The sequence below is a fragment of the Amia ocellicauda genome, chromosome 20 (assembly GCF_036373705.1).
Source record: "Amia ocellicauda isolate fAmiCal2 chromosome 20, fAmiCal2.hap1, whole genome shotgun sequence".
In the NCBI taxonomy this organism is placed as follows: domain Eukaryota; kingdom Metazoa; phylum Chordata; class Actinopteri; order Amiiformes; family Amiidae; genus Amia; species Amia ocellicauda.
In genome coordinates this window covers 5,830,775-5,902,863 of record NC_089869.1, presented here as the reverse complement: position 1 = coordinate 5,902,863, position 72,089 = coordinate 5,830,775, and positions in this window count along the sequence as shown.

The following is a 72,089-nucleotide window of genomic DNA, read 5'->3' as shown; positions in this document are numbered from 1 at the left end:
AACAGGTGGTTTGCATTCATCTTTTAAATCTCACTTCTGATGAATGCTAGCCATTTAGCTCAGAGCTCACTTCATTTCTGTTTATTGATTTGTTGTTCTAACCTCCCCCAAAGCCAAGATGGGGGCCATTCCAGATTTGTATCTGCTACAAAAGTGCATTAAAAGAACGTAATAAAATAACAGTGGCATTAATAGGAATATGTTTTTGCATCAGAGAAACAGCATGCATTGAGCTGGGTATAATGAGGCAGAGCATATATATGTGTGTGCTGCTAACCATCTCTCACTGCTGTCTGTTGGGCTCTTTCTGTTTTCATTTTGTATTTCTACAGTTTTAGGTTATATCTTCTTTGTGTGTTTTAGCATAGAATCAAATCATGTGATATGCAAAAGATTGGCTTTCATTCAGTGGAGTGTATCCTCCATGTTGTGGATTCACCAGGGATAGACGTCTGCCACAGAGTTGAATTTGTGCCCCTTCCGCCGTTATTTGGCAGCAGCTATCAGCGGTATGTCAAATTGTATCCAAGATATGATTCAGCTTCGTAACTCTTGTCTCAATAAAGTGTCCTAAACTACATGTCAGATTAACATCACGTTCAACACAACTCTACTAACCCTATTTATCAATTTAATTCGTATTAATGTGGGTGTACATATATTGTGCATATGTGCTGTGTTTTTTAGCAGGAGGCTTTGATTCACACCATCAAGTGTAGACAGATGAGCAATATTGGTTAGGCAGGTTGTCAATGAAAAATACAAACATGCATTTCCAAAAACATATTTTTTTCAAAGACAACTCAAGTTTAACTGCTCCAAAACAGAGGTGCACAATTTCACAAACAAGTATGCCTATGTGATAAGCTTTTTTAGTAGCAGGCCCTTCATATTAAGACAAATAAGACATTCATGAACAAAACACCTTTTCAACATGTCGTTGTAATTTATTTCTATAACATACCCAGCCATGTTTTATAAATGATGATTTATTTTCATTCCAAGAGACAGTTAAAACCTTAGTTCAGCTGTAAACTTCTTAGCTATGGAAATCATCGAACACTAAATAATGGATGGAGATGAGTTAGAATCGGACCATTTTTATTGATCTAGTTTTTAATTCCCTAGATATTGGTAATTTTGAATTACTGGATGTAATACTGGAATATCAATTATTTCATTTATTATCTACAATATCATTAACTTGAACTCCAATAAAAAAATGATTGAGGAGACCTGCAGATGATACACACACTTCTTAAAATAACTGGCCTTGGTAGGGTAATTTAATACCTAATTAAAATTAATTCATTGCACGTCCTTACCTTTGTTCTTATTCCATTTCACTGACTTATCTTACGATCTGTTTGACTCTATGTAGATAGAATTAATAAAGACAATGTTGGATAAAATCCATTAATATATTTAGAAGTCCCTCTCTGCCTGTCCGTTGAATAACCAAATATTATTGATTCTTATTCCAGCATTCATTTAGGTACATTAATGCATTAGTAACACATTAATTTGAGCTTTGAATACATTAATTAAAGCCAAATTGTTTCAAGTAACCCAGTAATAGATTTTTTTTTTCCCTTCTAATTTAGAAAATCCCATATAGCCTTTATCATTCTTGGAAATGAGGTAATGTACTGATACTGATATAGCACTGAATGGTATCTGCTTTCTAATGGTATAGATTGAATCCCTTTTACAGAGATTTCCAGGGACTCCAGAGTATTTAACGGAAAACCAATCTCATTACCTTATAACAACGATACTACATAACAGCAGATAATGATATGCCATGGTGGTGCAATTTATTTATCTTGCTTTACCCTCCTGTCTATCTAGAAAACATTTATTTTCAAAACAGTTTTTATATTTTTTGATACATCAAACATATGTATTAATGACTGAAAATAAAAACATGAAAAGGAATCGAAACAGCAGGGTGTCCTCTTACTTTGATGGTTTTATTTTGTTTAGCTTTTTTCCTGATAAAAATAGAAAGGCTCAGTAAATATATATATATGTATTAACACTTTAGATTTCAATTATTTTGAACCTGTCTGGTCCTATTGATTTTGGGGAGCCCCCCCTCCACTCCTACCAACAAAAAAGCATTGATGTTTAATTTGAATATAAAGGTCATCTCTTTAGTTTTAAAACATGTTATAAATCACTATAAATCAAAAGGAGACCCTCAGGCAACAACAACTAAGCCAAAGTTATGTTTGTCTTTGTTTCTTTTCTGTTAATAGCAGATAAAAAGTAATAAATGTAAAAAATATCAGTGGATGTTAAGAGGTTGATTATTTAAACACTAATGTCTTCCACCGGAGCCATGGGTTGAACTCTACCAAGTATCATTAGTACAAAGATTTTGCTGCACTTGGATTTCTTTTCTTTTTTATTTAAAGTGCTTAAAGCCATCGGGCTTTGTGGAGCCTTCTTATTGATCTTTAATAAATGCTTGCCTGTTTGTTGCTAGCCCTTTAGACTATTTTTAATTCACCTTTTTTAACCCATTTTCCCTAGAAAAATATGCAATTCTAGATGGGCCTTGAAAGGGATGTTCTCTATATAATTACAGTTGTCAGATGATTTGTATTTCAGTACACTAAGTCATGGGAGAGTTCTTCATGCTTCTGTTAGAGGCTGACCCCTATTTAGCGATCATAGCCTGAACATGACCTAAGCACAAAGGGAACATGCTGTGACCTTGTGTTATGATGCAATAAACCTGTTTTTCCTCTCCATTGCTTGACTGGATCCTGGAGTGAAATACTTCATCATGTACTATGGAGTCTGTAAATTCAAACACAATCTGAAGGTCAATTTCTGCAAGAAAATATACTACTGCAATTCATAATTTATGAGAGTGTTCATTTTAAATGTAATAGCCTACATTTGTCAAGTCATTTAACAATCCGGAATTGTGTGGCTACATACCACTCCTAAAACATGGCCATGACGACTTGTTCTTTTGTTGTTTGTTTTTGTCGTGCTTTATATGAAACAGGTGCACGTCTGTTAATATACAGAAAGAGACTTATTAATAAAAAATACATGGGTCATAAAATGAAATTAATTCCAAGTGAAAATTAAAATGGTAATATCAGTCCCAGAGTGATGTTTGAGAGCAAATATAGCGCATGACAACGAGTACAACAAGACCTGTATTCTAGTGAAAACAATGTCACATCTGCTAGCTTATTGCTGTTTTCCAAAGTGCACTGCAGAATGTGACTTATATATCTGATAGAAGAGCTGTATAGAATGTAGCTGAGCAGCCGTTATTGACTGATAGGAGGAAGATTTTCTCTTAATAGGATAGCTCCAGAAGGATTTAACATATTCTGAAGATAACCATTGAACCTTAAGTGCACTAATATTCATGCTATAGTCTTTTAAGGGTTGCATTTTATATGTTTTTGCTCCTTAAAAGGTAAATAATTGTTGATTTGTTCACAAACTGGTGCTTATCACTTCTATTGTTATATTCAGTATAATTTGTTTGATTTCTCTGTATGGTGTTAATGTATGTAATATACCAAGACAATTAGACAGCTACTTTCTCTGAAAATACAACTGGCTTGGCTGGCTTGTTTATTCAAGTAGGAGTCTGTTTAGGGAACTGCAGGAATGATATTTGAATAAACTAATACATTTCGGTTGGGTTAACATATATATATATTTTTTCATTATATGGAAGTTTTGTTTTTGATGATGTTGAGGGAAAGTGGTAAGACCATTCCAGTGTAGATTAATTATCATCCTTTGAAGATGTTGATTCAGCAATCATTGTCTTTGTTTACAGGGCTCAAATGTTATATTCATCACTCTGTACAGGTCTGCACGGGTTGCAGAAGAATCACTTGAGTGGAAGACTCCCTTAAATATAATGCTCTGTTCCTGATCAGAAGAATAATTACTTCAGTTGCGCAGCAAAGGCAAAGTGGGAATTTGCAACTGGATTTAATCCTTTCAGAGGAGAAAATTACCCTTATGCTGCTTTAACAAACATTTGTAATTATGTCAGATCTGAGATTGAGTTCCTTTGGTAGTTTGACTAATCTAAATCAGACTAAGAATTATCAATATTTTACCCCCTTTGTAGTATTGTAACACCTGCAACTCTGATTTTCTGTCACAATTCATTGTCATAGTTCATGCTTTTGTTTTTTTGTATTTTGTCTCCCTCTATCAATCTAATATGCATCTCTTTGGCTGTCAGTAACAGTATTAGATTGTTTCACAAGATTTGCATGCAAAGAAATGTGCTTACAGAATCTAATTTGTGGGCAACTAAAGTGCATTCAAAATTATGTATAATCCAGCTTGCAAGATCCAGTCCAGACTGGTGCACGATGGTAACCAGTTCTGTCATTTCAGGCAAGCAACCATATTTACATTTGCCACGAAACAACATTCACTTTCAGAACTTTAAGTTTATTTAGTTGATTTAAGTTGAACATACTAGTAGAAATGAGGAATGCTGGTATCTGTCATGAAGTCTCTTGTGTGCACAGTACAGCTGTGTAGTAAATAGTGGGAAGCCAGGTGTCATGTACAGTGAGGGAAAAAAGTATTTGATCCCCTGCTGATTTTGTACGTTTGCCCACTGACAAAGAAATGATCAGTCTATAATTTTAATGGTAGGTGTATTTTAACAGTGAGAGACAGAATAACGGCAAAAAAATCCAGAAAAACGCATTTCAAAAAAGTTATAAATTGAGTTGCATGTTAATGAGGGAAATAAGTATTTGATCCCCTATCAATCAGCAAGATTTCTGGCTCCCAGGTGTCTTTTATACAGGTAACGAGCTGAGATTAGGAGCACTCTCTTAAAGGGAGTGCTCCTAATCTCAGCTCGTTACCTGTATAAAAGACACCTGTCCACAGAAGCAATCAATCAATCAGATTCCAAACTCTCCACCATGGCCAAGACCAAAGAGCTGTCCGAGGATGTCAGGGACAAGATTGTAGACCTACACAAGGCTGGAATGGGCTACAAGACCATCGCCAAGCAGCTTGGTGAGAAGGTGACAACAGTTGGTGCGATTTTTCGCAAATGGAAGAAACACAAAATAACTGTCAGTCTCCCTCAGTCTGGGGCTCCATGCAAGATCTCACCTCGTGGAATTTCAATGATCATGAGAACGGTGAGGAATCAGCCCAGAACTTCACGGGAGGATCTTGTTAATGATCTCAAGCAGCTAGGACCATAGTCACCAAGAAAACAATTGGTAACACACTACGCCGTGAAGGACTGAAATCCTGCAGCGCCCGCAAGGCCCCCCTGCTCAAGAAAGCACATGTACAGGCCCGTCTGAAGTTCGCCAATGAACATCTGAATGATTCAGAGGAGAACTGGATGAAAGTGGTCTCAGATGAGACCAAAATCAAGCTCTTTGGCATCAACTCAACTCGCCGTGTTTGGAGGAGGAGGAATGACCCCAAAAACACCATCCCCACCGTCAAACATGGAGGTGGAAACATTATGCTTTGGGGGTGTTTTTCTGCTAAGGGGACAGGACAACTGCACCACATCAAAGGGACGATGGACGGGGCCATGTACCGTCAAATCTTGGGTGAGAACCTCCTTCCTCAGCCAGGGCATTGAAAATGGGTCGTGGATGGGTATTCCAGCATGACAATGACCCAAAACACACAGCCAAGGCAACAAAGGAGTGGCTCTAGAAGAAGCACATTAAGGTCCTGGAGTGGCCTAGCCAGTCTCCAGACCTTAATCCCATAGAAAATCTGTGGAGGGAGCTGAAGGTTCGAGTTGCCAAACGTCAGCCTGGAAACCTTAATGACTTGGAGAGGATCTGCAAAGAGGAGTGGGACAAACTCCCTCCTGAGATGTGTGCAAACCTGGTGGCCAACAATAAGAAACGTCTGACCTCTGTGATTGCCAACAAGGGTTTTGCCACCAAGTACTAAGTCGAAGGGGTCAAATACTTATTTCCCTCATTAACATGCAAATCAATTTATAACTTTTTTGAAATGCGTTTTTCTGGATTTTTTTGTTGTTATTCTGTCTCTCACTGCTAAAATACACCTACCATTAAAATTATAGACTGATCATTTCTTTGTCAGTGGGCAAACATACAAAATCAGCAGGGGATCAAATACTTTTTTCCCCCACTGTATGTGCTTCCAATTATAGATTTAAGTTTTATGCCTTGAGCCTTGGTATGCATTAGTAAACCATAAATAACACTACACATACAATGTTGCAGAACTGTGACAGACCAAAAGGACCAAAAGGAGAAGGATACTATACCTGAGTATTACAGCAGTATTAGAGCTTAGCTTCATTCTCTATTTTTATCTGACTAGTGGTTCATCTGGTGAAAGCCACTGCCTTATGTACACTATGATCTCTTCAACCTTGGTATCACTGGTTATAATCCTGGTAGAGTCACTCCATAATTAATTTTAATGGATTAATTTCTTTCATTAGGTGTTCCTACTATTTTTTCTTCTTCTTTAGATGTGAAAATAAAACCCTATTTAGTGTAGTGGTGTGGTGTGGTGTGGTGTAGTGGTGTAGTGGTACATCTCAGTTTCAGCTTCCACTATTCTTAATTGGTGGCTTGCAATAAAACTGTGTGGTGTGTGCTTATTGAATGAGTTGTAGTAGTACTTTGACCCATGCTAAAACTTGCCAAGACTGCAATCAATAAGGGATAAGTGACATGGAACCCTATGTAATTTAAGTGGATTTCAAAGCAGAGTTTAAGCAGTAGTATTTTTGTTTTTTGCTTGTGGAAAAATACATACATTATATCAAATGTTTTTTAGCCCTTACAGCAGTCTCATATAATCTTTAGAAAAAACAAGAACAAGAAAGTGATTTGTACTTAAAACTACACTTCATGCTTCTCCATGACAACATAAATTGTACATGACACAGCATATTAAAGGGTTGGAGGTGAAATTGCCTGTTTTTATTTTAATGCAAATCCAAGAATACAAAGGGGAACAAAGGAAGAATATAAAAACACTAAATAATTCCATTGATGGTATATTTAATACACAGTTTAGAAATTGAAAAATGTGAAAGATGGAAGGAAGAAAGCAGTATTAAAATAATATGGTAGCAAAATGCTCTTCCGATTGTCATGTATTTAAAATACTTAGTCACTGGTGTTTTCCTAATATATTCCGAATCATGATTGGATCTGCAGGTTTTCAGACAGAAAAAAGATTAATATCTCCCATTTAATATTTTTAAGCTGACACTCTACAAATAGATAGTTCCTGAAATGGCCTTACCGGGCTTTGATAGCACATTTATAACCTTCGCTTTAATTTATCAACTTTGAAACACTCCAAACTTTCAAAGAGGGGATAGAACATTGCCTTCCCTGGCACTGGCCTTGTGTTTGGATCAATAGCAAAAGAAGAAGAAAAAAAAATGTGCTGGGAAAATTTAATTTTATAATCCCTTTTCTAAAACTTTTCTTGATAAGATTAGATTCACCGTATGTTAAGTTTTATTGCATTCTTCCAGAACCAATGCCATGCCATTTTTTACAATCCTATATTGTTGATATCAATTAAATTCTTATCTGTGTTTCTTGAATCTTCATTTTGCAACATGTTGGCTGATTGATTGATACTAGATGGGACATTATATAAAATAATGTTTGTAGCTTCTCTTCATTACAATGTTTTTCTTAATAGACAATGTTTTATAGATATTTGATCTTTCCACTTGCCTAGATTGATGGATGTCAGTTAATCACAATATATTATTTCCCTTATTTTTTATAAATAACAAATAACATAAATAACAGATTATGGTCTACCAAAATTACATGCTGGTGCTGGAGATGATCCAGTGAACAATGATACAGCAAAATAAAAATAAAGAAAATAATAAAATAGCCTATGGTCACATGTATCAAAAGTCTTGTAACAGGTACATAATCTGTGTGCTACCTCATGTTTGGTTCCGTTTTGGTTCAAAACTAAACATCTAAACTGAGCAAAAATTAAAAAATAAATAATCTTGTAGACAATTGCACAGAATATTATCTGAACTACAAATACATAAAGCATTATATCTAAGCTCCACATACACTATCCATCTTCATTAACAGTTAGAAGTTCATCATATGCAATAGTCTGCAATATAGGCTAGTTACCTATCTTTTTACCGGGGGGGGGAGGAACTGGGGGAATGTTACGGACAGCGTTTTTTTGGGCTGTCAGAGCAGGGGGGGTGGCTGACAGTGTTTGGCAGAGTTACTTCTTCATTCTTGGATTCTTTTGTTGTATTATTTTTAGGGGGGCTGAGAGAAAATACAAGGGGCGACTTACGGTGTTTTGTCGGACTGTTTCACCGCGCCGTTACTTCAAAATCATTTTATTTATGTTTGGGGGTGCTGAAGCCCCCCTAAATAGGGTCTACCGATGCCTCTGCTTTGTACTAATTTGGATTGATTGTTAAAACTGGCCTAATGTAATTTTCTTCATCTTTGTTCTATACACCAAACAAGCTTGTATTTCTTACAGACATAGAGCAGTTAAGTGTACATTTGAGTGCCATTACTGAAGCTACAAACCTGGTGCCTTCTGAGTCTTCTGGCATCTCTGTAGCAACCCGCATGAAGCTCTTATGGGATTACACACAGAATAGTATACTAAAGTGTTCACACAGGACTTGGTGATCATATAACTGTTTGCTTAATCTCAGCACCATGATTTGAGCAGTGATATCAAATAATGAGAACATCAGAAAGCAACACAGTTATGAACCTTAAAGTGTGTCCCAGTACTATGAATAGTTTCAAGGTTATGAATGTCTTGTATAATTAATAATAATTATTTTTTAAAAGGGGGAAAAATCCCATGGTGCTAGTCAGAACAAAATATGTAATGCATTATTTAATTAACTAAATTTTAAATCTAAATCTGTAGGGAGTGAGAATAACTAAGAGGTGCCTTTGAATGCTGCTCCCCCCCCCCCCCCCCGTGATATTGAACCTCCAAGACCAGAGCTAATTTGCCAATGGCCCATTCAAACAAACAGGTCTCAGGAGATACCTCAGCTATAATGGAGTGTGTCTTTTTTTTCAGTGTTTCAAGGTTAAGCATACCGAGTAAGATGAACTCAAAATGTCCACTAATCTTGTCTTGCCACAGCTCAATGTCAGTGGGTAAATGCACAGGGACCTTCAAGGTTCAAGGTGAGGTCAGCCTTCATACCGACATGTTACATAAGAGACTGTTGTGTTGTTGATGTACAAATTACATTATATTGTCAAGATGATTATTTGCGTTAATTGACTGAAGCTGTGGTGATTAGTTATTGTAAATATTGAACCGATACCTGTAATTTGATAAAGCTGTGCAACTGTATCTCATTACAGGCAACAATTGCCCGTGCCAATTAGGTGCTGCTGTTACTGATTATTATTGTTTTATTTTGTATTTGTTTTTAGCCATGTTACTATTATCATAACCCTCTCTTAGCCACCTGTATCATTGTAATTAAAATGTGTAACAGCCCAGTAACTCATTCTAGCATTCAGGCACACCATGACACCAATTACCCAATAATTTCTGAAGCTCTGAAGAGAAACTCAACAAAAGAAAAATGAACGCATGGATAGTGTAGCCTGTCTCACAATGATTTACATTTATTAGTTCCAAAATTGTACACACTGAGAGGAGGATGACATATAATGTATCAGTATGCTCACCGATTTTATTAGTTTGCTTTTAAAAATGTGAAAGGGCCTGTGATATACAAATTAGCACCTTCACAGCTGTTATTAAAAGGATCTCTGCGTGGTAGAAAACAAACAGTAGCCTGCTTCGTACACAAACATAAAAATGTCAGCCCACTGCTCCTCTAAATTATAGTTCACCATGTTAAGAGGACAAAGCAGCGCTAACTAGTAATAATAGTTTTGTCATTATTGCTATCTGTGTATAGTATTATAAATCATTTATATAAATCATAGTGAATCTGCTTTATTTACTGAAAATTATCCTTGACATAAATAGCTGAAAAGTGGTATTTATGCATAAGTCTGTTTAACATCTAGAGATTTGAAATCTGTCGACAGTGGTGGCTTATCTAAATAGGGATTATTTTGTTTTGCATCTGAGGAATTGACTGCAAGCTTGTTGATACGGCACACTGTGATATCGTAATCGCGCAACACCACGGATGAACTCTTAAAAAGTTTGCCTACCTCTGCAGCTAAATGATTTGGGGTGTTTACTGAATTAAAAGAGAATCTAATGTTAATGTTCATAAATGTATAAAGAAACACATTTAGTAATGTTAATTAAGTTGTGATGCACATGATTGAAAATCATAACCTGAGAGAATCGTTTCATGCTGTTCATTTTTTTAAATTATGCTTTGTGAAAGATGTGTTAAAATAGTGTAACTTTGCAGTACTTTTTAGCATGAAATGTTGATGTAAACACACAATTTCTTGATTCTTATACCATCTGATACAGAATTGCGTGGTACTCTGCTTTCCTATGATGATTTCTTACGGTGATTTACTTCTGGGTTCAACAAAGTCTTAATCACTGCTTTGATTTTTAAACGCTGTAATTCTCAAATTTTAAATAATGGTGTCAAAAACTAAAGAGTGAGATGAAATGCAAAGGAAAGCTGACAGTGTTGTATACTCTCAATCAAAAATGGGGAGTCTTACATGTAATAAGCAATCTCTTTAATTGTATCCCATAGACGACGACAACCACAACAACAACAAATCTCTAATCCTATATCTGTAATTCAGTGATCTTCATAAGGTTTATTTTGACTAACAGTGGAAGATTGCTTAATCTTGAAGGCTAGCCCAAGTACTGCAAAACACTTAGCTGCAGTTCTGATCTTGAAAGCTGCTTTCAAAAGATAGGGAAAGGTAGTAAGCTTCAGAGTGTAATCTGTTCAGAAGCAGAAATGGCCCTTGCTTTTATATCTGCAAATAGCTTTAATATATATTTTTGTCAGGCCATTCTTGTCATTTATTGCCAGGCTCCATAAATGTTTATTTATTTATTTGTATGAATCGTATTGGCTTAGCTTCATAAAGTGTGATTGTTCTGTCAAGCCCATCTCCGCTTCAGGTGCAGGCGAAAGCACATAACTGTCTTGCTCTCTCAGCTTTTGTTAGTATTTTTATCTGAAAGTTTTCAGCCCCTTGTAAGGAACTGTCAGCATTTCCGTTTAATAGGGAGACAGCCATGTTGTGCTATGTGGCTACTCAATGGAAAAGCGCTATGAGCTGTCACATAAGAGGACTGTTTATTTCTCTAATGTTTGTTTGAAATGTTTTGTTCACATGTCGGCCCAAAGAGGGATGCCAGCCATGCTTAATTGTGATACATTTCAAAATGCAGAAGCTCACAGGTCTTATGAAAGCCTTTTTTGTTCGGTTTATTGTTGTGTTACGGGGTGAAAAGGTGAACCGGTATTATAGTGTTGACACCAATAATCTGAAGTTTCCTCCAAGAAGGGTCTGGTTATTTCTGAAGCTAATTTGAGGAATTTAAATAAATAAAGAGGACATTTTGCACTTGTACTAGATTGACATTAACCATTATGAATACAATAAAAAAGACATTGTGCCAGGGGAGTTAATTTAGGAAGTGTCTCTGGTCTGTTAATATGTGATATTATTTAATTAATGATTTCAGGCATATATTTTATCATTTGTGTTTTTTTTATTGTATTACCAGGGCAGTGTTCCACAGATTTCAATGTTTCTGTTATCAACACAATTAACCATGCCAAAATAATTGAGAGGAAAACAAAACAGTAATTTAATCTGTTAAATCTTAACCAATATCTGGCTATCCCTTCCTTTGATTTGAGAGAGAGAATACAATCAGAATTCACCTGTTTGAATTTAAGTACATGCCATGACTATTAAACTACTATTTAAAACAAAAATGTCTGACTTTGTTCACATACTTAATAAATACTTGTTTCTTTAGTCTTTGCAATAGCTTTGAAACCAGTTTTAAGAGTTAACTACCCAAGCAAGGAAACTAGGAACTGGGGCACTGTTTCCTTTTGTTTGCTTATGTAGACTTAAGCTTTAGTTGAAGTGTGAAATGAGTTGGCTGGTCTCACTTTAGGGCTCATCTGACATAACTGGGTACCACAAAACAATCACACAATGTAATGTAGCCATGTACAGCAGACTAAAAAAGGGAGATAATGATTTGAATTAATGTCTATGAAGTATTCTGGGTGCAGACACTGTGAAGGACAAGCCAGAGGAAGATCACAGTGGTCACATTTTCAAGCAATATTCTCACTTTGTGGCTTTATTGGGTAAGAGAAAAAGATGTGTAGAAACAACAACAAAAATGTGTTTTACTTGCAAAAGATCTTATAGAGAACTGGGCTGAGATACTTTAAATGATGAGATATTCATATATGGAAGCTAATATTATTTTTGTATGTTTTTTGGTATGTAAATTGAAATGCAATTCAATATCTAAAGTGCTGGTCTTCACTTTTTTATTTTTTATTTCCAGGTAGATTCAAATGAATGAAAAAGGTATTAAAGAATATCGATCCATTTTAGATTAAAAAATTTAGCTGTATATGATAGGAATGCATTATGCATCACTTATAAGTTTATTCCCAGGGATACGCAAGGCTGAAAGTCTTAGACTTTATTAATTCTATACAAGAGCACTGGGGATATACGGTGCCCTTTTATTAATAATTAAGACTGTATTCCAGCAACATGGTGTACATAGATGATAGACAGAATGAAAACCAGGCGAGCATGATGTACTAAAGAACAATACATTGGTAATTTACTCAGAGGAATTTGTACACCTACAGCATTTTCTTGTACATGTTTTGAAGTCTCACAAATGTAGGATCCTTTACTGACCAGCGTGCCTTCTCGGTTATGTGTTAGTCCTCTACCTAGTACAGAAATTTTCCTTATCATGGTTATACATGATTTACCCATGTCTTCTGATTCACTTTTACTCTTTTGGATGCTGCATGAGTTACAATTAGTCCATTTTTATTTACATAGAGAGAGATGGGGGTATGTTGGGCACTGGCTCCAGTCCTGTATATCTAACAAAGACGTTCATTTCAAGATGTGCATACATCTGAAGGTGAATGATCCAGCTCTGGTGTCCCACAATACTCTCTTGTGAGCTCCTTACTATTCAGCATTAATGTGTTTCCATTTGCCCATACCTTATTCAATCATGGAGTCAGTTTTCACTGCTCTGTTGATGCTACTCAAATGTATCTGCAGACTAAACCTGAAGCTTAAATGGCTGTTTATGGTCATTCACATTGTTTGACAGTAATTCAATTATGGATGCAACACTTTGCAGCTGAATGGTGTCAATACAGGTACTGTTACTTAGGTCTTGAAGTAAGTTTGACAGTTTTAGTATAGTTATTAATGGTCTTGATTTTCAATCTAGCTCTGAGGTTAAATATCTCTGTCATCTTTGATCCTACATTGGCTTTACAGACTTCAATGTGCAATCTCTCTGACGTGTTTTTGTTGTTGTTTTGGTTTACCTTTTTCTCACCCGGTAACAGCATATTGCCCTTTCCAATCTATTTTCCCTGTGTCTGAAGTGTCGAATCTGTTACATGGCTTTGTGTAATCCTAACTTGATGACTGTAAATCTCCTTCTTTTTTTTTTTTTTTTTTTTTTTTTTTGCAAGCACTCACTCATCTGAAGTATTGTAGAACTTGTTTCCTGGAGTCTTGATAACTGAATATGTCATAAGATAACACATGTCTTGGCAGCCTTTGCATTGGCTGTCTATAAAATGTTTTGAGTGCTGCTTTGCAATAGTAAAGTATACATCACTGTAACAGAAAAAAAAAATAATGGAGGCATTAAATCTATCATTCACCTCTTGGGAACAATGCACATTCCTTTAAAAGCTTTTGGTTTTCAGGTTTCTAAATTAACCAATTAATGTATTGCTGTTATATAGTCAGGAATTAAAATAATTTAAATAAAAAGAGAACAAAGGACAAACCTTTAAAGAACAGCAATCAAGCTTTATGTTGGGATGATTAAAAGAAGCACTCTGGGATAAATTATAAGACAAACACAATCAAAGAATATGTGAAATAAAAACCACAACAAACAACACCGTGAACTGGCCTTTATGTTCACTCCCTGAGCACTGCTTAATTTTTTTAAGTTGTGTATGTCATAATTATAACAGAGATGTTTCACTGAAAATAGTTAAATTATCAAGACAAATGTGACTGAGAATTGGCTTTCACCTTAAGCTTTTTAATCCTGTGCAACTCACCAAGCTCCATCCCCTGGGAAATTATGAAATTTGTGTTGAAGAGGAAAAAAAAAACTGGAAACAAAAAAAAGTCACTAAACTGCTTGTCTTGAAAGCAGAATAATTACTCTGATTGTGTGATTTTACACCCAACCACTCCCACTCTCTTCTTTTTAATCATGGTATTCAGTGGTGCTTCCTATACAGGCTATACTCATAGCACTATATTGAGTACATTCTTGTTGATCTGAGATAAACACACAAAAAAAGTAATAGCATGAATCTCATTCTGCCGGGAAGAGATTATGCCAGAGGCTGTGTCCTATGCAGAGGTTATTGAAGGATACATACCATGTCACAAAGCTGAGCATAACACAGTGGTTTAAGGAGAATCAATCATCAATCAATCCAGTAATATTTATATAATGCCTAAAATGCATAGGAATGTGTCTGAAAGTGCTTTATAAAACAAGAAAACAAGAATAGCAATAGACAACATGCCGTTGCCTGTTCAGGGTCTTGACCTCAGTCCCATATACCTCTGGGATGAGGTACAGTGACGAATCAGGAAGAGCCAGATGAGAAGAGATTGCTGGAGCCTGCACTGCGGGAGGAATTATGTATTATTAAACAAGCCATCTATCTAAAGATTTGTAGTAGTCATTAAAGCTAAAGGTAGACCAGCACCATTCTAAACACATGAACAAACAGCATTTTTTCAGAATGTCTCTTGTCCCACCAGTTTTGCTAATGTTATATAATATGTCTGTGTAATACTTGGTGGAAGCAATTACAGCTGTAAATCCGTTGGGATTGCACACTTTGCTCACCTAGATTTGACTATTTGACAATTCTTCTTTAGAAAACTCTTGTCAAGATTCTTGGGGAGCGTTCATGGACGGCATTCTTCAAATCATGCCACACATTTTTGATTGAAATTAAGGCGAGGCTCTGACTGGGTCACTCAAAGACATTTACCTTTTTGTCCCTTAGCCACTCCAGTGTAGTTTTGGCTGTGTTTTTCGGGTCATTGTCCTGCTGAAACTTCCATCCCAGCTTCAGCTTTCTTGGAGAGGGCAGCAGGTCTTTCTGATTGACTTTTCTATACTTTGCTCCATTCATTTTCCGTTCTATCCTGATTAGTGCCCCAGTCCCTGCTGCCATCATGCTTCACAGTAGGGATTGTGTTCTTGGGTGATGTGCTGTGTTGGGTTTGCGCCAAACATAATGCTTTACATTTAGACCCAAAATTTTAATTTTCATGTAGTCAGACCACAAAACGTCTTGCCACATGGCTACATAAATACATAAATGTTTTCTTTTTTCTTTTTTTTTCTTTTTTTGCATAATTCAAACAGGATTCAAGATGGGCAGGGTTTTGGTGGTGTCATACACCATCCACATCTTGACCATGCTTCAAGGGATATTCATGTCCTTTTATTTATTTCTTACATCCATCCCCTGATCTGTCCCTTTCAAAACCTTTGTTCCAGAAATCTTTTGAAAGCTCCTTGGTGCTCATGGTTGAGTATTGTACTAGTATGAAATGCACTACTCAGCAGAGGGAACCTACAACTGCTGAATGTATCCTTAAATCATGTTTAACACAGGTGGAGACCACTTGGTTTGTAGTTTCAAAGGCAATTGATTACTAATTTAGTATTGTTATTACAAAAGAACTTTATTATAATGTCTTTTAATTCCAGGCTTTTAAGTCAACACATTGTGAAAATGTTGAAAGGAGGTATAGATTTTCTATAGGTATTGTATATTTGTTGACTGTTGGTAGATGTATTGATACTCTGTTAATAATGAGAACAATGAAATGGCCTTGCCAAAACTACATGTATTGACTGTTTGTAAATGTCTTAATTAAGAACACCTAGTTCTTTTTTTTCATTTATATATTTATTTTGATTAAGCAATTAAAAAAAAATGAATTAGAATGTTCATGTAATCGTTCATTACACGTGTCTATTATTTTTTCTGCACTTAGAAACCTGACCACATATATAACCTATGTGCCAATGAATTGGAAGCACAATTTAATCATGGCACTGCTTATATTATAATTAGAAGATAATTCTTTTTGACGGCAAATATTCCATGATGGTCTCTGTTCTGGTAAATGTAATTAAAAATAGTTCAATTATACACTACATGGTGAAGGGTAGTGTTTTTTAGATAGGTGTACATACATATTTTAGTCTAGCCTTTCCAATCTAATTAGTTTAAATATGATTTTCACCTTACTTTCACTCTCCAATTACATCAACAAATCCAAGTCTGTGTAATTTAAATGCAAGGATATCGCCTGGTTTTGAAAAAAATCTTCTTTTGAAACCCATTCTGTCACATAGTTAACACAAGCAGCCTGGAACCATATTCTCTTTTACTTCTTCTCAAGTATTATTTTTAAAATGTCTTGTACAAAGATTGCTTAATTTCAGAAGAGTCTAAAAAAGGAATTTGGTTATTTTTAATGGAAGTGTGTAAATACTACTTTTGCTGATGTCACATTACTAGGAAACTAGTGAAATGACAGTCTGGGTTGACAGAACAAGAATGGAATTTTATATCTCAAAAAGGCTCATCATTTGAAACTAATTTTCAGCAGGCTATGGGGAGCTGTTATTTCAGTGACCTATACTGACAAGTCAGTTATTTCTCAGCTAGGAATCATCAAATAATGCTGACGGTAATATTAATTAATTATTTCTCAGGGTAATAAATGGTAATTGTGATTTTCCATAAACTTGTCATCTGCTGATGTAAACACATTTTGGAACTATGAAACAAGTGGGGAATTTTGGTATATGTGTGTACTTTGCTAGTTTTTGATAATATACAGTATTTAGAAGAATAATACTGTTTTGCAATAAAATAGAGTTCAGGATATTCTACAACCTTATTCTCTCAGTAGTACAATTATCTATATCAGGGGTCCCCACTAACAGTTAGGTCCATACATATTTGGACAGAGACACAATTGTCATCATTTTGGCTCTGTATGCCACCACAATGGTTTTGAAAGGAAACAATTAAGATGTGCTCTAAGTGTAGACTTTCATCTTTGAGGGTAGTATCCAAATTAGAGGGTACATCCAAATTGGGTGAACGGAATAGGAATTACACCCATTTGTATGTGGATCCCCCCAATTTTAGGGGCTTAAATGTATTTGGACAATCTAACATAATCATGAATTAAATTGTGAGTTTCAATACTTGGTTGCAAATCCTTTGCAGTCAATGACTGCCTGAAGTTTGGAACCCATAGACATCACCAGATGCCGGGTTTCATCCCTGGTGATGCTCTGCCAGGCCTGCACTGCAGAATTCTTCTGTCATCCACCACAGTTGTTTTCCATGCTCTTCTGGGTCTTTTGGTGTTCCTGAGCTCACTAGTGTGTTCTTTCATTTTAAGAATGTACCCAATTGTTGATTTGGTCACACCTAATGTTTTTGCTATCTCTCTGAATGGTTTGTTTTGATTTCTAAGTCAAAACTGAATACAAAACGCCCCAAGAACAAGCAGGAACTAAAGACAGCTGCAGTGCAGGCCTGGCAGAGCATCAGGCGTATAGCCTATAGTATCCATTCAGTTTATACTCATTCATTGTATGGAACAGAACATTATACATACACAAACTAAATATCACTGAATTCATTTAACAATAGAGGTCTCTACAGTGTGAGCAATGTTGTGTGAATGTAAAATACAATTTGGGCGCACAATGCAAATACAATATTTGAACTCTAAAAGGAAATACTACATTGACATGATTATGATAGTAACGATATTTTACACTAATCGTTTTTACGGTAGGAAATGTACTTCGGTTGTGGATTGTCGCAATTAACCGAGAAGGCAATGAAAACTACAAGTCCTGTGAATGACGTTTATGACCCAGTGTTGCAGCGGTTCATTTGGCTCGATATCCAATCATCTACTAGCTGGCGTTAGCCGCCTCTTAATTAAAACACACTTACAGATACAACAGTGTTCAGCGACAGCAGGTCTGCAACAACTTAGCGATAACGCTGATTATTAAAATCTACTAAAATATTAAAATGTAATTAATCGTCGATTAGTTGGGTCTACCTGGGGTGCAGCTACTAAAAAAAAAAAAAAACTTGAATTTGCACTGGAGACATGTGCAAAGCTGAACTCACATGGCGATCACGACAATGACGCAGAGCACTGTAGAGAGTGTTGCACTGGAGCCGCGATGGCAGGATGGAGACGCGAGTGCTGGTGCAGGCCGCTGCCTCTGGACCCGAAAACTTGGCCGTGAAGGACAGCACATTGGATGCGTTTAAACCGCACAAACTACTCAGCCTTTCCCGTTACTTGAACTCCTGTGCATCTCGCAAGCTACGCCTATTTCTTTACCTCCTCATTTACAGTATTATTATCATCATTATTATTATACATTGTATTTATAACGTGCTATTATTAAACCCAAGGCGCTACACTCAAGCAACAGTCAAAACAGACATAGCACACAGATGCAGTAAACTCAGACACAACAAAATAAGCAACAAAACAAGCAGCTAGGTTAGCCAATAAAGGAGAGCAAGCAATAGAAAGTCTGAAAAGATTATTTTAAAACTTTTTAACTATCAGAGATCCTTAAAAACTTTTTTTCCCAAAAAGTGATTTTTAAGACATTTCTTTAAATGTGTAGGGTGCTCCTCAGAGCCTCTGGAAGTGTGTTGCACAGCCGTGGTGCTTTATACTATATGATCAAACTAGTGCCTTACACATCGAATTTAAAAAATAAATATATATCATAAACGAAAAAACAATTGGAAAACATTTGAGTTTCTTTTTGAGTTAGCAACTCCGCTGCTGTGTGTGTGTATTTACAAAGTGATGTGCAGAGGGGGGCAGGGGTGCCCATTTTCTTTCCCCTGCCATTTTTTCCAACAAAGTGCCTAATATGACCCGAGTGATGCCCCTAAACCCCCCCCCCCCACCACTTTGCCTTTCTCTTTTGGAAGTAAAATGTGCAATAATATTTTTCAGGAAAACCTGCTTACAGTTATGTGCTCCTGTAACGATCTGTGCAAAGTGGCACTTCATGACAGATTTTCCAGTCACAGTAACAATCACTCATCCAAACTGATGTTTAGGTTGACAAGCAAACATGACCAGCAGTATAATTTGTTAGTCACAGTATGACCGGTCAGCCATTTATACCCAATACCAGGACATCTGAAACTGCTTTGTTATGTTTCTGTCCTTCTTAAAAACATCCAGCACAGGTTTATTCTGCCCTCTTTCAAAATGACACGTGTTTCTTCGTTGGACCAAAAACAAATAAATAATTAATTATTAAAATGTAAAAGAAATACAGTAACACCAACTATATTCATAACCACAAGACTGCCACAACTTCACTTCCGATTCTACAGTACAGGGAGTTATGGGATACAGAGGGTGCTGTGGGGCCAAACTGTATGGTGCCTCACCAAGCCGTGGTTACTGTGGCAACATCTTCATACAGGACTGTTGAGAGTGCTCCATTGCCATGGTAATCCCATCGCTTGGTGAGGCAATGTGCCTCGTGTACTGTTTCTGGCATCGCGGAACATCATGTGCTGTTCTGCTCTCTGGCATTACTCTTCCAGTTCCGATGAGCCTGTTTTCAATATTGTCACTACAGCACTTTAAAAGTTATACAAAGAATGTTCAGTTGCATATCATTTTTTCTATTTTCATTAGATGGATTAACGAAAAAAAACTATATGCATTATATTTTTATTTTAACATTTTGGAATTCTAATTAAACCGTTAATTCTTAGTGACGCCGCACCTCAATTGCCTAATCGGATGAGCTGCTCCAATTAAAAAATGAATAGTTGTATCCTCTGTTTAATAATGTATTCCTAATTTATATTGCATTTTGTTTTGTAATTTCACTTTGCAATACACTAGAGAATCTGAACATTCCCTAAACATAACAAAACAAAAACAACAAAATTCAGCTGCTTGAAACAGCATGCGGGACGCTGGCCAAACATTGCCACCTATTGGGGAACTCTGATCTAGATCGTTCTTTAATCCTTTTCTCTATGACTTTTCATTTTATTCTGTCACTTTCAATAATAGAAGCATCCACAGTGTCCAGAGGAGGTTTGTTTGGTTTTAGCTCCTTTGATTTGTATTAGAAAAAGTTTTAGAAGAATTAGGACAACATTTGGAATTTGGACTAAGAGGTGGGACTTTGCTCTTCAGGCTAGCTCAAAAAGCTGTGTCACTAGAGGTTCAGCCTTGTGTAGAGAACTGAGAAGTGATTGGAAATGAAGGCCAGTAGAACTGCACTGTGGCCTTAGATTATTGCACTTGGAATACATAGCTGTTAACCCCATATTATGCAAATTAAGGGGAAAAAGAGTTAGTTAATATGCAAATTATAACTACAGACCACACAATATCAGAAAGGGTGTTTTACATGCACAAGAACACTACTCAACACACTTACATCACTGAATCCATGGCTGTCATGTAACAACTTGTTCAAATTAAACAGTGTACAGTTACAATTTCCCCAAAAATACAATTTCCTTTTAAATACCTTGAACAAATATAAAGTGCAGCACACATTCATGCGCATACTGATTTTAATAGTGTACAGTGGCTTGTACCTTGTGTCTAGTATTCATACTTTGTTTTACTGTACTTAACCAAGTTGTTTTTCACATGACTAATGGAGCTTGCAAGCCTTGAATATAAGGGTTTTATGAAGTTAGGATTGCAAACACGACGTACAGTACTGATCAGTGCACAACTGACCAATATACAACGATGTAGAGAGCATAATGATAATTGAAAAAATGAACAAAGATGCTTCCCATTGCTAACCATGGAACATCCATCAGCAACTTACATCCTGAAACCCACAATGATCTGACCAGTTATCTTACACTTTTATAATGCGCTAATTTAAGGGTATACGATTATCTCAGTAGCTGATATGCTGACTGAACAGGAAAGTTTGCGAAAGTCCCAATCTCTTGCTTCCTCAACTCCTCATGTTCTTTTTAAAAAGATTGTGTTTATTCAATGACTTTATGAGAATTGACATTTATTGCAAGGGAAACCACCGGGGGAGAATTTGGAAAACAAAATTCTCATTAGTGGGTATGAAATTTTAATGATGAGCATGGAAATAAATGGAATGTTTTGCAAATCACTTGCCTCTATTAATAATTATCATGGCTTTTCTGGAGGCTAAGGATCAGAACCATTTGGAATATTCTGGTTGGAGGTTGGAAAGTATTAAAATATTGAGTACAAGAACAGAGAGGGCATTTCAAAATATTAGCAACCCAAAATGAAAAGGGCTTGTGTCCTGCTGCTGCTTTTTTTTTGCTCACCAGCTGACATGTCAATGTTATGTTGTTTCAGAGTTTTTAACAAATTTCTGCATATTTTGGTGTGATGCTGTCTTTAATTCCTTATTTTGTTTCTTGCCATCTGCTTATTGAAATTACAGATCACAATATGAATATAGATGAAGAGTGGGGTGCCTTGAGTCCTGTTAAATGTAAATGTCTGGTACCACAGCTCTGTAATGGTTTTCATTTTAATTCTTTGCTAAAACTAAAATGTTCTGAGTGTTCTAAAGTTTTCTAATGTGATAGCTTTATATATATATATATATATATATATATATATATATATATATATATATATATATATATATATATATATAATTTTATTTCCATAACTCATTGAACAGTTCTGACTTCAGTTGTAAATTAATCCACTCCTAATATCTTTACAAGATGGTTTATGCAGCGTTCTGTATTAAATGGCAGTTAAGTGTGCTACTAATTCTATAGAAATCCACTTAAAAGGACAGGGTGTTTCAGATTGGATCTTGGTCTACTGCTGTGTCCGAGATGGTAATCACGATCAGCCTTGCTTCCATCCCAATAATTAAAATGGGTATTTTACAATATGGAATCTTCTTTACATTGTTCTGATATTAGTTAACGCTGATGTTAGCTAGAAGATGAAGGAAAAAAAAACATCAATAGCATCTCATAATAAATGAGAGCACAGACAGTGATCTCTGTAAGTATTCATGCTTACAAGTAAAAATCTTGTAATGAGCTTAAATTAGTATTGGCATTTATTTTACAGCCACATGTGACAACATTTTATGAATTAAAATGGTTCTACTGGTGTTTTTTTCCACAGCATTAGTATTGCTATGGGTTTCTGTATGCATAACGAAATATCACATTTCTACCATGAGCAGGATCCTAAAAGTTTGAGATTGTTTTCTGGACATGTAGATGTCCGTCTTATCTATCATCAATTAGTTTTGACCACTTTCTGATTATAGAAAATAAAGAATAAAGCATGTTCCTACCAATAACATTAAAATTCAATGTTTATTTGCCTCCGGCCATTCCTAACTTGCTTTCCTTACATGTCTCACACCTCCTGGGTCATTAATCAGCACTGAAATGTAGCAAAACAAATCTTGGCTGGGAATGTGATCAAACCAGACTTTTCAACTACACATAATACAGATGGTGCGACATCCAAAGAAAATTGCTCCGCTTTAAATTTCGTGCATGGAATGTCGAAATAGCAAAAGACATTTAGCATTAACGCAGTCTTGGTAGACTGATTGACTTGCAAAGGCATCAAGCCTTTTTAAAAGTGGATTCATCTTTGTCTGGTTTGATGGGCTACATTTTTAATATACCGTGTAATTCATAAATTGTGCAACATTGTCAGAGCATTGGGGACAAAATGGAGGAGACACCAAGGGTTAGACGCAAGGAGATAACAAAATCTCAGGCTGAGATCTTCTATGATGCACAATTTGGCTGAAAACATGCCTGTTCAGGAATCAATGGCCTGAGTAGAACAATATTTAAGGATTCTCAAGCTTAAACATTTAACATGTAATGGTTTCATTTTTTTTTCTTTCCTATTCCTGCAATTCAGGAACTATGGCCAGACCCTAATAAGACTTTAATGAATGGAGTGGGATACTGTATTTAGATTTATCTGGGACCCATTTGGCTGAGGGGACGATGGCCTTGCCAAGTGGACGGACATCAGAACCCCCCCCACAGTGTGGAATAACCAGGGAGTTTGCTGCAAAGGCGGTGTTTGCGGTGAAAGTAGCATTTTACTCCTGTAATTATATGTTCTGTGTGTGGTATTATGGTCTGACCTGTCTCAAATTTCTCAATCTAAATTTTCAACTCCAATTACTACTCCAAAAAGGGGCCTTACAGTGATCCATATAAGAACCCTACCAATGGAGCCATTCTGAGATCATCACCTACACAATGTAGTATGTAGTAATGTATTGTGCTACTGTAATACTATTACTTTTCTTAATAACGAGTTAATATAACATGTTAGTTTTAAATCAAGTGATAATATTATAGTTACTTTCCGTATAAAATAAACGAGAGGTTTCTCGCTACATTCATCTAAATTATGTGGTGTTTAAATCAGAAGCAAGTAGCAGTAAATTCAACAAGACATGTTTACTCATATGCGCCATATCAAAAACACAAAAACAGTCTGCACAGCATGTAATGTCTATGCAGCAGCACCGCTTGCACTGTTTGGTAATTAAAGGAATAGTCTCCCGGTATTGAGAAAAGAACCCCATGCTTTGCATGCATGCATGCTTATTTACGTGCTGCTGTCATCAGATGCACAGAGCTGAACTGTAAGGTAGTTGTTATTGTGAAACCTAGGCTGTATTTGAAACCACATATTACATGTAGTTCATACCAACATTTAAACAATTCTCAAATGTTGGTGTGTAGTACGTATAGTAGGGGTAGTATGCGGTTTCTAATACAGCCCCAACCCTTCTCCGGAAACGCTTCATGATTCGAAACGCTGGCATTGATCATTGGAGTAACTGTCAATCATTTTGTTATGCAGCCAGTCACTTTTCAGGAAACTCTTGTCAATCATTTTTTTAACATGGCCAATCACTTGCAGAAGACACTTGTCAGTATTTTGATGCAGCCAGTCACCTTCATTTATAAAAGTAAAGCAGGATTCAAAAACTTTTTTAATTCAAGGTTCATTTAGTTTAATACAGACAACAGTGACCATAAGCCTTTGCCAAGATTTCTGCATTTTTATTTCCTGATATGGGTTAGAGATGTCACTTTCTGCGTTCATATATTATCTCAAAGTAAATGATTAAGTGCTGTTAGTTTTGTGAATGGTATGAATGAAGCTAGTCAATTCAAATATTTAGTTTGATTTTACAGTGCTGATTTATTTTGTACCTTAACAGCCTGCTTAGCAATGAATTTTGTGCAAGAGATGTTTTCTGTGCTTCCACTTGATTTGTGTTTACTGTTTTAATTGTTACACAGTTTATTGCAGATTACTGGTCAATTCATTCGTTTTCTCTTATTGCTCTTATTGCTGAGCCTGCTGAAAACAGCAGTTTTCTACACTACTGACCCGAGAACTATGTTAACCCACGGCTTTAATTTATAGTTTATTTGTTTGGCACACATTTAGAAAAATGCATTATCAGACTATGGATCATTGTGCATTGTTTTGCAGGGCAAAAGGAAGGAATGTAGTGGGTAATTCTAATATAATTTTTTTCTCAAGAAATGAATAACAACTAATATATTACAGTATATCAGTAATGACCCCAACACTGACAATGAGTAGTATGCGCTCTTCAGAACGTGGGCTAAGGATGGCAGATCACAGGAGAAAAGAATGTCACACATCTGCCGTCACCAAGCTGTAAAGCCAAGACAGAGAACAAAAATATTTCCACAAGTTTCTGGTATTACGGAGCTATTTTGTCTCATCATAGTTAGTCTATGTAATTGCATCTATGTACAGGAGTTATCAGTAGTAGATACATAATGCAGGAAAACATTGTTCAGTGAGGTCAATGACCAAACTGTCAAAATGGCAGTCAGGTAGGCCATTTTTCACTTTGAAACCTTGTGCATGTCATTGGATTGAATGAAAACCCAATTGACCTGGAAAGTTGCTAAAGCTTGGTGCAGGTCTGACTCAATGGTTAATGGTTATGAAAGCGTACTGATGTCTTTAATCTGATCAGTTGGTCGAACTTCAATTTTTAAAAATAATTAAATCTACTTGATTGAAACCAAATAAATGTCACAGAGAAAATGAAAAAGTCTAAAAGAATGACAACCATATTTTATGCACTTTATGTTTGTGTTTCTAACGGAGCAATTGGTTAGCATTAGTATAATGGGGATTAAGCATGGCATTGTGTTTTCATTGTGCTGCAGAATGGGAGAAATGTATAAGAGCAAACTAGTGATGGAGAAGGTCTGGAGTCCACATTAATGAGTGTGGCAAATGTGGACCCAGTAGCATAAACAGGGAGTGCTACGTCATCTATGAAAGCCATTAATCCCGTTTTGGCTGACAGTTGAGCCTCACTGAACCCCCGTCTTGTTTTACTTTGCTGCACCAAGTAAGATTTTCAGTACTCTAATTTGAGAGTGACTGGTTTCAAACTCCCACCCCACTCAAAAAATAAAACAAAGAAGACATGCTGAAACAAGAGTGGATCATGATACTGGAATAACATGTAGTCAGTGCCTGTCTATTTCTTACATATTTTTAGCATGTACGCTAATGTTTACTAGGGCTCTGAACATTGACAATTAATTTGCACAATGCATTTATTTTTCCTTTTTTCCTCATTGGTCGGATGAAACCACATTAGGCAGGGGTACATCTGGCAAGAACAGTTGCAGTAGCGCAAATTGTTATATTATCAAAACCTATAAAGCAAACATTGTGTATTGTGAAGGAATGATTGAATGTGTCCTATACTTTTAGAAAGTTTTGTATTTAATCTTCAAGGTTTAAACAAATTCAGATGGTGGGGGCTTGCATTGTTTCCTTGACAACACAGTTGGCCTTCAATGACTTTGTGATGTTTTGTATTGTAAATTTGATCAAGTATGTACTGTTTCTCATGCTTTCCATTCACAAATCTGGATTAGGCTTTTTATCACACAAACAAGTGTGTGAAAGCACATACTTCTCCGCAAAACTGAATCATGTAGTTGAGCTTTTTCATGAATCATGGTGCATACCACAGTTTCAAAATAAATACCAGTGACAACTTTCCAAATTACCTCCACCGATCGAAAAAGATCACTTGCAGAGCTCTGTGACTGCAAGATCTATGGTCTATTCAATTTATGCTTCACTGGCTGGCCAAAAAATGCTTAACCAACAAAAGGGTTTGTATTAAAATGAGCAGTGAAAAATGGGCAGTGTCTTGACCAGATTCTTTGTGGTTGTTCACAGCAGGCAGTTCAGATTATCACAGCTATTTATAAATGGAGGTTCTAAGTAGAAAAAGGATGGGTGCTTAGTTTTGTAAGCAATGGGGATGGCACAGCATATACCATTGTATTTCATTATGGACTTAATTATAATGTTGGTAAGCTAGTTCTAAAAGCATATATGTCCCCCATTATTGTAGAATACAGTATATTCCATAGTTTTGAACTGTAGAGATACTGGTCATAAATATTGGTATACCTGGAAGTTAAAATATCTTTCAGAAAGGAAGAATCAGGGTAGGCTATTGATTTATATGAACCACTATTTAATCCAAAAGTGTGTGTAACAGAAAATATGGGTTTTGCTGGTATATCATCTAACATATACCTCTGGTCAGTAATAATTTACACAGACACACACCAGCTCGGCTCTCCGAAACAAACCACTTTTTTAAATTTATTATAGTTAATTCATTGTGAAATGAAAATGAGCTGCAACCAACAGTCTTACAGTTTCTCACAATCAGTGTGACATCTCTTTTAGATTACTATCTCTTTTGTACCTCAGATATATTAATTTGTATAAACCAATGGCCAACTTTGCTAGTTATTACCCTTAAAAATACCCCACCTTGTGAAGGGTAATTTAACAGTAATTATACTTTCTTTGTGACGATGGTTATTCATTCATGGTCAGTGATTGTGTATATTATATGAACCTGTCTAAACAAGAGCAGACACATTAGAAGTAAATGATAAATAAAAACAGGATGCATTCTGTGTTGTAGAGATTCATAGTGTGAACACAATCTCTGGCATGCACTAGGAATAATTTTTTTAAACTGTCAACGTGAGTTACTTATATACGCGTATGTGAAGCTGCCAAAACAGCACAGTCAAGCAATTATTTAAGAACTGTCAAATGTATTAGAAGAAATGCTGAAAAGGCCTTGAGAGCCCTGTTCTGCATACGTTATATAAGATTTATGTGGCTTCAGATGATGAGAGTCATAGGAATACATGTTTCCAATTTTCGGGTGATAAAAAAGAGCAGTTTACTCAATTGTTGCAACCAGGTAACATTTAAGGGCTTGCCGATGTTTTTACTTTTTAAATGGCATAAAGTAAGAAAGCAGAAATATTTTTTTCAGGATCTGTACTTTAGTTAAGTATTTTTACTTGCACTATATTTACCAGAAGCACATCTGTTACGCATTCCTTTATCACTCCATTAAGTAAAGCCAGAGATCTTACAGTATCTCTGGTAAAGCAGAGCAACATGCAAAAACGTGTTTGGTACTTTTCTGTATCTAACCATTTTATTGAATTTAGGTAGCTATCAATTTTTAGATTGATATAATGTGATGGGCCGAGTTTGTCCATAGCTCTCACTAGCGACAGGACTTGAAATTCAGTGCAGGAGATTTGTGCCCTCTCAGTCTTGTTCCCACATTATTGCAATTATCAGGTGAGGGAAAATCCCAGAGATATTTGAAGACAGTAAGTGAATGTATGGGTTGCATTCTTGTGTCTCTGGGATTGAATGCTGCAGTGTTAACAAGAGCTACATGTGTGAGCCTAAAGACAAAATTTCACTCAAAGTAATTCAATTACTGCTAAATGAAGAAAAGTCTTCCTTGTGGAAAAATTAAGTAATATCAAGGAAATATATTACTTAATAATATAATCTTATACATGCAGAGCCGGCCCTAGCCTTTTGGGGGCTATAGGTGAGATTTGATTGTGGGGGCCCCACCTTGCCGCAAAACATTTTAGTGGTGCCCATCTTTATGGCGGAGAGAAAATGTTTAGGTAAAACTAAGAGAGACTCAAACATTTGAATAGTGCACATCACAGAACATGTATTGCATTTTAACATACACTGAAATAGATTTAGTAATACATACACATTTAAATAGTACACTGTGCACATTGAAATAACAGCAATAACTAATAAAGAGTTTAGGTATACAAACACCCATGCCATAAATACTCAGTACTGAAAATACTATATTACACATGAAAACACAATATGTATTTAAAAAAATACAATACTATCAAAAATCATTAGCTGATAATAGGCAAACTAATCATTAGCTATCTATCAAAGTCATCACATCAACATTTTCAAAAATTAGATGATTACTTCATCTGATTGAGCTGAATTATTGCATTATATAGAATAGTTAATTGCTCACAAAGTTATGACATTTAATAGTCCTACTACTTGGAATATACAAAACAGTTGTTAAAGTTCCGGTGACATTCTCTTCATAAACTCCTCAGCAGTATCCATCATATTTACATGAAATTTAGCATACATATCCTTCACACGTGTGTCCTGACCTCACCGGAGACACTATGCTTAGTCACAGATGAAATGCCCCTCTCTCTCTCTCTCGGGTTTACATGGTCTTAGTTTATTGCTCAAGAGAGGATCTGTTGTTTACCTGCAGCAATGCAAAGGGCAAAGGATTGTCTTATGCATTACACCTTGTTGTTTGATATTTTGTTTTATCGAGATGATCTTACCGAGAGGTTTTTCACGTCACTGACGGAGCTATAGTCGTGAATAGAGGTGTTAGATAAAGTTAGGATTACAACACGATGTACATGAACAGTGCACAGAAGACCCACAACAATATAGAGAGCATAATGATAATAGGAAACAAAAGCGTTACGCATTGCAATTAACCATTAAACACACATCAGCACTTTAACCACAATAAACGGACCAGTTATGTTGCAATTTTAAAATGTGACCATTACAGGATATATTATTTCAAACTGTAGCGTTTGCACATAAACTGCTTGCTGTGGAAATGAGTGTGTTTCCAACTTTTTTGTGGTAGAGCAAAAATGTAATGCAAGAATTATCACACTGCAGCAGCATTGAGAACTAGTTAGCAGTTCATTCATTCTGTCATTGCTGCTTAACATGTGGTTGGCTAGTTATGGTAATCAAAGCTAACTACTGATTCAGATTGAAAATTTGTGCAATAATAGTTAGCTTGTTGCATGCATTGAGGTCACACACAAGTATCACTCAACAGGTGAGGTGAAATTATGAATAACGGCTGATACATGCCTCTATCTTGTGCCTTCTTGTCCTTGTCCTTTTCTGCACTCTTTTAAAATTTGCCATCTTTCGCTCTCTCTCCACCTCCGCACTCTCATCAGCAGCGCCGCTGTATCCTGTGCCTCACCTGCCCCTCCGCATTAGTGCACGTTTTTAGGCGCGCTCACGCTTATTATTATTATTATTATTATTATTATTATTATTATTATTATTATTATTAAGGAAATATATATTTTTCCAAATGGTGATTTAACTAGTTTGAATTCAGTGTCTATACAAGTTAAACTCTTCTTAGTGTTCCACTTATGAACATAAATTAATACTTTGGGGGCATCAAGGGAAAATTGTACTAGATTTCTCTCTTTTTTGGGGGGGTACATGTATAAGTAATGTAAGTAAAATAAGATGGATGTTTTTCAGAAGCTATATGTAAAAATAAGATATTATAAGTAATATAATATGCATTGACATTTGATTAGGAACATTTAAATTACCAGAAACCTATCCATGTGGAAAAATAATGTAGCGAAATAATCATAATAATAGGTTGTGAAAATGTTACATTCAGCATGGAAAATAAATTAATTGGACAAAAAAATAACAAAACATTTTAAATTAAATTACTGTTTTTAGTAATAAAATGTTTATGCCAAGAATCTTCCAATCCTGAAGGTGGCTGTGATAAGGCTCAATTTGGATTTAAATGCGTGAGTATTTGGTTTTTATTTGCCTTGACAGCCAGGCACATGTCAAAATGGTGAAGCAGATGTTGAAAGTGAGTTTTCCGATTTTTGTGCACCAGAGTATATGGGAATGCTGATGGTAAACTGCTGTACCCATCTGAAACAATTTGATATATCTATATCTATATATATATTTTTTTTCTGCATTACATCATTACAGCTTTATGATTTTGGTTTCAATTACTCTTTATCTGGAAAATGTAATGATATTGTTTAGTAATGTACAGACAGATATTAATTTGATAAATACTGTTTTTAATTTTAATTGATTATCAATAGTATATTTGCTACTGAATCTTCATGCTTTTTCAGGATTGTTTAACTTCCTTAAGGAGGTGATGAAGGCTACTTGACTACTTAAAGATGTTGTGTGTATTCCCTCTATTTCTGAATAAAACCTGATTTCAACCCAAATATTTGTTTATGATCAAATATATATATATATATATATAAAAAAACAGAAACATGCAAATTAGAACACCTACTGATTAGAAATGGCTACATACTATTTAGCGGTGGAAACCTCACAGCAAGTTATCTAGGAAGTTTTCATAAATGAGATGATACTTTTGTACTTTTACTCAAGTAGTTTTTTTGAAGGAGCATACATTGACTTTTCCTTAATTGCATTTTTAATTACATTTGGTGTGAATTAATTACAAGGTAACAGTTCTGTTACTCAAGTAACATTCTTGAGTACATTTTCCACCCCCGTGCAAAGTCTATGAAATGTCAACAAAATTAAACAAAATGCCAAAGAACTATTTTGTTTTTAACAACTTAATTTAGTTTAATTGTGTTCTAGTGCTTTGAATTTGAAGAGCATCGAGTTACATTCAGAATGTACTTAAAAACAAAAATGAACACAATATTCAGTAGTCAGACATGAGAGTTTTCAGGTTTCTGACAGTATTCTGACATTCAGGCAATTCCATTTTTGAGGTGAGCACAGATCAGATTAAAAAATATATGGAGGGGTTGATCCCAACTTACTTTGGTGCAAGTCGCTTATATGCAGAGACTGTTGCAAGTACATTGTTTTTTAACTGCTGATTGTCAGATAAGTCAGATTACAATATGAATATCATCTACATCATGTACATAATCTTTTCTTTCAAGTGGTTTGTTGGTATCAATCATTGATGCTTGAGAATCATCACAAATAAAATAAATAGATTCAGGTATTAAAAATAAATGATACTGTTCCTTGTTAGATTAAAAAGTTGAGTTTGTGAGTGGTGTACCAACTGGCTGAACTGTGGAGTGTGAGGTAGGTCTTGTTCACACAATTGATTACTTGGACTCATACATGTATATGTATATGGTCCATTATTGCTTATGATATATTGTGACAGTTGTGAACTGTATGAGGGTTCACAGAAGCACAGGGCTCAGATTCTGCATTGGAAACAGCAACTCCTCTTTATTGTGGCACTGCTCTTACAATGGCTCATAGGTTGTAGTTAACACAGACACAGGACAAAGGGAATGACAAAGCGGTCAGGGTGGACAGAGGCATGGATGCACATAATTGTCCTCTATGCCAGTGATTCTCAACCGGTGGGCCGCGGCCCTCTAGTGGGCCTTCGAGCGCCATCTGGTGGGCCGTGTAGGCAGTGGTAGACTACCCCCAAATTAATTTGTATTTATTTTTTAATTGACAAATCTTATTTTCTAATTATCTAATTGTTCTTATGAATTTATATGATCAAAAACACTCAAGTCAAGTCAAGATGCATTATTTAAAAGCTAATTTATGTTTAAATATCGCATCACCAATCACGTCACAACGTCAGATTGAACGTTTGCTCGATCAGATGCAGTAACGTTAACAACGTTACTGTAATACGGATCGTTTTCTTAAAAGAAAAGCAGATGTGGGAGACAGACCTGTGCAAGCAAAAGCTTCGAAGTGTGTGGTGAGAAAATAGGACGCTGAATACATTAAATTAGGTTTTATAAGGGCAGGTACTGAGACTAACCGAAGGCGCAGTGTGTTGAATGTGGAGAAATTTTGTCAAATGAGGCGCTAAACCATCAAAGCTGCAGAGACATTTGAACTCAAAACACCCGGGCTGTTTTGGGAAGCCAAAAGAATATTTTCTAAGGCTCAGGCTCAGCAAAAAGTCATAACATCATTATCAACTCAATCAAAAGTCACCTTGAAAGCTAGCTATATGGTTGCCGCTCGTGTTGCTCGTAGTAAGAAAGCCTTTACTATCGCTGAGGAACTTATTTTGCAAAGTGCTGTGGATATGTGTCGAGAGTTACTGGGTGACGCAGCTGCAACCAAAATTCAGTCAATACCACTTTCTGTTGACACCGTGGCTAGACGAATTGTTGACATGAGCGATGACATTGAATGCCAACACGTGGAACGAATAAAGGCAAGCCCTTATTTTGCCATACAGCTGGACGAGTCGACGGACATAAGCAACGCCGTGGTACTGTTAGTTTTTGTCCGATACTGCATGGACGGTAATCTTTGATCTGCTATTTTGCAAAGAACTTCCAACGAGAACAGCGGCAGATAATGTCATGCACTGCCTTGATGAGTACTTCACTGGAAAAGGTCTTGATTGGAAATACTGCTCAGGTATTTGCACAGACGGCACGGCTGCTATGACGGGAAAACATCGGGGTGTTGTTAAACAAATCTAAGAGCGAGCGCCAGAAGCAAAGTGGACACACTGTTTCTTGCACAGGGAAAATCTTGCAACAAAGCAGATGTCACCAGAACTGCATGAGGTCATGAACATTGCTGTGAAAACTGTTAACTATATTAAGAAAAATGCACTCAACTCAAGGTGTTTTGCAGCTCTGTGTGAACGACTTGATGCTGATCATTTGCATATTTTGTACCACAGTGAAATATGTGGCTTTCAAGGGAATGTGTGCTTAATCGTCTTTTTGAACTGAGAAAAGAAGTGCACACATTTCTGGAAGAGCAACGCTCCCCTCTTGCTGAGCATTACACTGATGATCAATTTTGTGCAAAACTGGCCTACTTATCTGATATATTTGATCAGTTAAATCAGCTGAATGTATCAATGCAAGGCAGAATCAGCACAGTGTTTTTGGTTTCAGACAAAATTGAGGGATTCAAGAAAAAACTCATTCTTTGGAATAGAAGAGTCAAGGAGGGATGATTTGACATGTTTCCACATCTGAGTGAAACTTTAGAAGCCTCTTCTCATGAGAACATATCAAGTGTCATAACCCAGCACTTGTTTCGGTTGTCTCAAATGTTTGCTGACTACTTCCCAGAGGACCCTCGACATGGAAACCTTTGGATTTTGGACCCATTCTCTGTGGATCCTGCTTCAGAAGACATGGCTCTGTCCACTGTGTTGGAAAATAAACTAATGGAACTATCAGCTGACAGTAGCCTAAAACTTCAACTCACACAAGTTGACCTTGCTTCATTTTGGTTACTGGCTGCAAGTGAATATCCCTCTCTGTCAAAGCGGGCAATCTAATTTCTATTGCCTTTCACTACCACATACTTATGTGAATCAGGGTTCTCCACTGTGACTATCACAAAATCAAAAGCAAGGAGCAAACTGAAAGCTACTTTGGATGCTACTCTCCATGTCAGTCTTTCACCCATTTCACCAAGACTTGATCTTATTATCTCCAAGAAGCAAGCCCAAGTGTCTCACTGAGGGTATGCAGAATATGCATTTTGTAGCAAGGTTTGTCTCGGTATATATGTTTTTTCTCATGTGAACTACTCCAAAACCTGTTCATGTAAATATGTTAATGTGTTGGGATTTATTAATGGTCCTAGAGTGGTTGTTTATGAAAATTGTGTTATTGGCAAGTGACACACCTGTTAGACTTTCTCATTTTTGGATGTGTGGGAAGGGGTATAAGTAACATGTCCAGTTTTTCTCCAGTTGCATTGTAAAAAAAATATATATATAATACATGTAACATTTAGGTAATGCTTCAAGTTTGTTTAATATGTAAGTTTGTTTTAAACAGTCATGTTCAAATCGCTAATTGTATTTGATAAATTACACTTACAGTATGTTAATTGGGGTGAGTGAACTTTGTTGAACATTTCTGCTAATGAATAGAGAGAATGTTCCCCTCTTGTGTGTTTTTTTTTAATTTTCTGTTATTGTGTTCATACTATCATATTTGGAAAGGTGGTCCTCGGAATGTTTTTAAACATTCATTGGTGGTCCATGAGTTGCAAAAGGTTGAGAACCCCTGCTCTATGCAATTGCACTGGCCACATAGGCCACTCCCATGGGCCCTTGCACTCCAGTGCTACTGTGCTCCGGCACTGGATCACACCAGCAGAGGACATTACAATATGTTTAGGTCTAGGCCTAGATCGAATGTAAAATGGAATGGAATCAAAATGTATCTAATCTAGATCTAACGGAACATTAATTAAATTTGTGATTTGCTTCAATCCTGATAATACATTTGATGTATTAACATGAAAGATGATTAATTATAACTGTCAAATGCACATATATTTCAATGTGCATTACAACATAAATACATATGATAGTTAATAATTGTAAATTCACATTAGTGTAGTATTTTAAATGTTGAATGCCACTGTCATTATATCTAGATATTTGTTTGTATTAAAGTGTTACAACTAGTAGTTACTTCTAATACTACTTTTTGGGCTTTGAAATTTGTAAAACATTTTAAACTCGGAATTATATTTTCATTAAGGGGATGGGGTGTGTTATATTCTTGTACTGTTGGTAGTTTGTAGTGTGATGACAAATCAACATTGTTCAGTTTATTTTGTATCATTGTAGTGATGATGTGTAATCATTTTAAACTCCCTCACAGTTTGTGCTAATGTTAGGCTGCTAATGCATGTAGGTGCATGTAGCGGCATCATGTGTGCATCAATATGAAAATTCGGCCCAAAGAGGTATGAATGTGGCTATTGTGAATAGTGTTTTTGTTATAGTATTTATTCTGTGGTTGCCCAAAATTCAAGTTCAAAAGTTTAAGAACCAATGATACAAATGCATTCTTATGGAAAAACAGTCACCTAATGTCATATGTGTAAAAGTTGATCTTATAGAAACAATTTTAAGCATTGTACAGCTATAAAATAACCTACAATATGTCTTGTGTGATTTAAACATTTTAGCAGGATTTATAAAATATATTTGACTCATGAATCATCTTTGCATCATTTCACCATATCCATCACAGACAACAGGCAAATGTGTCTGCTTTGCCAAAGGCTTAGAGTTTGTATTCCCACTAAAGCACTATCCTTGTATTTATTACTTTAACTGCTCTAAATCTAAATTCAACAAGACATTTTGTTTTGGTTCAAAGACGTGATACATGACAAGTTTTTTCATACTGATCACATCTGATTCTAAAGAGTAATTAGGATTTTGAGGAATTATGATTTAAGAGGGATTTTTTTGGTTTTTGAAGAATTTCAGCTATCAACATTCTCAGTTCTTAAGAATTAAAGTAAAACATCTGAGAAAGGTGACCTGTAAACTATTCAATATTCTGGATGTGGATTCTTATTTAAATGTATGAATGATAATTTTAACATCTCATAGAAAAATAATAGTACTAAGAATGCTTTTATCTATTATACTACGGAAGGTTGCAGGAAGTCTGTTTGGTGGAAGCCTAATTTTTGTAGGTAGTGTTATTTTGTATTAATTAGTCAGACTTATCCAAGACAACATACAAGATGTACAAGAATACAGATTAATTAATCAATTAATTTACAACATTGTGCAATACAGCACAAGTGCTTATGTGAGGGTATAAATAGTAATTTGGGAACACATTGAAAATGAGATGGGATGAGATGCAGACAAACATCTGTGATGCGTAGTTATATCTTTTCTCCTCTGAAGATGAATGCCTGCAGGGATTTATTTCTCGAAAACAAATGATATGCCAGAGTTGACAAGGACATGTATGGTGACAGTAGAGCCTGTATACAACCATCCATCATAAAAAAGAAAACAGCATATGTTTGACCAATTGAAACCAACACAAAGCACAACTCTCCTTCCCCAAAGAAGAGTAATTACAGATGTTTTTAACTTGTCCACGGGTGGTTCAGCATAGGATATATATGAATATATGTAGGCAGTCGAAAACAAAATGAGATTCATGACTCCTGACTATCACACCTCATATTTAGACTGTTACCAGATATATTGGAAGAACTGATACAATACAGAAGACACAATGCATTTACTTGGGTGTAGGCCTACACTTTTCCAAAATTTCTGTTGCAGTATTTTTGATGGATGTCCAGCTATCAAAAGCTTTGTACTGCAGAGACAATTTAGTATCTGCATTTACCCTCCTAATTTGCAATTTAAGGTTCTCCCAGAGATACTCAGATGGATTCAGGTTAGGACTGGTAAGCTAGGGAATTAATCAATATAAACTACCACTGCCTTTTTAAAAGTGTATGTGTATGAGTGCTACATGAGTCCACTGCACGTAATATTGATGTAACTATTGCCGCATTTTCTTCTGTTTTTACCTGAACTACCCCTAAACTTCCCCTTCATAGAATAATGTACTTGCTCTTAGTGGATTTTACTCTTATTAGATCTGAAGTTATATATTGTATATTCCTTCTTATTCTGTATCATCTTCCATGAAGTGTGTATTATTTCTGACAACTGTTATGCTGGGTAAGGACATCTAATAAATAAGTACTACTATTACTAACATTTCTACTACTACTATAATAATAATAATAATAATAATAATAATAATAATAATAACAATAATACATATGTATGTGTTGGTACTTGCATATGTGTGTGCAAAATCACATTTTATGCAAATGGAAGCAAGATCTCATCTACTGCATTACAAATATGTAACCTGGATTACCTTGAGCTGTGCTAAAACCTACTTTTACATGGCATCAACATCCCTGTCACTGTTTTTGAAAGAAATGCCTCTATTTTCCTTTCATTTTTTTCTGAAATTGTACAGCTGATTTCCATATTTAGTACAGCACTATAATTTACACTATGCCTATATTGTAGTGCAAGAGAAAATACATTTTATAGAGTGGAAAATATTGAAAACAAAATCTATTTATAACATAATTCTTGAGACAATTATCCAATTGCTTATGAAACCAGTACAGGTGTACTTTACCACATACTATTAATAATAATGATTCACTCCACTATTACTTTCATTCCTGTATTTGGAAAATGACTAATGTTTCTTGCAGCCTGTGGCTAATTGGTTGCGGTACCTATAAATCTTTTACAAACCTGCGTACTCCATTTCTTGTTATAATGGGGTTGATCTTTAGTACTGAATGTATTTTAAGTTGACTTAGGCAGATAATATAAAAGCTTCACTGGTAATACAATTATACAAAAAAACTGCATCAACAATTAATAAAAACAATAATAGTTATCATTAACAGTACTTTTGAGCTGAGCATTCATTTGACTTTCAGTGTATTCACGATTATAAATGTGCATCTGTTCACAGTTAAACTTTGCAGTTGCTAATACAACAATATCTATATTTAGAGATTTCATGTCTGCTTTCTGAATACGTTTAAAATATGATTATAAATCTGATTTAGTTGCAAAGACGACTCACAGCCATAGCACTTCAGACTTTAAGCATTTATTTGTTCACATCATGCATTTAAATATTTATAGTTAATAGTTAATACTGATTTATAATGGAAATCATAATCAGTAAACCGTTAGTACTGCAGTCAGTCAGCTATTTGAATGATCTTTTTTCAATATTGTGTGATCTTTCTTCACCAGCAAGTTTCACGTTTCTACATATTTATGTACAAGTTTGGAAGTGGAAGGCATTCCTGCATGATTTTAGCAAGCCTGCAACAGTATTGGAATTATATATCTTTATGTAGGACTGTACTACATAAGTATAGTTCTTATAAATTAACATATTCCAGTAATACTATATGTATTATTATTATTATTATTATTACAACATTCATAATCAATGTAAAGGAGTACAATAAAATACTAAGCTGTAATAAAACAACATTAACTATTGTAAACATTTAACAGGCAGCCATAGTTAACTGCTTTTAGAAGAACACTGTGATGATCAACTCACTCACTAGTTTTGCAGAGTGTAGATATTTGTGCACACAAGAGTAAGGAGTTGTCATCTTTAGCTGGGATTACATGCACATTCATTAAAAGTGCAATTAAAACCTAATGCTTATTAAGCCACTTCCTTTGATACTGTTATGATATCTTAATTGGCAATTATACCGAACCTTTGTGAGCACTTTTAATCTAGCTCTCCACCCCTGACTCCTTGTTTCTCTGTTTGTTTTCATTACTTAACCACAGGTCAGGTTAAAGAGGACACATCTATTGAAAGAGAACCCATGTAGGCAAATGTCTTTAGGACAGCAGTGGGTACTTAAATCATTACACTAAAATTATCTGAAACTTTTCAGTGCGTCTTGAAATCTATGAACTGATGTGCCAGCATGTTTGGAAGCATAGATCACACCAAGATAATATAATGCAGTTTAAGCAATGAGCTTTCTTTTATAACAAGTAGACATTATGTGGAGAAATGCCTGCTCAAAGTTTCCATTGTTTTTCCTACATATACTGACTCACTATAATCAGGTGAAGTGGACAGGAATACTACACATTTGTCTTTCAGTAAGCTATAATTTCTTTATCAGTTCAACCTTTAATTTTGTTTTTTTCTGAACTAGATACTTGTAAGTATGTTTTCAGCACTCATTCCTTAAAAAAAATAAATAAAATGTCACAGGTATGTATTCCTTTGGCACAGTTTCTTCAGTCTGTTCTTAACTAACTGATTACGTATTGTTAATTGTTTCTTCCTTTCCACTATCTAAGCAACTCTTAATAAGTACAGACACAGATTATACAATAGCATTCTTAAACAATGTCTGTAATGAGGGTTATAGAAAAACTCAGTAGTGGATACTTGGTTAATGTTAATTGCATACCCAGTTATAGAAGCTAAATATATCTTAGAAATGTGTAATCAGAATATAATTAAGTTAGTTTTTAATTAGCCTAAGGAGCTCATTTAGAAAGAAGAAAATATTTTAAAACTAAAAAAATAACATGGTGGCCCCAAGAACATGATAGAGAAACTGTAGACTACAGGAAACATTGCTGATACTTTTACTAAATAAAATGAACAAGTAAATGTTACAAAATTAAAATGTGCACCTTTTCAAAGGCATGTTACTTTTTAAAACTGTAATCACTTTAAATCTGATTGTAACAATCATCTTGTTCTTAGTGTGAAAGACAGTCAAGGACAATCACTCTGTTAGTTGTAGTCTTTCTGTCATGAAGAATTATGTACAATATGTGAATATATATATATATATATATATACACACACTCACCTAAAGGATTATTAGGAACACCTGTTCAATTTCTCATTAATGCAATTATCTAACCAACCAATCACATGGCAGTTGCTTCAATGCATTTAGGGGTGTGGTCCTGGTCAAGACAATCTCCTGAACTCCAAACTGAATGTCTGAATGCGAAAGAAAGGTGATTTAAGCAATTTTGAGCGTGGCATGGTTGTTGGTGCCAGACGGGCCGGTCTGAGTATTTCACAATCTGCTCAGTTACTGGGATTTTCACGCACAACCATTTCTAGGGTTTCCAAAGAATGGTGTGAAAAGGGAAAAACATCCAGTATGCGGCAGTCCTGTGGGCGAAAATGCCTTGTTGATGCTAGAGGTCAGAGGAGAATGGGCCGACTGATTCAAGCTGATAGAAGAGCAACTTTGACTGAAATAACCACTCGTTACAACCGAGGTAGGCAGCAAAGCATTTGTGAAGCCACAACACGTACAACCTTGAGGCGGATGGGCTACAACAGCAGAAGACCCCACCGGGTACCACTCATCTCCACTACAAATAGGAAAAAGGCTACAATTTGCACAAGCTCACCAAAATTGGACAGTTGAAGACTGGAAAAATGTTGCCTGGTCTGATGAGTCTCGATTTCTGTTGAGACATTCAGATGGTAGAGTCAGAATTTGGCGTAAACAGAATGAGAAAATGGATCCATCATGCCTTGTTACCACTGTGCAGGCTGGTGGTGGTGGTGTAATGGTGTGGGGGATGTTTTCTTGGCACACTTTAGGCCCCTTAGTGCCCATTGGGCATCGTTTAAATGCCACGGCCTACCTGAGCATTGTTTCTGACCATGTCCATCCCTTTATGACCACCATGTCAAACCATTGGTTTCTTGAACATGACAATGAGTTCACTGTACTAAACTGGCCCCCACAGTCACCAGATCTCAACCCAATAGAGCATCTTTGGGATGTGGTGGAACGGGAGCTTCGTGCCCTGGATGTGCATCCCACAAATCTCCATCAACTGCAAGATGCTATCCTATCAATATGGGCCAACATTTCTAAAGAATGCTTTCAGCACCTTGTTGAATCAATGCCACGTAGAATTAAGGCAGTTCTGAAGGCGAAAGGGGGTCAAACACAGTATTAGTATGGTGTTCCTAATAATCCTTTAGGTGAGTGTATATATATATATAATTTCTGCCCTTCTATGTGTGTGTCGCTTAAAATACTTATTTGATTAATCGGTAGATTAATTGGGCACTCATTAAAATAAGTGTAAGTGTTTAAGTGGTTGTGCCACACAGTAATGCTTTAATAAATACTAGGCATTAATATTACAGTTTAACAACTCTGAACGGGAATGGTAATAATAATTTAAATGCATATTAATAAACAAAACACGTTATTCCACTGTATTCCTACAATGCGCACATTGTTTGAAAGCTTATTCTCTTGGCTACCAGAGCCTTTCATTCTCAAATACATCCGATTTACCAGAAGCAGAAATATCACGGAGGTGATTGAGCATAGGCAGCAGGGCCCACCACACCTAGGGGCCCCGCAAGGCAATCCACATTGCACCAGATATATCCATATATTTTTGAAACCGCTTATCCTGGCGAGGGTTGCAGGGAAGCCAGAGCCGATCCTGGCAAGCATGGGCGCAAGGCAGGAATACACCCAGGACTGGATGCCAGTCCATTGCTGGCTAGACACACATACACACAGGGCATTTTAGCATGGCCAATTAACCTAACCTGCATGTCTTTGGACGGTGGGAGGAAACCGGAGTGCCCGGAGGAAACCCACATGGACACGGGGAGAACATGCAAACTCCACACAGACAGACACCCCGAGCCAGGACTCGAACCTTGGCCACCATGCAGCCCTACCATATAGATATAGATAGATAGATGTTAAGACACTGATGTGTATTGTATGGTGGCCCTGAAGTGCAAAACACAAATGCAAAAATAAATACGCAATTAGCAAAAAGAAAAACACAAAAACAAAAAGCAGAACACAAATGCAAAAAGAAAAACAACTGCAAAAAGAGAGAAAAAAAAAACGCAAAAGCAAATGGAAGAACACATATGCATTCATCCCCCAGTCGCATTATTTCGAAGCCCACCGCTGTTATGGGCAAGCTACACGCCCGCACAGGACTGAAGTGCTGCTATTGGTCAGTGTCTCTGTTCTCTGCTCTGTGCTCTCTGTGCATGAGAGAAGTGCTCGAATTAAAGTATTGATACAGGTTATATTACAAACGTTAGAAAGTGATGTTAGCCTACTTAAGTAAGTGTTTCTGAAAGCAATTGCCATGCACAGGGTGTGTTGGCAAGTTAACAGAAACAACTAAACACAGATGTTAACACAGAAATAAGAGGACTGATTTCACAGAGAGCACAGAGCACAGCAATCAGACGCTGACCAATAGCAGCCCGTCAGTCCTGTGTGGGCGTGTAGCTTGCCCATAACTGCGGTGGGCTTTGAAATAATGCGGCTGGTGGGACTCTAGATGATGCAATTCCACTACTTTTTTTTTTTTTTTTTTTTTGCATTTGTGTTCTTCCTTTTGCTTTTGTATTCTGTATTTTGTTTTTTTCGTTTCTCATTTTGCATTTCTGTTTCTCTCTTTGCAATTGCGTTCTTTTTGCATTTGCTTTCTTCCTATTGCATTTGCATTCTGCTTTTTGTTTTGTTTCTCTTCTTGCATTTCTGTTTCTCTTTTTGCAATTGCGTTTTTCTTTTTGCAGTTGCGGTTTTCTTCTTGCATTTGTGTTTTGCACTTCAGGGCCACCATAGTATTGTCCTTTGTGGAGTGGGCTTACAGTGTGTTTTAAACTCCATTACACTGGCAACCCGTTTTACATACAAAAACAATCTCTGCAGCGGACTACCTGGAGGACCCCGCAGTTGTAGGCTTTATAGAGGGGTGGTGGGTGGGGCCCACAAGAGGACCCCACAACCTCTGTGCTCAGAGTTAGTTCCGCCGCTGCGATTTTACAGTTTTCGTGTCGCCTGCTGTTATTATAATTGTCATAATTGTCAATATTTTCAGAGATTTTGTATTCCTACTCAGACCAAGTATTCACCCACCCCCCCATTTCAGTATGTGTAAATTTCAATAAAAACAGTAAAAATGCAAGTGTTCTAAAACATTTGACCAGTAGTGTATATATGTGTGCGTGTGTGTGTGTGTATGTATGTATAGGGCTATATGAAATCCGCATTGTGGAGAACACGGACAGAATCATGGAGTTCAGGATCAAAAACAGAATCAGGCACTCGAACACATTACAACAATGTCAGTTTAAATAACCTAAAGTGAGGGAAAAAAGTATTTGATCCCCTGCTGATTTTGTACGTTTGCCCACTGACAAAGAAATTATCAGTCTATAATTTTAATGGTAGGTGTATTTTAACGGTGAGAGACAGAATAACGGCAAAAAAATCCAGAAAAACGCATTTCAAAAAAGTTATAAATGTATTTGCATGTTAATGAGGGAAATAAGTATTTGATCCCCTATCAATCAGCAAGATTTCTGGCTCCCAGGTGTCTTTTATACAGGTAACGAGCTGAGATTAGGAGCACTCTCTTAAAGGGAGTGCTCCTAATCTCAGCTCGTTACCTGTATAAAAGACACCTGTCCACAGAAGCAATCAATCAATCAGATTCCAAACTCTCCACCATGGCCAAGACCAAAGAGCTGTCCAAGGATGTCAGGGACAAGATTGTAGACCTACACAAGGCTGGAATGAGCTACAAGACCATCGCCAAGCAGCTTGGTGAGAAGGTGACAACAGTTGGTGCGATTATTCGCAAATGGAAGAAACACAAAATAACTGTCAGTCTCCCTCGGTCTGGGGCTCCATGCAAGATCTCACCTCGTGGAGTTTCAATGATCATGAGAACGGTGAGGAATCAGCCCAGAACAACACGGGAGGATCTTGTTAATGATCTCAAGGCAGCTGGGACCATAGTCACCAAGAAAACAATTGGTAACACACTACGCCGTGAAGGACTGAAATCCTGCAGCGCCCACAAGGTCCCCCTGCTCAAGAAAGCACATGTACAGGCCCGTCTGAAGTTTGCCAATGAACATCTGAATGATTCAGAGGAGAACTGGGTGAAAGTGTTGTGGTCAGATGAGACCAAATTCGAGCTCTTTGGCATCATCTCAACTGTGTTTGGAGGAGGAGGAATGACCCCAAGAACACCATCCCCACCGTCAAACATGGAGGTGGAAACATTATGCTTTGGGGGTGTTTTTCTGCTAAGGGGACAGGACAACTGCACCGCATCAAAGGGACGATGGACGGGGCCATGTACCATCTAATCTTGGGTGAGAACCTCCTTCCCTCAGCCAGGGCATTGAAAATGGGTGGTGGATGGGTATTCCAGCATGACAATGACCCAAAACACACAGCCAAGGCAACAAAGGAGTGGCTCAAGAAGAAGCACATTAAGGTCCTGGAGTGGCCTAGCCAGTCTCCAGACCTTAATCCCATAGAAAATCTGTGGAGGGAGCTGAAGGTTCGAGTTGCCAAACGTCAGCCTCGAAACCTTAATGACTTGGAGAGGATCTGCAAAGAGGAGTGGGACAAAATCCCTCCTGAGATGTGTGCAAACCTGGTGGCCAACTACAAGAAACGTCTGACCTCTGTGATTGCCAACAAGGGTTTTGCCACCAAGTACTAAGTCGAAGGGGTCAAATACTTATTTCCCTCATTAACATGCAAATCAATTTATAACTTTTGTGAAATGCGTTTTTCTGGATTTTTTTGTTGTTATTCTGTCTCTCACTCTTAAAATACACCTACCATTAAAATTATAGACTGATCATTTCTTTGTCAGTGGGCAAACGTACAAAATCAGCAGGGGATCAAATACTTTTTTCCCTCACTGTATATAACACACTGAAATAGTACAGTGTATGTATAATAAGTTTTGAGAAATACACATGATTGGAACGCATTAGAAAATATTTTGGCCCCTTTTAGCCACCATACATGACCTGTAAACACAATAGAAAAGTGCAGCTCTGGTGTTGCCGGAATGAAAATAACAACCAATAACTGAATAAGAGTTATAATGGTGGTTCTCAGAAGGATAAGAATAAACATGTTCATACTGTACAAGTCATACAATGTTTGTGTATCAAGTAAAGAAAAGATGCACAGCATATCAGCATGTGGCCAAATAACTCCTATTAAGTCATATTATATTATTATTTACATGTTATGAAATTAAAAAACAAAACATGAGTTGAATTTGATGCCACCCACTGTCTGTTGAAAGAGATTGTTGTGATGGGACATTGAAAACGTTTGGAATGTGTGCATGTAATTAATAATAATATTACCGTTAGTATTACTACTACTACTACTACTACAATGTATCCAAGGTAATGGACATAATCAATTGATAATTTAAATAAAGTTAAGCAATTCATTAATAGCTAGAAATACACTTTTTTTTTTTTGCGTTGGTAAAAAAGGCAAGTGAACCAAATACACGGTCTGCCCTTTTTGTTAGATTTTTTTTCTCATATTGTACAGACTATGGATACAGACGGTTCTTAATCTGCGTTTTTTGATAAACCACATTGCAACTTCTATGTAATTTGAAAAGCTGTCGGGGTGAAGTGAGCCCGACAAATAACAGAATGATCGTTTTCAAAAATGTAACCTTAATACATTGCCTTATTTGTGGGATCTTTTGTGTTCCACTTGTGATGTCATGGCCGAAAACTCTTGCTGATTGCTGTTCCATTTTCCAAAAAAATGGTTTCAAATGAAGTTTTCTTATATTTATAACGCAAAACAATACTTTAGCATAAATATATAGACTATTCAAATAGGCTCTATATACACCGATCAGCCATAACATTATGACCACTGACAGGTGAAGTGAATAACACTGATAATCTCGTTATCATGGCACCTGTCAGTGGGTGGGATATATTAGGCAGCAAGTGAACATTTTGTCCTCAAAGTTGATGTGTTAGAAGCAGGAAAAATGGGCAAGCGTAAGGATCTGAGCGACTTTGACAAGGGCCAAACTGTGATGGCTAGACTGGGTCAGAGCATCTCCAAAACTGCAGCGCTTGTGGGGTGTTCCCAGTCTGCAGTGGTCAGTACCTATCAAAAGTGGTCCAAGGAAGGAAAAGCGGTGAACCGGCGACATGGGTCATGGGTGGCCAAGGCTCATTGATGCACGTGGGGAAGGCTGGCCCGTGTGGTCCGATCCAACAGACGAGCTACTGTAGCTCAAATTGCTGAAAAAGTGAATGCTGGTTCTGATAGAAAGGTGTCAGAACACACAGTGCATCGCAGTTTGTTGCGTATGGGGCTGCGTAGCCGCAGACCAGTCAGGGTGCCCATGCTGACCCCTGTCCACTGCCGAAAACACCTACAATGGGCACGTGAGCATCAGAACTGGACCATGGAGCAATGGAAGAAGGTGGCCTGGTCTGATGAATCACGAGTTCAAGGTGTTGACTTGGCCTCCAAATTCCCCAGATCTCAATCCAATCGAGCATCTGTGGGATGTGCTGGCCAAACAAGTCCAATCCATGGAGGCCCCACCTCGCAACTTACAGGACTTAAAGGATCTGCTGCTAACTACTTGGTGCCAGAGACCACAGCACACCGTCAGAGGTCTAATGGAGTCCATGACTCGACGGGTCAGGGCTGTTTTGGTGTCAAAAGGGTGACCTACACAATATCAGGCAGGTTGTCATAATGTTATATATGTGTTGTATATATGTTATATATAGTTAGTCTTAACAAATATGAGGACTTTTGGCATTTAATGGGGCATTTCAAATCCTGTTCTGTAGGGAAATGAGGTCCATCTGCTGATAATGTTATATTTTAATGTTTCAGGGTTCGCCTCAGCTATATTAATAAAAATGGGTACTTGAGCATCGAAAATAAAATACATACTTGTAAAACAAGTTATCCACCCACTTTTCTTTAAACTGACATATCCAAAAAATGAAAAAATAAAACAGAAAATTCAAATTAATAAAACGGATTTCATGTAGCCCTGTATGTATATAATTATTATCATAAGCCTTTAGCATGGCACTATATTTGGTCTGTGTGGATATTATTATAATTTTTGTGTACTCAAGTCTGGTTGCCACAGATACCCCAATGTATTTTTGCTCCTGCTTGCACCCTGCAAAATTTATATTTTTAATAACCATTAAACAATAACAGTACATGTCCCCATACACCCATAATGTACAATCGCTTGATATACCTTGGGAAAGCATTATGTACAAATGTAATTACATATATAGTTGCATAGTTGGCATGGAAGCTGTTTACAATTGTGTTCTAGTTTTTGACTGCCAGGGTCAAGAGATAAATATCTATGTTCACTACATTCAAAGTGATCGCTAGTTTACAAATGAATACTTCAATTGAAATACATAGTACTTGTATAATAGAATTTAGAAAATATATCATTAATTTATTTTCTTTCCAAGAACAAATACAGCTCTGGAGGCTCAGACATCTGACTCAAACTACTATATGTTGTAATATCGATATTTCCAATTTGGAGGGACTTTGAAATGCACAAAAAGCATGATTTGGACTCTTAAAGATTATAGATCAAGCTAAAGTAAAGTGTTTTTATTCCTGTTATGTATGTTATGTTATGTTTTCCTTTAAACTTGATGAAGAAATAATGGATTTGTAACTTTGCTGAGACATTCAAACTCTGTCTGACTCATTTTAGTATTGTTTATTCCTGTTGGTATTTTGTCTTGATTTGCAACATATCGGCAGCCTGCTAAAATGTTGAATAATGCTGTTGTTGAAAACAAATGTCTTTTAATATCTCCTTCTTTATTACAAATTATGACAAATATACAGCTTCTACCCACATTTAAGAAGAAAGATGTGTTTGAAAAGTCATTTCTTTTAGAAGTACTTTTTGAGAAGCTGTATTTTCTGGTTAAATAAACCATGAGAATATCTCAACACATTTTTAGATAATTTGTCATTTAATTTACTGTGTCACATGTAGTTTATCTCACTAAATTATAATTATCAAAAATAGCCAAGTACTGGTAACATAATACTGAAGTGCAACGGACGTCACTTTACACCACGTGCCTTAAGTAAAGCAACTGAATTAGAGTGCTGATTTTAAATCCATGGCAATGTTGTATATTGTACCAAACCTTTCTTAATATAAAAGCAGGTTAAATGATTGTGGTGGAAGAAATATTTTGAGTCGGGGGTTCTAGTCAGAATTTATTACGTTCACGCGAAGAACAGCACAACACAGAACTCAAAGGATTTTAGGCTTGTATGACACTGTTCCCCAAAAGTTTTGAGACAGAACAAAGCTTTTATACCCCCTCTGGGACATACGCCCAAGGGTCCTTAACATTTTACAAACAGTGTCTGAATGGTCATTTCTAATAACTAGCAGTGATTTCATTGGCATTCTAAACTAAGCCTTCCCATCTTGTCAATATTATGATTATTACTCATGAATAATAATCATTAACCTCTACATTGCCAATTGCATTAGAAGGTACTTTGCAGTTAATACGTTGCAAGAAAGGAATGTGAGCTGCTGATAACCGAGTGAGTAACAGCACACCAAGGACAAAGGCAGAATAGGATTTCTATATTTTTCCCCCACAGTAGGTAAAACAATGTTTTGTTGTAAACTATGAAGCTTGAAATAGACTTCATTTTGAGTGTTGCCCATTTTTATGTTTTTCAATCAGATGATGGTGCTTTTGGCTGCTGGACCATCAGTATGAGCTACATAATTGGTCCTTGCTAAATAAAAATAGGATGCCTTCCTGAGGCAATTTTATAATGCTTTCATTGGCAGCACTGCAGAAACCCTAAAGGTTTATTCAGCTTTGAGATCCTATTTCCCTGCACCTGGATCTTCCTTTTCCACAGCAATTAATTTACAGTTGATGCAATATGAATTATGATAAGTAATACGAGAAACTGAATGTAATGTGTACCATTGGGCTAGGCTTGTACATTACATTACAGACTCTTTTACAATGATAGGAAATGGATTTGAGGTTACAGGAATTCAGACTTATTTAGTACATGGGGAGGAGACAACATATATATATATATATATATATATATATATATATATATATATATATATATATATATATGTACAGTGAGGGGAAAAAAGTATTTGATCCCCTGCTGATTTTGTACGTTTGCCCACTGAAAAGAAATGATCAGTCTATAATTTTAATGGTAGGTGTATTTTAACAGTGAGAGACAGAATAACGGCAAAAAAATCCAGAAAAACGCATTTCACAAAAGTTATAAATTGATTTGCATGTTAATGAGGGAAATAAGTATTTGATCCCCTATCAATCAGCAAGATTTCTGGCTCCCAGGTGTCTTTTATACAGGTAACGAGCTGAGATTAGGAGCACTCTCTTAAAGGGAGAGCTCCTAATCTCAGCTCGTTACCTGTATAAAAGACACCTGTCCACAGAAGCAATCAATCAATCAGATTCCAAACTCTCCACCATGGCCAAGACCAAAGAGCTGTCCAAGGATGTCAGGGACAAGATTGTAGACCTACACAAGGCTGGAATGGGCTACAAGACCATCGCCAAGCAGCTTGGTGAGAAGGTGACAACAGTTGGTGCGATTATTTGCAAATGGAAGAAACACAAAATAACTGTCAGTCTCCCTCGGTCTGGGGCTCCATGCAAGATCTCACCTCGTGGAGTTTCAATGATCATGAGAACGGTGAGGAATCAGTCCAGAACTACACGGAAGGATCTTGTTAATGATCTCAAGTCACCAAGAAAACAATTGGTAACACACTACGCCGTGAAGGACTGAAATCCTGCAGTGCTCGCAAGGTCCCCCTGCTCAAGAAAGCACATGTACAGGCCCGTCTGAAGTTTGCCAATGAACATCTGAATGATTCAGAGGAGAACTGGGTGAAAGTGGTCTCAGATGAGACCAAAATCAAGCTCTTTGGCATCAACTCAACTCGCCGTGTTTGGAGGAGGAGGAATGACCCCAAGAACACCATCCCCATTGTCAAACATGGAGGTGGAAACATTATGCTTTGGGGGTGTTTTTCTGCTAAGGCGACAGGACAACTGCACCACATCAAAGGGACGATGGACGGGACCATGTACTGTCAAATCTTGGGTGAGAACCTCCTTCCCTCAGCCAGGGCATTGAAAATGGCTGGTGGATGGGTATTCCAGCATGACAATGACCCAAAACACACAGCCAAGGCAACAAAGGAGTGGCTCAAGAAGAAGCACATTAAGGTCCTGGAGTGGCCTAGCCAGTCTCCAGACCTTAATCCCATAGAAAATCTGTGGAGGGAGCTGAAGGTTCGAGTTGCCAAACGTCAGCCTCGAAACCTTAATGACTTGGAGAGGATCTGCAAAGAGGAGTGGGACAAAATCCCTCCTGAGATGTGTGCAAACCTGGTGGCCAATTACAAGAAACGTCTGACCTCTGTGATTGCCAACAAGGGTTTTGCCACCAAGTACTAAGTCGAAGGGGTCAAATACTTATTTCCCTCATTAACATGCAAATCAATTTATAAGTTTTTTTAAATGCATTTTTCTGGATTTTTTTGTTGTTATTCTGTCTCTCACTGCTAAAATACACCTACCATTATAATTATAGACTGATCATTTCTTTGTCAGTGGGCAAACATACAAAATCAGCAGGGGATCAAATACTTTTTTCCCCCACTGTATATATATATTATATTAAAAGTTAGCAGTAAATCCATATTTCATATTTCTACAATTTCTGAGAAGCAAACATTTTTTTTCACAGTTATCTTAATAGTTTAATAAATGAAAATGGTTCTGTCCTGGCTTCAAATCAAATATATTAATCTTCACTTAACATATAAAGCTCAAAGCCTTCATTTTCATCTCATTAGTGTCTGGTCAATGAATCAGTTTCACAGTATTTCATAAAATGTAGGAAGGAAGTGTCATCTTGTATCAGTTCAGAATTCCACATGCATGAAAATTATGTATAGTGTGTGCATTGTAAGTGCTTGGTGATGGTGACAGCATATTTTAAACTAACTCGGGTATATGCACGGAAAATGCATTATTAACATAGATCTCTTTTTGAGAACTAGACTTATTTTTAGTCATGAACTTCCTGCAGGAGGATTTATACTTGAAACAGTGTGGAAATGTACAGAGATGACCAGACTGATTTTTCTAAAGGAATTGTGTGTTCCAAATTCCCAGCATGATCTATGTAAACATTGACTTGTGGTTTTAGTGCAGTGTACATTTGAGTAGGTTAGTCTGGTTGAGCTATAGCTGGATACCACAGAGTGAACTAATCTGAACTAATCTTTTTAATGGCTGCTTAAAGTCTCAAAAGAGACCACAATGCATATATTTTGAATCTGATCATATCTTTGTGAAATGTTACACTTTTGTGCAAGTTTGAGATATGCCGGAGTTCTTAATATTTCACTGTGTTATATGCATGCAGAATAATGGGACTGTGATGATGGATCACTACACATTGCCAGACCTAAAATATACACCCTTGGATAAAGAGGTTTGGGGGAAGCTCTTGGGTGTCTGTGCTTCGTAACCCTTGGAGCTGGCAGGTCTCTTCTAAGTTATGAGTCTCCTCTGAAAAGAGTGGGAGAAATCAGAGTACCGTTTCAAAGTAGGTCAACTTGTGAGATCCGTTATTTAAATCTTAGGAGTTCAGAGTATGGATTTAGAATGAAGCTAATTCTCCTTAACACAATTGAGACATAACTGACCTCAAAAGACGGGTAAGTGTTGAGAAGAGGCTCTATTATATCGATTTTTAATCCTTAATGTCTTTTGATGAGAGTTACAAAGCACAGACTGCCCCACAGGCCATTATCCGTAATCCATAGGTATAAATTCTAGATTTGGCAATGCGTTTCAATCCATCATCCTTGTCTTATTACTTTGCATACAATTAAGTGCAACATTTAGAAGTATCTTACATATTCATAGAGCAATAAAACCAATTTAGCATTCATAAAATAAACTGTGGAAATATTTTGGGAAGTAAAAGCACACCAGTGACCTTACTGATATTAAATACGTTATGTATAAATTAGATTTCAACCTGCTTTGTTGGGTATTCTGCTTGTGAGAATCTTGGGTGGGTTTTTCACTCCAAAAGCATCTGACTCTTATGGGGTTTTACTTCCCTGTGCTGTAATCAAAGTACTATGGTTCAAAGTAAAGTTTTATTACTGACACTAAGAAAAGGCTTGCTTAGCTGTGCTAGGTTATGGTCGATGAAGCTTTGTGTTGCAAACATAGATGCAAGACTTGAATGCAAATCAGGAACAGAACTTTTTTTTACTCTGGGGTTGCAGCTGTAACATATGTAATGAAATCCCAGTCACACTATTAGAAAAGGACCTTTGGTAATGTAGTAAAAAGAGAAATATATAATTACCCACATATCTGATGTGGAGCTGAGTGCTGCATTAATAGTAATTTTCTAAAATGATGCTGTACATTTTAAATTTGAAACTTTTAAGGGGTTATGATACATGACAGCTTTTGCACATCAATGACCATTTCACTGAGTTTACAAATTATACATTATGCTTTTAACACACCTTACTCATATCATGCAGCTTCTTTTTGCTCTAAACAGTCTGTGCATTATTTTGTAAAAAAAAAAAAAACATATTTGTTTGAACATATATGTTTATAAGCATCTGATGAAATTCAGTAGATATGAATGCCTTGTGGTGTAAAAACATGTTGTCCTGTAGACAGGGTTGTCATGGTAATTAGGCTTTTTTCCCTGCTAAAATTCTATTAATAAATAAATAAATATCACACTGGGAAGGGATCCAAAAAGCAGCATGTGCTCTTTGCTGCCAAGCAACTGGAAATTATATATATATATATATATATATATATATAGTGCAAATGTTAAAAAGTCACAGTGTTGGATCAGGCACACACATTGCAAGAAGAACAGATGTACAAAGATGGACAACAGAAGCTAGCTAAAGGATCTGAAGAGATTAAAAAGACCAAGACCAAGAAGATGACTACATCAAAGATGGGAAGATTAAATCAACGTTGCAGGTGTGACATGGAAAAGAGAATCTATAAATCAAAACAAGTAGAAACATCTTGGAGGCTTTCATCCAGCAGTGGATCCATATAGGCCAATAATCATATTTATATATGAAACCTGATCTATATTGAACTATTTCTGATTGTTTTACTTAAGTTAATTTGTTTGTGCCTGTTGGCTAAGTTACACAATCAGTGTAGCTTAGCAGAGTACTATAATGTTTCTCAAGCCTAGTCTCATTTTGTGAGCATGTTTAATACTTTTATTTTTAGTATAGTGTTACCATTATGTGTTATCTTTCACTTCATTATCACATGTAGTTTCACCACCTGGTCTCCCGTTGTCAGGCCTTCAGCCTCTTGAGATGAATTACATTGAATGCATCTGTTCACAGCTATGTAAGCCCTTCTGTTTTAATTTACGGGACACCTATCCATGTGTGAATGTTGTGTGCTGTAGGATAGGATGAGGAAGGGCAGACTGCACAGTAGAGTTAAGATCCAGCAATGCAGAATCATTTTTTTTTTTTTTTTTTTTTAGAGGTGGTGTTAAAGACTTCAAAGACTTAATATCTAACTGTGACACTTGTTCTGAGAATGAGGTAACACTAGTTTTTGTTTACATGTTTTCATGGACTCTTGCCAGTGTAATGCTCTACCTCCCACTGTCTGGTCTGCTTGTGTTCATTTTATGTTTTGCAGTTATTTAGTTAAATTCAATTAATTGTTTTCTTCATGTAAAGATCTACTAATCAATTTACCTGCTTCTAAACTGAAATTGCACTAATTGGCTATACTTGTATATACTTTACTTTATAACCTTCCACTTTTAGAAATAAAAATGAATCTCGTACATTTATATGCCACCCTCAGACCCAAAATAAACTCATCCATCCACACATTGATTGACCTGGCTGTGTGGCATGGAGCATTGTCCTGCTGGAAAAAACAATCCTCGGAGTTGGGGAACATTGTCAGAGCAGAAGGAAGCAAGTTTTCTTCCAGGACAACCTTGTACGTGGCTTGATTCATGCGTCCTTCACAAAGACAAATCTGCCCTATTCCAACCTTACTGAAGCACCTCCAGATCATTCACCAAATTTCACAGTGGGTGCGAGACACTGTGGCTTGTAGGCCTCTCCAGGTCTCCATCTAACCATTAGATGACCAGGTGTTGGACAAAGCTGAAAATTGGACTCATCAGAGAAGATGACCTTACTCAAGTCCTGTACGGTCCAATCCTTATGGTCTTTTGCAAACCTCAGCCTGGCTTTTCTTTGCTTCTCATTGATGAAGGGCTTTTTTCTATCTTTGCTTGACCTCGCCATGCACTTCACCCCAGCTGCCGTTTGCCATTCATTTTGTAGGTCACTTGATGTTATCCTACGGTTGTTGAGTGACATTCGAATGAGTTGGTGGTCATCCCAGTCAGTGGAGAGACGTTTTCGCTCTCTGCTGGTCTGTAGCTTTGTTGTCCCCAATGTCTGCTGCTTGACCTTGTTCTTATGAAGCGCCGTCTTTGAAATTTTAAGGATGACCCGACGCTCACTATATCCCTCTGCCAGTAAAGCCAGAATTGAAACCTTCTTTTCCTCACTCAAAACTTTCCTTTTCAACTCTTTTGGCATGTTCAGTAGTTATTGTATGATTCCAATTACTTTTGAGGTACTGTAAAACAGTTTTTGCCATCCAGGTGGTCCTATTGCAAGAGGATAGTGATGACCACAGCAGTGATTATTATACTTTTCTTCGTTAAATAACATCTGGTTCAGGTGATCACCTAATCAGTAGATTAAGGTGTACCTGTGTTGGAATTCAACAGACACTGGAATGGAATGGCTGCCATACATGTAGAGATGCTGATTTAAGAAAAATGTGCAGTGGTCTCAAAATGTTTTCCAGAGCAGTATTTGGTGCCATTGTATTGATGGGCATGGGAGAAGACGTACTTTATTGCACTTCTGTACCTGTTAACATAACTTCTATAATTCAGTGGTATCAAGGTATTCTAGTACCATGGTACTATTTAATGTGCATCTATCAATATCTCACCATCAGCCTATATCGAACTACTGCTGGATGAAGGCCTCCCCAAATGTTTCCACTTCGATGTCACACATGCACAAATTATCTTATCTTCCCATCTTTTATGTGATCATCCTCTATGTCTAAGGAATAGCTCTAAATAAGGGGAAAAAAAGTGTAATATTTGATAATGCTTGTACACATGAGGGACAGACCTGAAAAAGCAATAAAATAAACTAATTGTGTTGGTCAAAGTATTTAATTGTAAATGTTGCATATATATAATTTTTGTGAATTAAATTAATTTTGGAAACTAAAAAACATAATGAAACCTAATTTTGAGATGGTTTGCAAAGTGCTAATAGTATTCCATAAAGTGTTTTAATATTTGAAAATGAGCAGCAGAATTTTGTTCAGTTGTGAAAATTGAACCATGAGAATTTCCAAATTAAAGAAACAGTCTATTTGATTTGGCTTTGGTTTGTTGCTTTCACACTGATGATTACTAATGCTCTTTCTGCCAGAGCAAGGAGGCCCATATCTATATACAAGTCATAATTATGTAGCTGTCTGCAATCTGTATATTTATATTATATTTATATTTGTTTTAAAGCCTTGTCTATTTCATTTCAGTTTTTGACAGTTGCAAGCCAGCATGAATACTATGGGAAGTGTTATTAATTTGATGATAGCTTTATATAGCACACAGTCATACTAATGTAGGGGAATATGGAAAAAAAAATGACAAGGGACTATAGAAATAGATTGATCAAATTGCCTGACACTTGGAAATTACAAGGAGAAGCAGTAGTACCAGACTACTTTGCTAATTACCCAAGCACTGGTAAAGGAAGATGCAAGTATAGGAGACAGTGCCACAGATACAGAGAAACTAATATATATATATATATTATGGGTCAATGACGTGATGCATGCATGTTGGTGTCCCGAGCATATTACATGTATTTATTAGTTATTAAAACTGAACACTTTATTCACTGATAGGAGTATTTTTCATGAGTATTTACAATTTTAGGAGCTATTAATCTCCAATCATCCAAAATGTCATACCTGCTAACTGTCCACACCTAAAATAAAAAAATTAAAAATGTTACAAAAACAAAAAAAAACTAACAGTTGGTCATAATTGTGTGAGTGTTTGCATTAATATATACAAATATTGCAAAGACTCTTTCATTATCATTATTGTTTTATTTTAATTAATGTTTATGCCATGAAGCCATTTGCAAGTTCTAAGAGAATATCAGGGTTCCCACAGTCATGGAAAAACCTGGAAATTGTCATTTGGAGATTCATTTTTTCCTTACTGCTTACTGTACTTTTGAAGTAGTTTGGTAGGGTGGAGAGATTTAGTAATGCCATCAGTTCAGTAACATGCACCTTACATAGAAATATTTACGTAGACCTTTAGTAATAGCAGCAGTTAATCTGCATACAAATATGATGATTATGCGCACTGACTGTTATTATGCACATTATTAATGTTACGTTTGAACATTGACTGAATATGTCAAACAGGAAAATATCTTGCAATATAGAAAATGTTTAGTTTGAACTTTACTTTTTTTTTTCCCTGGAACTAAATAGCAACAAAAATAGCATGATTCCTATATATTTAAAATGTTAAGATATTAAAACGTTCAATATACTTTTTAATCTGTTGAAATGTTAATGAATTGAATTGACTTTGTCATAAATGAGTTACAACATTGTTGTTGCCATTTTTTTCCCTGTATAACCTAAAAAATAGTTGATTTCTTGAAAATGATTAAGTTCATGTTTTTAAATCTTAAAATGTTTTACTGCTATGGTTTTATCAGAGCCTATGCCTTGAGTGGAATTGTATTACATCAGTGACGGCTCACTTCTGATTATTTACTGTTAATAAAATAAAATGATACATTTAGTGACTCTCACTCTGTTAAATACAGAATGAGTGTTTAAGTACATCTTTGTCGCTGAGACTATCTTTAGATATCATCCCATATGAAATCTCGCAGTATGTCATTCTGAGTAACAATATCAGTCAGGTAGGACAACACAGATTTTTCTTGTAAAAATACATAAGTCAGTGTCCTTGAGTTAAGGTTACAACAATAATCATATCATATTGACTAGACAGCATTTTTAGACATTTCCCAGCATTCTTCACTATTCAGTGTTATGTTTTGTGTGACTAACTTCAAAAAGTGCGCTGGTGTGAGATTGTGATTTTTTATAATGTATTTTTTCTGGGCTGAATGTTTGTTGAGATCAAACTGAAAACTTATAACCCACTCTGTGCTGACAAAAAACTAAAGTGAAATAATTTGCAAATCTATCATTGTTATCCAGTATGATATTTGTGATACTAGAAATCATATGATTTATAATAAAAAAGTATAAATGATTATTTTCAGAAATAAAACCTTTTGAAATACAGTGAGGGGGAAAAAGTATTTGATCCCCTGCTGATTTTGTACGTTTGCCCACTGACAAAGAAATGATCAGTCTATAATTTTAATGGTAGGTGTATTTTAACAGTGAGAGACAGAATAACAACAAAAAAAATCCAGAAAAACGCATTTCAAAAAAGTTATAAATTGATTTGCATGTTAATGAGGGAAATAAGTATTTGACCCCTTCGACTTAGTACTTGGTGGCAAAACCCTTGTTGGCAATCACAGAGGTCAGACGTTTCTTGTAGTTGGCCACCAGGTTTGCACACATCTCAGGAGGGATTTTGTCCCACTCCTCTTTGCAGATCCTCTCCAAGTCATTAAGGTTTCGAGGCTGACGTTTGGCAACTCGAACCTTCAGCTCCCTCCACAGATTTTCTATGGGATTAAGGTCTGGAGACTGGCTAGGCCACTCCAGGACCTTAATGTGCTTCTTCTTGAGCCACTCCTTTGTTGCCTTGGCTGTGTGTTTTGGGTCATTGTCATGCTGGAATATCCATCCACGACCCATTTTCAATGCCCTGGCTGAGGAAGGAGGTTCTCACCCAAGATTTGACGGTACATGGCCCCGTCCATCGTCCCTTTGATGCGGTGCAGTTGTCCTGTCCCCTTAGCAGAAAAACACCCCCAAAGCATAATGTTTCCACTTCCATGTTTGACGGTGGGGATGGTGTTCTTGGGGTCATAGGCAGCATTCCTCCTCCTCCAAACACGGCAAATTGAGTTGATGCCAAAGAGCTTGATTTTGGTCTCATCTGACCACAACACTTTCACCCAGTTCTCCTCTGAATCATTCAGATGTTCATTGGCAAACTTCAGACGGGCCTGTACATGTGCTTTCTTGAGCAGGGGGACCTTGCGAGCACTGCAGGATTTCAGTCCTTCACGGCGTAGTGTGTTACCAATTGTTTTCTTGGTGACTATGGTCCCAGCTGCTTGAGATCATTAACAAGATCCTCCCGTGTAGTTCTGGGCTGATTCCTCACCGTTCTCATGATCATTGAAACTCCACGAGGTGAGATCTTGCATGGAGCCCCAGACCGAGGGAGACTGACAGTTATTTTGTGTTTCTTCCATTTGCGAATAATCGCACCAACTGTTGTCACCTTCTCACCAAGCTGCTTGGCGATGGTCTTGTAGCCCATTCCAGCCTTGTGTAGGTCTACAATCTTGTCCCTGACATCCTTGGACAGCTCTTTGGTCTTGGCCATGGTGGAGAGTTTGGAATCTGATTGATTGCTTGCTTCTGTGGACAGGTGTCTTTTATACAGGTAACGAGCTGAGATCCCTTTAAGAGAGTGCTCCTAATCTCAGCTCGTTACCTGTATAAAAGACACCTGGGAGCCAGAAATCTTGCTGATTGATAGGTGATCAAATACTTATTTCACTCATTAACATGCAAATCAATTTATAACTTTTTTGAAATGCGTTTTTCTGGATTTTTTTGATGTTATTCTGTCTCTCACTGTTAAAATACACCTACCATTAAAATTATAGACTGATCATTTCTTTGTCAGTGGGCAAACGTACAAAATCAACAGGGGATCAAATACTTTTTCCCCTCACTGTATATGCATAACATTCTAATGAAGGTAGAAAGAACTTTAATTTGTATTTTAAACTTTTTTTTTTTGCATCACTGATCCATATACAGTGTACTGTAACTGCAACTAGAGGATTAAGGGTTATTAAGTAAAGGCAAAAAATACACTGTAATCCCAACAACAGCAAAAATCTAACCAAAAAAATAAATAAATACTCAAATTCTGGCCCCAAAAAGCCACAGTCTTGCATTAGGGATGTTAATAGTTAACAATTTAAGCATTAACTAAGCGACAAGGTGTCATTTTTTCGAGCCAGATTACAAAAGGCTATGTTGACAAAGTTACTTGCAAATAGAAAAGACTGACTGACTGCGCTGCGTTTACTTGATTAAAGAAATGGTAACACCCCTACATAGCAGATATCCTGTGTAGCTTTAAATAGTCATGGAGTATAGTGTATAGTAGGCCTATATATTTTTGACTATCCAGGAAGAGGGTTCTCCTGGCAAACAATCTCACATCACATACATATGATATTACACCACCAACAAATAAAAAGTCAACATGCTACTTATTGTTTTAAAATACTTCATAAAGGCTATTTGTACCTTATTGCTACTTGAATGAATGCTTGAAATTCTCTTGCCATCTCCGAAATGGAAGTCTGAATATTCACGTTAGAAATTGATTCTGATTCAATGACTTTTGATCCCTTAATGGATTTACAGTATTCATGTTTTGACAGCTTACTCTTTTCCGAAATATGAATTTCTTTGAATGTAGTGTATTCATGCTTTGCACATTATCAGAGTCACATATGTTACCTTTTATTTAAACTGTCAAAACACACAATCACAGTGGAAATGTCAAAATAGCATTTATAGTTCAAAGAGAAACAATTCTAATTATGGGAAAGCACACCTACTTACATATAAGTGTCAGTTTGTGGCTTCTAAGTAGCACTTAATTAATAGCTTACTTGTCACAATGTACAATAATTCATGTCAAGACAGGTAACATAATTCCTTATGAAAAAATAACTTCTGTTCAAGATAGACAAACTCACCTTGGCCTTCAGGATAGATTGCAGTTATGTACACTTCAGAATGCAAGTCTTCATTCTGCTAGGAACTTCTGACTTGTTCTGCGATGCTTATCTCAGTTTGATGTGCCTTGTCTGCAGGATAGTACCACAGACAATTTTCACCATGTTTCTTTTAGTTCAATTGTGAACAAGCACTCTTTTATCAGTACATTTGGTCAGGTTTCTACTTTTCCTCCGTCAGGCAGCAAGCAGTCGAATGAGCAGAGCAAACTGTCTCATAATCCAGCCTGCTGTTCCATTCCAGAAAAGTGAAAGTCAAGCACCCTTCATAGATGAACATTACGTCTGAAACTTAGGGCTCTTAATGCCACTTGTAGCCATACATAATGCCGATAATGGAAGAACCAAAAGAACACTTTGCACCACTGGTATACCTTTCTAACATTTATTTCAGCATATCAAAAGCTGACAATAAAGCCATGATTGTTTTCAGTGACTCCTAGCGAAGGATCCGAGGAAGGGAGAAAAGTGTTTGTAAAGGAATGGTACCGTATATATTCAGTATTGTGCAATACTACTGTATTTTTTTCTGTCTTTTACAAAAGAGGTTAAAATACTATTACAAATCTGTGTTTACAAGGTGTCTGGCTGGGTAGACATCTAGCTGTAATTTTTTTTTTTTTTTTTTTTCTTGCAGCACAATCAGAGGCAGTGAGAATGAAGGAGAACAAGTTTTACATTGACATCTCACAAAACAAAACAAAATCATTTGACACTCGTGAAAAGAAAAACAAAGGTTTTAGCTGAGCTGCGTCTTTGTCATTCAATAGTTTGTATTTGATTTGATTTGGGGATTGCAGGTTCATTCGGTTTCCTTCTTTCATTTCCTGACACATACAATACAATGTCAGACTCTCCTGGGATTCTTCCCTTGCTTTGGCCAGCCACCCGTTTGTTTTTAAGTATGTGTTTTTCCCCGCTGCACTGATCACCTGCATACTATGTAAAAGTTGAATAAATAGAATGTATCACTTGCTTAAATCAATATTTTTTTTTTCCTAATTACATTAACAAACAGCTGTCACTTTTTTTTTTTCTTATTCATGGTTATTTACATATTTTTCTCAGGAAACATCTGTACAATCCCTCCTTTTCTAACCTTCTTGTCTGCCCAGCTTTTACTGTCAGAACTGAACTACTGTAATTCTGCCTAGGCGTCCTGCTTCTACTATCAGACATCTTCAATTCATCCAGAACTTACTAGCTCAATTAATCTTCTCTGTTCCTCTCCTCACTCATATTTCTCTTCTGCTTAAAACTCTTTACTAAGAGAGAGTGGAAAAAAAAAATCAGGTTTTCACTAGTCTTTGTTCAGCATCGAGGCCATGTGTTTGCCTTTTTTCACAGTGTAAAAGAAAATACTTCTACATTCACTGTCCTTAAGCTTTTGTATAATATCCCCTGCACTTAATATGATTATGCTCTGTAGTATAACTGCAGATAGAACAGCATTGGTAAATAATTTCTGCCTGAGATACCAATGTAACAGCTCTTTTCAATTCCACACTGTAAGACAAGGCTGACTGATGAATTATGAAATGTGCATGGCTTAAAGTACTAATTTGTCTGTGGTTATATTTTGAGTATGACACTGCATACAATGAAAGCATTTTATATCAGTGGATTCGACAGAATGGATCAATTATTGAACTGCAAATTGTTCTTTGTTTTCCCGCTGTTTTAAATCAAACGGTTTTGTCAGATGTCATTGATGCACTAAGTCTACACAGTCTTTAGATCTCTAGGTGCTTTTCCTACAGCTCCTATATATGCTTTTTGGTCTTGTTTTCTCCACTATGGCTTCATTCACCATGTTTTTTCACAGTGTATCCATACCCCCAACTGTTGCCTCCCTGCAGATTCAGACTGATAGCTTTGCTTTGCAGGATTGAGACTATATTGCATGTAGTTCCACTTTCACTCTCACTCTACTTATTGGATGTAATGGTGGTAACTGAATTACAGCGCAAGGGAAACATGTGTATTGCAGTTTGTGAAAGTATAAAATCTAAAAGCTATCAATATTCAAACATTACGACTTTGCCTTTTTTGTCTGTTAAATATTGTTAATGGGGTTTGTTGGACTCAGAGTTTGTTTCTATGTGTAACCTAATACCAGCCCTTCCTTGTATTTAGCCAATTGGAAGCTCCATGTTTGCCGTAGGGTGGGATGTTTTATATGAAAGTAATTGTGCTTGTTGATATGTGATTAGGTTCTTTCCTAGAACTTAACTCTTCAAAAAGCTAGGCTATACGTAATTACTAGAATCTGTCTCACACTTAACATTTGATTACATGTTTCCAGGCTGTTTAGGACTCAAACTAAGAACAAAAGCCTTTAAAATATAATGTATTTTATCTCTAGGGTTTCAAGTATTTTAATATTTTAAACTGAATGAATAAATGCATCTAAAATTGTACATCATTCAGCCGTTGTACTCAAGGCTGTCAATTTCCTCTTCCCTCACTCTTATATTAAACTCATTCTCTCACGAATATTATTTATAACCTCAACTAGGCTATTTTCATATATCATCTATTCTCAACGTTTTTTCTTTTCTTTTTTTAATTAAATGTATTTATTTTATTTTTGTATTTATTAAAAACTCCTTAAATTGATTTTGAAACAATTCCCTTTCTAGAACATACATAATAAGAGTAATTTAAAGTGTAACATTACAGTTTGTTAGCCCAGGTCTGTATGTTAGGTGTGGAGATATAAAACAATGCTGACATTTTTATTGACTTTGGTACATTTAGGTTAGTTTTATTCCCCCGTTAGGGTAAGCAATGCCTAGCATCTTGTTCCAGTTTCATAGAATAAGGAAACAAGTCTGCAAGGAGAATCAATTCCCACTTTTGTGGATACACATAAATAAGTATTGAAAAGATAGCCTTGCAGACATTATTTCCTTTATCTGTGTTTCTTGTGTTGGATCCCTCTCTGCTCACTTCACAGCCCAGTCAGTCCCCCTTTGGCTAACCTCTCCAAACCAGTTCCAGACACATTTCATCTCAGTCTCTCTGCCACCTTCAGCCAGACAAGTGGAGCCAAATTATTTAATAAACTAAAATCTGTACTAAACCTACTGCATCTTTATTTATTTTGGAGCGTTAAGCACATAATTAGCACAGTGATGCCTCCAGTCATAAGCAAGGTTTTCTGCCACTCATTGGCACAACATCTCTTTCTTTCTTTCCTGCAAAAGTCATAGTAGCTCACAATTGAAACCAAGCAAACCAAAAACTCCAAGCCATTCTGAATTTATGATATGATTCCATGAATAAGGACATGCCAGGAAAAAACCTATTAACCATCTGAATGTATAAAAATGAGTATGAATAATAAGTCTCTTTCTGTAAGAGATGTACATTTTTAAAAGATGTGCCAAGACAGTATCAGGTATAGAAATATGGATTGCTGACTAAACGTTTCCAATCTAGAACAAATGAACAGTTTAATCTCTAGTAATTATCAAATGGTACATTCTGCAGTAATAAATTGTGATATCAATTGAGAATCTCCAGTCTTAAACTTTCTGGTGCCTGGTCCCCTTTATCATGCATGTGATAATTTGTGAGTCATTTGCCTCTACGACTGCAAGGAAGCCTCCACATCTAGATTATGATTTAGTCTCTTTAGGGGGAACTGCTTTCCCGCAATGGGATTTTTTATGACTTTTTTTTATCAGATCATTTTTTTATCACTTGATTCAGGCATTCGTGCCTCTCCCATCAATTCATAGTGAACTGCACAATTCTAAAATTGTTTTATATATCTTTCCTTGGTCACACTTTTATTTAACAGTTGGAGCGAGCAGTGAGCTAGGGATGTGACTAGTATTGACTGCAGCTTTAAAAGGTATTTCCCTCTTCATGACTTAAATTGGTTTGAGATCAGGTCAGAAATAAGAGTTTTGTCACTTTATCAAAGCCTTTAATGGACATACAGTGAGGGATAAAAGTATTTGATCCCCTGCTGATTTTGTACGTTTGCCCACTGACAAAGAAATGATCAGTCTATAATTTTAATGGTAGGTGTATTTTAACAGTGAGAGACAGAATAACAACAAAAAAATCCAGAAAAACACATTTCAAAAAAGTTATAAATTGATTTGCATGTTAATGAGGAAAATAAGTATTTGACCCCTTCGACTTAGTACTTGGTGGCAAAACCCTTGTTGGCAATCACAGAGGTCAGACGTTTCTTGTAGTTGGCCACCAGGTTTGCACACATCTCAGGAGGGATTTTGTCCCACTCCTCTTTGCAGATCCTCTCCAAGTCATTAAGGTTTCGAGGCTGACGTTTGGCAACTCGAACCTTCAGCTCCCTCCACAGATTTTCTATGGGATTAAGGTCTGGAGACTGGCTAGGCCACTCCAGGACCTTAATGTGCTTCTTCTTGAGCCACTCCTTTGTTGCCTTGGCTGTGTGTTTTGGGTCATTGTCATGCTGGAATATCCATCCACGACCCATTTTCAATGCCCTGGCTGAGGGAAGGAGATTCTCACCCAAGATTTGACGGTACATGGCCCCGTCCATCGTCCCTTTGATGTGGTGCAGTTGTCCTGTCCCCTTAGCAGAAAAACACCCCTAAAGCATAATGTTTCCACCTCCATGTTTGACGGTGGGGATGGTGTTCTTGGGGTCATAGGCAGCATTCCTCCTCCTCCAAACACGGCAAGTTGAGTTGATGCCAAAGAGCTCGATTTTGGTCTCATTTGACCAAAACACTTTCACCCAGTTCTCCTCTGAATCATTCAGATGTTCATTGGCAAACTTCAGAAGGGCCTGTACATGTGCTTTCTTGAGCAGGAGGACCTTGCGGGTGCTGTAGGATTTCAGTCCTTCACGGCGTAGTGTGTTACCAATTGTTTTCTTGGTGACTATGGTCCCAGCTGCCTTGAGATCATTAACAAGATCCTCCCGTGTAGTTCTGGGCTGATTCTTCACCGTTCTCATGATCATTGAAACTCCACGAGGTGAGATCTTGCATGGAGCCCCAGACCGAGGGAGACTGACAGTTATTTTGTGTTTCTTCCATTTGCAAATAATCGCACCAGCTGTTGTCACCTTCTCACCAAGCTGCTTGCCGATGGTCTTGTAGCCCATTCCAGCCTTGTGTAGGTCTGCAATCTTGTCCCTGACATCCTTGGACAGCTCTTTGGTCTTGGCCATGGTGGAGAGTTTGGAATCTGATTGATTGATTGCTTCTTTGGACAGGTGTCTTTTATACAGGTAACGAGCTGAGATTAGGAGCTCTCCCTTTAAGAGAGTGCTCCTAATCTCAGCTCGTTACCTGTATAAAGACACCTGGGATCCAGAAATCTTGCTGATTGATAGGTGATCAAATACTTATTTCCCTCATTAACATGCAAATCAATGTATAACTTTTTTGAAATGCGTTTTTTCTGGATTTTTTTGTTGTTATTCTGTCTCTCACTGTTAAAATACACCTACCATTAAAATTATAGACTGATCATTTCTTTGTCAGTGGACAAACGTACAAAATCAGCAGGGGATCAAATACTTTTTTCCCTCACTGTTTATCCACACCAGCAAAGAGCAGTAGTCAAGAACTGGTGGGAGGGAGACAAAAATGGAGATGAGTAACAACATTTAAGATACTGTTGATACTTCTTTATATGCACTGAGACATGCATACACAGGCCATGTATTACTGTGAATATTTTGGAAGTTACTAGCAAGAGTCCAGAGGGAGTGCTTAGATCATTAAACTGCCACCGAACAGATGAAGAAGATGAGCCGACCTTTACTCATCTCTCTCTTTCCTTATGCTTTTAACTGCTCTTAATTCTTAAGGGGTAGCTCATCGTTGGCCTGTTTTATACATCCTGATGTGGCCCATTCATTGGGTTCCTGAGGTGTGCTTCAGCAGTGGTTAGATGTAAAGGTTAAATTCACAATTAGTTTGATGGGTAGAGCGCTTTGTATTTTTTAATTTATATTTTGTCTCTTTTTTTTAATTCCATCCACTGTTATGTTTCATTTCAAAATTAATTCAGTAAGTAAAGCAAAACAGGATCAACAAAACTATGTATGAATGTCAAAATATTCAGGTAGTTAAAACCCAGATGAAATCCTTTGATATCCTATTCTTCTGTTTTTACCTGGTACTTTGGGGAAATGACAAGTGAACGTGTGTTGTTACTGTAGGACAATGGCAAGATTTCCATTAAACAGATGGATTATTAAAAAGCCAAATGCATAGGGATCTGCACTTATTAAAGTTGGAAATTAAAATCAGAGTTTTACTGCATTTTACTAATGAAATATTTACAAGCTAGTCATTTGCTAGGCTTTTAGGAGTACACTGAGGTAATTAAAAAGATGCAACCCTTGGGTTAACCTGCGTTTCAACATATCCATATTTGTATGCAAAAGAGGATTTAACTGATACACTTGGGATTCTGGGAAGGAAAAAAAAAAACGGCCCCATCAATCTTACACACAAAACTGACATTCCCAGAGGGGATTTGCTAACTAGAATCATAATGCCTTTTAGTTTTATTTAAAAAAGAGAAACATAGGAGAGAGGCAGTGATAGAAATCTGGAACAATAAAAATAAACAACTTAAAATGTCTACATGTAACTCCTGTGTTTTTATAATTTTAACCTCTTGAACTCCAGGTCTTAGCTTGAAAGTGCACTTTTATAGAATTTGTACACAACTTAGCAATTATATGATTAAATTATGTAAAAAGGAGATAGAGGAAAGCTGCATTACTTAACATTACTTAATGTTGATCAAGAGGAAATGGTCAATTCCTTCCAATCTGTGAAAATGCTGCTGTCACAGGAAAAGTTCTGTACATTTATTCAATACACTTTCATATTCAAACTATACAGAGAAAGTAACACTATGTGCATGTTTTCTCAGAACAATGAGGGGCTGAAACATGACAGTGGGAACAGTAGCATGAGTGCTTCATTTCACAATGCTGTAAAATGCTATAAATTAATCCATCTTCAAAAACATTGTGATCTCAGTTGATATGGCAAAATGGAAAGTACAACTTTATTATTTATTCATCATATATACACTCACCTAAAGGATTATTAGGAACACCATACTAATACTGTGATTGACCCCCTTTCGCCTTCAGAACTGCCTTAATTCTACGTGGCATTGATTCAACAAGGTGCTGAAAGCATTCTTAAGAAATGTTGGCCCATATTGATAGGATAGCATCTTGCAGTTGATGGAGATTTGTGGGATGCACATCCAGGGCACGAAGCTCCCGTTCCACCACATCCCAAAGATGCTCTATTGGGTTGAGATCTGGTGACTGTGGGGGCCAGTTTAGTACAGTGAACTCATTGTCATGTTCAAGAAACCAATTTGAAATGATTCGACCTTTGTGACATGGTGCATTATCCTGCTGGAAGTAGCCATCAGAGGATGGGTACATGGTGGTCATAAAGGGATGGACATGGTCAGAAACAATGCTCAGGTAGGCCGTGGCATTTAAACGATGCCCAATTGGCACTAAGGGGCCTAAAGTGTGCCAAGAAAACATCCCCCACACCATTACACCACCACCACCAGCCTGCACAGTGGTTACAAGGCATGATGGATCCATGTTCTCATTCTGTTTACGCCAAATTCTGACTCTACCATCTGAATGTCTCAACAGAAATCGAGACTCATCAGACCAGGCAACACTTTTCCAGTCTTCAACTGTCCAATTTTGGTGAGCTTGTGCAAATTGTAGCCTCTTTTTCCTATTTGTAGTGGAGATGAGTGGTACCCGGTGGGGTCTTCTGCTGTTGTAGCCCATCCGCCTCAAGGTTGTACGTGTTGTGGCTTCACAAATGCTTTGCTGCATACCTCGGTTGTAACGAGTGGTTATTTCAGTCAAAGTTGCTCTTCTATCAGCTTGAATCAGACGGCCCATTCTCCTCTGACCTCTAGCATCAACAAGGCATTTTCGCCCACAGGACTGCCGCATACTGGATGTTTTTCCCTTTTCACACCATTCTTTGTAAACCCTAGAAATGGTTGTGTGTGAAAATCCCAGTAACTGAGCAGATTGTGAAATACTCAGACCGGCCCGTCTGGCACCAACAACCATGCCACGCTCAAAATTGCTTAAATCACCTTTCTTTCCCATTCAGACATTCAGTTTGGAGTTCAGGAGATTGTCTTGACCAGGACCACACCCCTAAATGCATTGAAGCAACTGCCATGTGATTGGTTGGTTAGATAATTGCATTAATGAGAAATTGAACAGGTGTTCCTAATAATCCTTTAGGTGAGTGTATATATATATATATATATATATATATATATATATATACATTTTATAGGCATTTTACAGATGCTTTTACCGAAGCTGACTTAAATAGGTTTCCAAACACTGACATACAAGATATATAGATGCATCTTCTGGTGTGATCCACCTCTTGAAATCTTACAGCGGGAGATTGTATTTTTTTTTTTCAGTTCTGTGGTAGCTTTAGTTTTGACTGGGGAAAGAACAACAGTTCAAGCAAGGCCTTCTTCCAGTTGAAGGTTTGTGAGGAACTATTAATAAATGAAGAGCGTCATGTTCAGCTTTTAAATCCAACATCTTATTCTAATTTACCCTGTGGAGTCTGGACATGCTCTGTGTTTTTAGCAGTCTGTTAAAATCACAGAGGAAATCTTGCTTTCTGAGTGTGTATATTGTATGTGTGTGTGTGTGTGTGTGTGTGTGTGTGTTTGCTTATATATTTATAATATGACAGTGACCCACACTACCTTGTGTTTAAACGATATAAATATAGACTGAACACCTAGAAACATCAGATCTTTGATTAGAATGCTGTGCACAATCAGTGCTGATGATATTTCATAGGGTGGGTTATAGGTCACTTTGAATCTGGCCAAAGTGAGAGAGTCATTGCATGCACTGTAGGTCTGTCAAATGGATGTATGATGACATCACCACGCAGTTTAATGGCAATGGCATTACAGCTGCCAAGCACCACCTGGGACGCCCTTCAGGCCTTACTCTACATGACAAAAGGGCAGTGATAAGGCAAGTTGAAATTGACCTTTGTCAGAGCCTATCGGATGCTGCAAAAACAACAGGCAAGAGCAAAAATGCATTTCATCGGATACACAAGCTTTGCTGTCAAGGACATGTAGTTAGGAGAGAGCCATTCAGAAATGCCATTCACAAGCCATCCGAGTTCCCTGATGAATCGTGATCTCCAACAGATGTGCATTGCTCTGTGGAAAGGCAGGGGGAGAATTCCAGGCATCTCGTTTTGGAGAGAATAGGGGAGTGTCATGGTGTGAGGTGATATTTGCACAGGTTTTTCCAGACTCTTTAAATGCTGCAGGCTTCTACAGAACCTGTTTTGTCTCGCATTCGTGCAACATTGTGGAAGACGGAAAAAAGTGATAACATTTCTACCTTGTGTTTCACTAAGACCTGATATGAATCTTTCAGAACACATACCTGAACATCTAGGCAGGATGCTAACGAAAACATATCTACTGCCTCCCAGTTCAGAGTATTTGAGAACATGCTCCTCCACAGATGTGAGAACCTATCAGGTGTTATTTAGAAACTGAACCCTACCATGTCAGATCACGTCCAAGCATCATATAGTGCAACTAAATACAAACATCCCTGTGAATCTTGTGAATCTAACATGCATTTATTTTCAATTCATTAACATTAAAAATACTGTCATGGTTTCACTAATGATCATTGGATTCTGATAGCATTCACTCCCAAAGCTGCATTTCTGCTCCAGAAAGTATCCTAGCATTTTCCATGTAGCTGTTCCTTTTATTTTTATATTTAATTTTATTGTTTTATTTTTTCATTCAATATAATCGATTTCAAATCTTTTTTTTGTTTGTTTTAATGTCTGCTCCTTAACACATCAGATGTATTTTTATCTATACACTTCTTCCTTTGCAGTCTTGGCTTTGGTTACATTTTCCGTTGTCTGTCTTTCTTTCATTACCCTGAGTGAACATTTCCACATTTATTTTGACTTGTTTAGATGTGTAGTAAGACGCTTTTCCTAAATATAGAAGAATTGTCTTCTATACAATATTAATAAGAGGAGTATATATATATATATATATATATATACAGTGGGGGAAAAAAGTATTTGATCCCCTGCTGATTTTGTACGTTTGCCCACTGACAAAGAAATGATCAGTCTATAATTTTAATGGTAGGTGTATTTTAACAGTGAGAGACAGAATAACAACAAAAAAATCCAGAAAAACGCATTTCAAAAAAGTTATACATTGATTTGCATGTTAATGAGGGAAATAAGTATTTGATCCCCTATCAATCAGCAAGATTTCTGGCTCCAAGGTGTCTTTTATACAGGTAACGAGCTGAGATTAGGAGCACTCTCTTAAAGGGAGTGCTCCTAATCTCAGCTCGTTACCTGTATAAAAGACACCTGTCCACAGAAGGAATCAAACAATCAGATTCCAAACTCTCCACCATGGCCAAGACCAAAGAGCTGTCCGAGGATGACAGGGACAAGATTGTAGACCTACACAAGGCTGGAATGGGCTACAAGACCATCGCCAAGCAGCTTGGTGAGAAGGTGACAACAGCTGGTGCGATTATTCGCAAATGGAAGAAACACAAAATAACTGTCAGTCTCCCTCGGTCTGGGTTTCCATGCAAGATCTCACCTCGTGGAGTTTCAATGATCATGAGAACGGTGAGGAATCAGCCCAGAACTACACGGGAGGATCTTGTTAATGATCTCAAGGCAGCTGGGACCATAGTCACCAAGAAAACAATTGGTTACACACTACGCCGTGAAGGACTGAAATCCTGCAGCGCCCGCAAGGTCCCCCTGCTCAAGAAAGCACATGTACAGGCCCGTCTGAAGTTTGCCAGTGAACATCTGAATGATTCAGAGGAGAACTGGGTGAAAGTGTTGTGGTCAGATGAGACCAAAATCGAGCTCTTTGGCATCAACTCAACTGGCCGTGTTTGGAGGAGGAGGAATGACCCCAAGAACACCATCCCCACCGTCAAACATGGAGGTGGAAACATTATGCTTTAGGGGTGTTTTTCTGCTAAGGGGACAGGACAACTGAACCGCCTCAAAGGGACGATGGACGGGGCCATGTAACGTCAAATCTTGGGTGAGAACCTCCTTCCCTCAGCCAGGGCATTGAAAATGGGTCGTGGATGGTATTCCAGCATGACAATAACCCAAAACACACAGCCAAGGCAACAAAGGAGTGGCTCAAGAAGAAGCACATTAAGGTCCTGGAGTGGCCTAGCCAGTCTCCAGACCTTAATCCCATAGAAAATCTGTGGAGGGAGCTGAAGGTTCGAGTTGCCAAACGTCAGCCTCAAAACCTTAATGACTTGGAGAGGATCTGCAAAGAGGAGTGGGACAAAATCCCTCCTGAGATGTGTGCAAACCTGGTGGCCAACGACATGAAACGTCTGACCTCTGTGATTGCCAACAAGGGTTTTGCCACCAAGTACTAAGTCGAAGGGGTCAAATACTTATTTCCCTCATTAACATGCAAATCAATGTATAACTTTTTTGAAATGCATTTTTCTGGATTTTTTTGTTGTTATTCTGTCTCTCACTGTTAAAATACACCTACCATTAAAATTATAGACTGATCATTTCTTTGTCAGATGGCAAACGTACAAAATCAGCAGGGGATCAAATACTTTTTTCCCTCACTGTATATATATATATATTTTCACACCAACCCACACATTCACCAATCAAATCCTTATTTGCCAAAATGGGTGAAGTGTAAAACAGCTTATTCTAATTCTAAAGCTACACTGTAGAACTATTTTTGTTCTACCAGCATAGGAAAAGAAATAGACTTTTTTTATTAACACAAAATGTATCTGTGTGTCCCCCGCAAATAGTGCTGCTCAATGTGTGAGTAACGTTTAATTTGTAAAATATGACAAGCCATTAGAAGTTTTCACCTGCCATTTTCTTGCTCTGCAATACAGCAGCCCTTCAACACCTCTTGTACTCCCTCAGCCTCAGGCAGCGCACGGT